Raw genomic sequence first — 72089 nt, 5'->3', positions numbered from 1 at the left:
ATCACAGGTGTAGGTTGGACTGCAGGAGCAGAAGCAGTTCACCGATTGGGACATGTGCATCATGTTAAATAGGAGGGCTTACAAGATTGGTCCAGGGCCTGCCAACGCAGTCATTGCAAGCCGGTGAGGGCATGATTCTTCACTACACAGTGCCCTGTACTGTCTGCCGCAATGTGTCCGCCATCAAGGACACACGCAGGCAAGTAAGTTCCCAAGAGGGACTGCCTCTCTCTGGGCTGGTGCATGAGGGAGGGAGGGAGGGAATCACTTCCCAAGACCCTCTGCCCCAGGGCAAGATGATCTCCACCTTTGGTTGGCAATCAGATAGAATTCAGTGGCAGCTGCCAACCGAAGCTCTTTGCAAACCTAGGTGCTCAGAAGGGAAGCTCCGCCTACAAAGGAACGAGCCTTGGCAGTGGTTGGCTTCTTTACCATCTCTTCACTCCTTTTGCTCTACTTCTTAGCTCCTACTGCTTTTCCTTCTCTCTCTCTCTTTCTTTTCAGTTTGAACTTGGAATTGTATGTCAAGTTCTTTCCAAGACCAGGCCCTATAAGCACCCCCAGGTCAAGTATGTCCCCGAGCTTGGTCCACTGCTACAGGGGACTTGGGGAGCCAGACCATGTGCTTGGGTATTCACATGCATTAACTCCGACAGAAGATGAGGAGGCACTGCAGAACTCCCTCCCCCTCAAGGCCAGCTGCCAGTCCTCACTGATCTCAGGAGGATCTGCGGTCAAGCAGAAACCACGGGGACCTCTCCATGGGCCAGGAGAGGTGCTTGCCCTACACCCCACCCGTGGTCTCTCCCCTCCAGTTGCTGAAGACAGGGGAAGGGATCTCTTTGAAGACGGTGGTGTCCATTCAGGAACGGAAATGTGAACCTCCACCCTGGCACTGTGCTTTCAGATAGTTTGTATCCAGTTCCTCTGCCGGGTGAGTTGGTTGATGCGTTCTCCGCCTTAGCCAGGTGAGCCCATCTCCTTGAGGAAGCCCACTCTGTTCTCGGTAGCATGATGGGCCACAGAGAGATGGAACGCGTGCAAGAACTGTGAGACCACCTGGGAATACTTGCCCGGCAAGGCGATTTCAGGAATGAGGTCTCCAAGCAGGTGACACCAAACTTCCCCAGGTACTCCTCCATCACTGTGTTGTTCTGAACCTTGGCTTGCCCGCATTTCAGGATGAGTTCACGGACAGACTTCGGGTTTGGAAAGCCCCACGTCACACAGGGCTCCACCATACGCAGCATTTTCAGGGTCACGGGCGTCATTTTGACGAAAATGCCGCTGAAGATCCTCAGACGAAGTCTTGCGATAGTCTTCTTCACCAGAAAACTCACCGCCTTCATCCTTTGGATGCGGACAGCAAAGGCCAGGGAATGTCCATCGGGCACTTCCAAGTGTCCATCGGGCACTTCCTCTCGAGTCGTCTGATGCGGACCCTGTCGCGCTGCTGTCGCCGGGAATCAAGCAGGAACGATTCCAGTCGCTTGAACCGTAAGTCTTTCCCTTCCTCTGCTTCCTGTTTTCCCAAAGCGCCTGCTTTGCCTGGGTGGCTCTGAGAGCCTGATAAGCCGTCCCTTTGTTCAGGAGGTTAGCTGGCACCAACGGCATCTGTTTTCTTGGCTCTTCTTCTGCCATCTTTCCAACGCCGCCGAGGCCTCTGCCCTGCTTTCCTTTCTTCATTCCCAACCCCCACTCCATTCTTTCATGCTTGAAAAGAAACCTTTCTTCTGTTTTTATGTATTTCAATTTCAGGAATCTTTGCTCAACTTTTAGAATAGGAGGGCAAGTCAAAAAGTATTGCTTTAAAAAAACCATAGAAACGTGATTAAATGAAAACACCACAGTCTATGCCCACACCCTTCTGAGGGAGGTTTCCCTTTGCCCCCTTCCGCAGGGAATTCCGCGTGCTAGTTACACCCGTTCATAGCAGCCATTGGGGCGTCCTCGGGAGACCCCACTTCATGAGCATTTGAAATGCTTAGAGTTCTATGAACAAACTCTGAAGGACCCAGGTCAGGGAAGGAAGGTGGAGATTTCCAACAACCTTCTCTTAGGGCAGCCTTTGTTAGCCTTGAAGAACGAGCATTGCTTTGGCACAAGAACGTCTTTTCTGTACCTTGCTTGGCCTTTTTCTCATCCATGTAGTTTTCTCCATGTAATAAGCCCCCATGATTATCATGTGTTCTTAAGAAATACATCTATCAAGATTACTCCGCTGAGATTTCATAAAGCAGTCACTCTAACCTGCTGAGCCAACCTCTCTGCCTTGCATCGAACTAGTCTAGCAAACCCCCCTAGGAGCCCTGGTGGTGTGGTGGTTACTTGTTCAGCTGCTACCCTCAAGGCCAGCAGTTCAAAACTGCCAGTCACTTCTCAGGATAAAGACGGGGCTTTCTACACCCATAAAGAATTACAGTCTCAGAAACTCACAGAAGCAAGTCTACCTGTGAGTCAGCATCGACTGCATGGCAGTGAGTTTGGTTTTGGTTTTTTGAGCAAATGCCCTTGGGAGCCTGTTTTATTTTGACATATTGGTTGAAAGCACCCTAAAGAGACTGAGAAAAATGGAGTACTGAGATCATTTGTCTACACCCACTCACTGATCACAGAGATCTAGGTTTAAGCTCATTTTCTTTGGAATAATCCTGGGTCTATATGACTTGGGACCTAAGTAGCAATAAAACAAACATACATGTTTGTTTTAATCATATGTTTACTGGTTAGTTGTTCTCTATTTCTTGTCTCCAATGCCCTGCCCTTTCCTGGATTACTTTTTTTTTAAAGAAGAAAACGGTCTTAAATTGGACAAGGTCAAGATAACTACAGAGACATATCGCTCAGATAAAGGCACAAGGGTGCCCAAGGGTCTGCTGAGACTCAGAGTTTAAAAGAGGACACGGAAAGTCAAAGCAAACTGGGTGGTGGCAGGTCAGTGAATCCTGGTTCCTGCTGGAACCCCTGAAGGAGGATTGAGAACCATGATTGAAGCACATTAATTGCGTTAGACAAAGGAGCCCTTGATACTGGTCCTGGGGTTTCTCTGAGGCAACCAGGGCAGTCCTGTTGGTCAAGGACTCACACAGGGGAAACCCCTCGCTCGGGGAGATTGACCTTGCATGAGCTGATGGTGTGTGTGGGGATGGGTCTTGTGAGTGGAAGTAATCCACTCTCTTGGATTATATTTTTATATTGAGTAATGTTCTTATAAGCGTATGCGGTGGTGAAATTTCTGAATTGCTTGTTGTTAGAAATTATGTTCCCTTTGCCTTTAACCTAAATGGTAAGTTTGCTGTGCCGACTCTCCAAATGCCTTCCCCTCAGTAGATTTTGGCTCCGTCTTCAGCGTTTGCCAGCTTCCTGTACAGAAGGCTGGTGCCGGACTCAGTCTAACTCCTTGGTCATTTTTCTCTCCCTTCTACGGCTCCTCTCTTTTGGATTCCTTGTAGCTCCTTTTATATGTGGGAGGGCAGTTCATATAATCAGCAAACTGTGTTTGTTTGTTCATTCTACATTTATGTGAAGCACCTAGTGGGCTCTTAGGAGCTGGACGCGCAAGTTTTCCTTTTTCGAAGAACCGGTGGGTTGCCTTCAAGCCCTCTCCAGCTCAGGGTAGCTCTCTGTGTGCCGCAGCAGGAGTGCGCTCCATCCACTCCTTCCTGCCTGAGTCTTGGGAAGTAGAATGCCAGGCCTGTCTACCCAGGCACCTCTAGGTGGATGAAATTCCCCAACTTTTGGGGTATTGGTGAGCATCACCCAGAGAGATTCCTGCTTTCCTTTAGATCACGGGGACTTCTTTCATTATAAGTTTGATTTTATTTTTCACTGTATGCTTTTTATTCCTTCAGTTTATTCGGTCAATATTAACTCTTCTGGCCATAGCCTCGGGTTCATTAACCCACCCCTTCACCCCCCATCACATAGTTCTCATTGTTCTTTTGGGCTGCATTCTTGGAATACTCTTTCACATCAGCTTCCCAGTGGCTGAGTCTGACTTTGGCCTTGTCCATGCTGCTTTTTTATCCCCCTTTTTTTAGTTTCTCCTGTCTGCAAACAGATTTTTGACTTCTCAGAAGTGGTTAGTGTCCTCATGCATACATTTCATAGGAACACCTCCTCACTGAATGGATGTGAATTTCTTGAATTCTCGGAAAACATAACTGAAAAGAATTCTTAGGAAGATTTATGTTACTTGCCTGCACTCCGCGTCCCCTAAGGTTGGTTCCTTGGTACACTCAACTTACTGCTTTGCTTTTTCCTTTCTCAGAACTTGAAGCCTGGCTCTAGAGTGAGTGGTGGACCTCCATGGAGGTGGACCTGCATGAGGGGCGGGCTTCATTGCAAAACCAGCAAAACTACCTTCTCAGAGAGTCACAAGTGGGATATGACATGAGCCAACTTCTTTCATCAGTCCTACAGATTATACTCAGAATTCTCTAGAATGCGTGGCTTTGGGTTAGAGAGGTATTCTGCAGATTTTACGCTGGGGCAAATGCTGTAGGTAACTTCCTAGGAAGTGGCGTTCCCTAACCCCTTCAGTTTGGCCACCCTCTAACTTGATCTGTTTTAATCTTGCATAAATTCCTTCATATTCTGATTTGCTAATGACACAGACAGCTGGCTTTGCCATGCTTTCCAGTATACTTGTTTTCTAGGGGACAAAGATGGAGCTTTCTACTCCCATCAAGAGTTACAATCTTGGAACTACAGGAGCAGTTCTACCCTGTCCTGTAGGTCTCCGTAGGAGTGGGCATTGAGTCTATGTCAGTGGGTTTTGCTTTGGTTTGGGGTTTTTATTTAGGAGCGAGTGATCCAGGATCTATCCATCTTGAACCCCAAGGCACACAAATGACCGATTCTTCTAATCCCAAGAGATTTCTGTCCAGTTTGAATCCCTACAGACTTCATGGCTGATACCACATACCTTGGCTCCTGGTGTGGCCTTCCGTTTGCTGCTTTCTAATTGCTTTCATTTATGTTAGAACTTATAGTTCCACTTCTCTTCCCACACTGCCTCTCCCGACACCACTTCCTGTGAAAGTAGGCTCTGTGTGGACTCCAGGCTATGAGGGACCAAAGTCATGGCTTTTAGGCTTTGGACTCTGGCACCCTCATGGATTCATTGCAGCATTTTGTCTGTGTCCTTGACGGTTAGTCTTCTTTTATATAAAATGAAAGTAACGCTAAGTGCAAACAGTGTTATGAGACATATAAACCAACCAACCAGAAAGTCCACTACCTTCGAGTCGATTCCAACTCATTGTGACCCTAGATGGCAGAATAGGTTTTCTGAGATTGCAAATCTTTCTGGCAGCAGGCAGCCTCATCTCTCTCCCACACATGCTTTTGTTGTTGCTGTGTGCTGTTCACTGAGTCTAGAGCCACCCGTAGCGACCCTATCTATGCACCACAGAGTGAAGTACTATCTGGCTCTGCGCCATCCTCACAGTTGCTCCCCGGCCTGAGCCCGCTGTTGCAGTCGCTGTGTCAATCCATCTCCTTGAGGCCTTCTTTCTGGTTTGCTGTCCCTCTACTTTACCAAGCATGACGTTCTTCTCCAGGGACTGCTCTCTCCTGACAACATGTCAAAGAAGGTAAGAAATCTTGCCATCCTTTCCTCGAAGGAACACTGCGGCCCTGCATCTTCCAAGATAGACTTGTTTGCTCTTTTAACGCTCCCTGGTCCTTTCAATAGTCTTCTCCAGCACCACAATCCAAACTCCTCAATTCTTCTTCGGGTTTCCTTATACAGTGTCCAACTGTCACATGCCTATGAGCAATAGAAAGTACCATGACTTGGGTCAGACACATCTTAGTCCTCAAAGCGACATCCTTGCTCTGCAACACCTTAAAGAGGTCTTGGGCAGCAGATTGACCCAATGTAACTCATCTTTTGATCTCCTGACTGCTGCTTCCAGGAGCATTATTGTGGAGCCAACCAAGATGAAGTCTTGGACAACTTCAGTCCTTTCTCCATTGATCGTGATGTTATCTATTGATCCAGTTTGGGTCTTTTCACATTTAGCTGTAATCCATACTGAAGGCATCAATCCTTGATCTTCATCAGCAAGTGCTTCAAGTCCTCCTCACTTTCAGCAAGCACGACTTGCATGTAGCAGGTGGTTAATAAGCCTTCCTCCAATCCTGATGCTACATTCTTTTTCATATGAGCCAGCTTCTCTGATCATTTCCTCGGCATACAGTGAAAATTAATATTAGGAAAGTATACAACCCTGTAGCACACCGTTCCTGATTTTCAACCTGCAGTACTTCCTTGTTCTGTCCCCCGACTGTTTCTTGGACTGTGTGCAGTTCCACACGAGCACAATGAGGTGCTCTGGATTCACCGTTCTTCTCAAGGTAATGCATTGGGGTTTACATTTTTATTTCATTTATTTTTATCATCGACGCAGTTGGAATGCCTTACCCAGTTAAAAAGCCCGCAGATATACAGCTTTCTGGTATTCTCTGCTTTCAGGCAAGATTCGTCAGCTATCAGCAATTTTATGCCTTGTTTCCTATCCTCTTGTGAATCCAGTCTGAACTTCTGGCAGCTCCCTGTCAATGTACTGCTACAACCATTTTTGGATGATCTTCAGCAAAATTTTACCTGCTTCCCATATATATGAAAGTGAAATTGCTTGGCAGAGAGAAGACATTCAAAAACACTTATCAGTCCATGAGGGCAGATCTGTGTCTTTCCCTATTTTCAGGTGCCCAACTGCCTAGCAATGTCGAATTGCTTGTGTCCAATGTAGCAGGTGATGTCTAGGAGGACATTCTAAAAGTAAACTTTTTTTTAGCCTGGTTATCTACCACATGATAAGTACTATGCTGAATCCTCCTCTGACTCAGTCATGTTCAGAAAATGTTGAAAGTTGTCATTTACGGATGAGGAATTTGAGGCACAAAGAACGCAAGAGCTGCTAACTGCAAGATCAGCAGTTTGAAACCACCAGCCACTAAGTGGGATGTCCGTGGCATAGTGGTTATGAGTGGGGCGACTAAGGGCAAGATTAACCAATCACAATCACTACCTGTTCTACTGGAGAAAGAGGAGACTTTCTACTCCCATGAAGATAGTCTTGGAATGCCCCAGTGGCAGGGCTACCTTATCCTGTAGGCTGGCTGTAAGTTGAAATCACCTCGAGAGTTTTGGACAAAGGCAGGAAGTGGCTGCGCCAGAAATGGAACCCAGGTAGCCTGTGTCTTCAGTTTTCATGCTTAAAACACTGCCCATGCTGCCTATCTTTCCGCCGAACTCACCTCATTTTTGGCACTGTTCTCCCTTATTATTGCCTCTTTGTGGGTGTCTGTACAAACACCTGATATTAATGTCTCTTCTCACTTACCTCACAGAATCATACACTTCTCAGCCACGCTGCAGCTTCCTCCACATCCTCAACCCCCCTCACGACTTCACTTTCCCCAGGAAGGCTTTTCTGGGTCACGCTGGACCCCACAGCCCTTCCATTCCATCTCCCCTACCTCCTATTGTTCCTCTTGGTGTGTTTATTTCTATTAAATAAGAACCTTTGCGGTTCTTGTGTTTCCCTAGTAGATGATAATCTTTTCAAAGTATTTTATTTTCTATCTATTTCATAATTCCTTTTTCAGTGTAAGTGAGACCATGCTTGACTGGCCCATTGTAAGCATTCAATTATGTGCTTGTTGAATGATGAGAAAAACCTGTGGTCATTCCTATGTAGACTCAGGAAGCAGCAGCCACGGTAACAGAGTGAAAGAAGCATGTGGTGTTTACAAGAATTTGATATAATACAGAGTGGTCGTTTCCAATAAAAAGAAAGGACAGCTGATTACCTATAAGGGAATAATAATTTACAAATTAAAACCTACATACAAATTACAAGGTGCTATGTAAGGGAAGACTGTAGGAGTCATGGTGGTGTAATGGTTACAAAGTGGACTGCAATTGACAGGACCAAAGTTCAAGGGAGAAAGATGAGCCTTTCTTTTCCCATAAGGAGTTCTACTCTCAGACATTCACAGAGACAGTTCTAGTGTGTCCTGTAGGGTTGCTATGAGTCAGCATCGACTCAATGCAGTGAAGAATGTTTTCTTTAATGGGAAGCATGCAGGAGTCTTGGTGGCATTGTGGGCTAGGTGTTGGGCTGCAAATAGTAAGGATGGAAGTTCAAACTTCCCAGCCATTCTTTGGGTAAAAGATGAGGTTGTCTGATCCCATAAAGATGTATAATCTCCCAAGCTCTATATTGGGCCATTATAAGTCAGAATTCTCAATGGCAGAAAGATGTAAATAGGTTTCTGATAAGAGTTTAATCACTAACTCTACCAAAACAAAATATAAAAGAAGAGTCACCTTGACTTGGAGTGTGTATTAGAAATCATGCTGTGAATATTCCCCCCTAATTTCAAGTTACCAACATGTCACTAGACGCAGGGTTCGGAAGAGAGATCCAGCTCTCTAGAGCCAGTGCGAGTCAAATCTAATGTTCCACTGTATCTAAGCCAGTTGAGATCAAGGGTGGAGGCATCTGAAAGATGGTTTTGAGAAAGAACCATCTCAGGTGAGAACTATGATACTACCTGGAAGAACCAACCTGATGAGACGGGCCCCAGAGAAATGCCCCATGTAGAGGAGTGATTGTGTGTGAAGGCCTGGACGATGAAAGAGGATACACACACACACACACACACACACATGCATGCACGCACACACACACACGGGTTAGATGCCATCAAGTCAAAGAGGACATTGCACATTTACATACACACACGCACACACACACACACAAAAAGAATGTGGCATCAGGATTGGAGGATGGCTTATTAACAACCTATGATATGCAGATGACATAATCTTGCTGGCTGAAAGTGAGGAGGACTTGAAGCACTTGCTGATGAAAATCAAGGATTGTAGCCTTCTGTATGTGTGTCAGTCTGGGTAATTTAGAGAAACAAAAGCACAGAAACTCATGTAGAAGAGAGATTTTTATATAAAGGTTAAGTGCGCATCAAGAAAACATCCAAACCCAGTGCTGCCCAAGCCCACAAGTCCAACATTAACCCAGATATCTAACACCAATCCACACAGTCCTCCTCCATCTCACAAAACACACACAATGATGCCAACTGCAGGAGGAAAGGCAAATCAGTGAATGTGTAAGCATCTCAGCACTGGAAGGGATCTCCCCACGGCTGCTCCAGTACCCAGGGCTGCATTAGCGTAGGTCAATGTGGCTTCTCCATGGGGATGTCTTGCAAGCTGAAGCAGGGAACTGGCTAAGGCAGCTGTACCCTGGTTCGACCATCACAAAGCAAGAGACCTGAAAGGCGAGGCTCACTGAGTCATTTATCCCCCTGCCCTTCAATTAACCCCACCTGTGTTTATCGGTCAGGTTGGCATAATAAACTAACTACTTCAGTATGGATTACAACTCAATGTCAAGAAGACCAACATCCTCACAAATGGATAACAATAGATAACATCACGATAAATGGAGAAAATATTTGAATTTGTCAAGGACTCCACCTTGCTTGACTCCACAATAATGCTCCTGGAAGCAGCAGTCGAGAGATCAAAAGATGAGTTACATTGTGTCAATCTGCTGCCCAAGACCTCTTTAAAGTGTTGCAGAGCAAGGATGTCACTTTGAGGACTAAGGTGACCCAAGTCATGGTGTTTTCAATTGCCTCGTATGCATGTGACAGTCGGACATTGAATAAGGAAGGTTGAGGAAGACTTGGTGTCTTTGATCCGTGGTGCTGAATAGTGAACATACCTTGTACTGGTCTGGTGAGACTTCTTCTTACAGACTGTGGGCATTGCCAGGAGAGGCCAGTCCCTGGCGAAGGACATCACGTTTGGAAAAGCGGAGGGACCGTGAAAAAGAAGAGCTCCTCAAGGGACGATCGACACCACAGCTGCAGCGATGGCCTCACGCTCCGGAACAGTTGTGAGGGTGGCAGGGTGGCAGGGACAGGGCAGCGATCCGTTCTGTTGTGCAAAAGGTCTCGGGGGGTGGAACCGACTCAATGACACCGAACAACAGTGATAGATTGTAGATGGATGGATGGATCCTCAGTGGTTGTTATGGGCCATCAAAACGGTTCCAAGTCATTTCCACCCCCATTTATATCAGCATGAAATACTGTCGTGTCCTGCACCCTCCTCACAATTGCTGTGATGTCTGAGACCGTTGTTGAAGTCGCTGTGCCAATCCGACACTTTGAGAGTCTTTCTCTTCTTCCCTGATCCTGTACTTTACCAAGCCAAAGATGGGTTTTTCCTCTCTCTCTCTCTCTCAGCTATCCAGAATTGTTGCTGTTAGGTGACGTTGAGTCCATTCCGACTGCTAGCTGCCCCGCATACAGCAGAAGAAGCACTGCTGCTCCTGCTCCAGCTTCACAGTGTTCTTAGGTTTTTTTTTCTCCTCGGACACACTGTTTCCAGGACCAGATGACTGAAAGAGAAGGCACAGGCCTTGAACCTGAGGAAGGGAGCGTGGTGGATGTGGGTGACCTTGGCCACTGTCCTCAAAGTGGGTTGTGTGGTCAGAGAAAGCGGTTTCTGACTCCAGGAGATGGTACTGGTATGGAACAGTGTGTGTGTATGTTTGTATTTATGCATGCGTGTATGTGCGCACACATGTGTATTCACGTATGTGTATGTGTGAATGTACACATGTGTGTATATGTGTGGGTGTGCATGTGTATATGTGTGTATGTGGGGGGGCAGCTGGAGCCCTTGCAGGAGTGAGGCTGGCTATGGTGGAGGGTGGGGGCCCGGGGCCCCTTGTTCTTAGGCTTTAACCCATTGTTTCAGCCACTGTGTCAGTCCATCTGTGAGTCTAAGCAAGGTGCTAAAGTGTGGTCATCAGCCTCTCTCAAACCGTACTTTATGGGTAACCTTATAAAATAGAAAACCATTGAGGCGATAAGCACCCCTATTGCACAGGCCAACGTTACTGGCTGACCCGACCCATGCCCGCTGCATTTTCCTGCAGAGTGAGATGAGGAACGTGGCGTGGTAGCAGCAGCTCTATCTTCCCGGCCGCCCATCAGCAGCTGACCAAGATGTGTCCCTTCAGGAAAGAAAAGCGATAAATGCAAAATGGCAACTATTTGGGGCCTTCTTTAAATTGCTGCATGAGCCCAAGCTTCAAGAAAGGCGGATTGGCCATCTGGAAAAGAGGCTTCTGCAGACTAGGTTGAAGCAATGTCTTCCTCACCAGGTGAAGTTTGGGGAGGCTCCAAAATTTTAAGTTAAAAAACTGGCAGTCCTAGAGGAAAGGTGACTGTCACTTGATGAACACCAGTTGAGCTTCCCTTGGCGATGTCAACTACAGGAACCAGGGACTAATCAATCTCATGCAGGTCCTTCACAACATGACCTTGATACAATGCTTCAAGGCTACTCCAGGGCCGCTGAGTGAAGCTGAAGAGGCAAGAAGTGGGTTCCGTTTCCCCTGCGCCCTTAGGGCTGGTGGAGAAATCCCAGATTAGGGACTCGCTTAATGTCAAGCTGAGAGTAAAGGCATCACTTAGGAGACTTAGTGCTAGAGCACTCCGCAGCACGGGACAGGTCGGGGCTCAGAGAGGCCAGGAAACCCACTGCGCACGGAGACCGCTTTACTATTGCTGGGGCCTCAGCTTCTGTTCAATAACATTGGACACAACATGTCCTTTCCGTGAATCTACTAAGTTCTCCCATAAGACCAAACTACACTGCTTTGAAAAGCATTCAGACTACAGGACGCTCACAGCTTATAAGACCACTTCCCAAGAACCCTCCATGTTTCTTACTTACTTTTCTTTACACACACACACACACACACACACACACACACACACACACACACACACACACTCCTGCAGTTAGAGTGACATAGAGTGGTGGTGACCATGCCGATTTTACACCGAGGAAAGACTCAGAGCTCTAGAATAAAGGATGCCTATTTTCTTTTGACCACAGGCTAATCAAGTTCATTTTTTTTAAATGAGAAAAAAGGCAATACTTACTTTTATTCTTTAGTCTTCTGGAGATTTACTAATTTTAGTGATTTTCTTCCTGAAGAACCCATTACAGAAAACTGAATAGATTTTAATTTCCTAGGGAAATTTGAGGTTTAGAGAAAAATTACACAGAAGTTTAGGGAGTGTCCCCAAACTGTCTCTGCATACTGGTCTTTGGGTTCTTGTGGTGCCTGTATTGTACCTGCAGAATGAATATGGACACATTTTCCTTCACCAAAGCCCATAGTTTAGGGGACACAGTTCTGTCATTTTATGTCACTGTGTTCACTACCACATTGTTATAGAGAATCTCACTGCCCTAAAAATGCCAACGTCCTTCTTCCCCTTGGCCTCTGACAACCCCATCCAGAAGTCCAGATGGTGGGAAGCAGGCTGTGTGGAGCTTTTCAGACGGGTGTGCTTCACTTAAGGCTCGCTTAAGATGTGGCACCAAAGGTTCTTCCATGCCGCTTAGTCGCTTATTTCTTCTTATTGCCATCACATGGGCATATCACAGTTGGGTTTTTCCTATCCATGTACCTATTGCTTCCATCTTTGGGCAGTTATGAATAAAGCTAGCCTACCTATTTGCGTGCAGGTTTTGATTTAGTGTCTTCACATTTGAGGGGATTCTTGCTTTGTCTTTGCTTATGTCTTCTTTCTCTTATGCTTTCTGTGGTTTGAGTATTTTATGTGCTTCCATCTTTTCTTCTGCCTTAGCAGGTCAGTTATGCTCCTGGTAACCTATCTAACTCCACTTCCAAAGACCACGATTCCACTTAACAGGTAGTGCAGGTGACTCACAACAGGGTATTCTCCATTCCTTCTTCACTTACTTGTTATGCTGCAGTCATTCATTTCAGTGGCGCAGTAGTGAAGGGCATGACTTCTAACTGAAAGGCCAGCAGGTAGGACCCCACAGCCTCTTGGAAGGAGAAGGATGTGGCAGTCTGCCTCAACCTGGAGCCACTATGGGGCGAGATGGGCCATGGAGACGATGGGGACAGGTCTACTCGGTTGTACAGTCTTGCTATGAGTCCAAATCGACGTGACAGCAACGGGTCTGTTGCTCTTATCATTGTGAGCAAACCTATCCAGTGTATCAATTAAAATAAGGAAAAAAATAAAAGATTTAAACATTTTATCTCAAGTACTCTTCCTTTCTTGATGTCAATCCAAGTTTCTGACGTGTGTCAATTTTCTTCTCTTTCCCTTAGAAACTTAAAGCTTTTCCCACAAGGCAGGTTGACTGGCCAAAAGTATTCTCTCATTTTTTTATCTCAGAAAACCTTTATTATCCTTCACTCTTAAAGGAGAATTTTCCTGGGTGTAAAATTTTACATGTGTGTGGTTGTTCTCTCAAAACTTTAAATCTTCCATTCTCTTATCATCCTTACCATTGTTTCTCAACAGTGCTCTTTGTTCTTTTTGAGTTTTAGTCAATATTTTCTCATTACTTTTGACTTGCTGCAATTTGCCTATGTGGTGCTTAGCTTTACTCCCTCACCCCACCCCTCACCTTTGTGTGTTCTTGTTACTTATCCTGCTGGTGTTCCTGGCACGGCCTAGATCTGTGGTTGGCTGTTTGTCATTACGCTTAGAAAATTCCCAGCCACCGTTTCTTGAACTTTTTCTTTTTCTCCCTCTGATATTCCATTATGCTGTTGTGGCTGCTCCAGAGTTCTTGGATATTCTCTCTCTCACTCTTAGGTTTTCAATTTGGGAAGATTCTACCGACATGTGTTCGTGATCACTGATTTATTTTTTTCTTTCTTTTCTTTTTGTTTTAATCTTTTTATTAGGGGCTCATACAACTCTTATCACAATCTGTACATCCATCCGTTGTGTAAAGCACATCTGTTCATTCATTGCCCTGATGGCTGATTTCTTCTTCAACCGTGTCCACTTTACTGATGAGCTCATTCATCAAAGATATTCTTCATTTCTGTCACCGTGTTTTTTATTTCTAGCATTTACTTTTGATTCTTTCTTAGTGTGTCCAACTTTCTGCCTACATTACCAATCTGTTTTTCTTCCATTTCCTGATCATTGACTTAGCTAGTAAGTTTCCATTCAACAATGTAGACACAATTTGCTCCCTGATATCTGTCGATGCCCTCATCATATGTCAGGACTCTCTTCATTTCCACCCTCCTTTCCTGCTTTTCATCCCCTCAGCTTCCCTTCCCCCTTGTCTTCCCATTGCCTTTAGTTGAGCAAAGGTTGTCATTTCATCATGTCTCTCTGCGTGTGGTGGTAATCACTTCTTTCTTCTACCCACACTTTGAGTTTTGTGTTCTTTTGTCTATGGATTTTCTTTTCATATCATTCCTGGCTGTTTACATGTTTGCTGAGTCTTTCTTAGTTTTTGTTCTTAACTTTGAAGAGTGGTTGTACTAATTTTCTAGTTGAGTCTGTCTCATACTTTAAATCTCTCTGACTTCTCCTTCTACCAGGTCTCCCTGACTTCACTGAAAGCAGGTTTTCTGGTTTTAATGGTTTCTGTGATTAAAGTACACACAATAATGTCCCCTTTTAAGTCCAGTGTGTTAGTCTGAGTTGACTAGAGAAACAAATACATAGATTCTCATATGTATGTAATAGAGAACTTTATATCAAAGAATAATTGTATATTAAAAAAATCCCAGCCCAGTCCAGATCAAGTCCCTAAGTCCGATATAAGCCCATATGTCCCATATCAATCTAGAAACTCCTCTCAGACTCATGCAACACATGCAACAACGCCAAATTCAGGAAGATCACAGGCCTGTGTGTGGAGAGTCTTGGGGATCCAGAGGCAATGGAAGCATCTCAAAGCTGGCAAGGATCTCCATGTGACTCCTCCAGCTCCAGGGCTCTAGTGTAGCTCCATGTGTCTTGTCAGCAGGAAGATGAAGCAGACAGTCTCTGTGGATCTCACCTTCAGTGAGCTATTTATCTCTCTGGTACCTCCAAATGGGGTCATCAAGCTGCAACCTGACTGACAGGGCTAAACTCCACCCCTTCACACATTGACACCAGATTATGTAACTACCACATCCATACCTTAATTACATTGGCAAGGTACCATTCTTCATGTAAAGCAGCATAATGACAGGTTCCAGGAAGCAGGGTACTGTATGTAGTAGGCCGGGTTGTCTAGAGAAGCAAACCAGTAACAACTCATCTATGCACAAGAAAGAAATTTAGGTCAAGAAGCAACTTTACATCAAGAAGGCGCCCCAGCCTAGTCCAACTCAAGTCCATGTATCTGATGCTAGCCCAGGCCCTCATTAGATTCATGCAGCTGTGGGCCGAAGATACCAAAAGGTGAAGCAGGAAGCTGGGAGATCACCGGCTGGTGGGTGCAGAGCTGTGTGGATCCACAGTTGGTGGGAATGTGACAGTATGCCGACAGCTTTCAGCATTGCACAGTCCACATGGGGCTAGCCCTGGAGGCAGACACAGAGACCCACCATGCTGGAAAGCAAAGGGGCAGAGAAAGAGGAGGAGTCCCCACTGTCTGTCTTATAAATAGGTCACACCTCCCAGGAGGCATTATCAGACTGTGACCTGATTCACAGGTTGGGCTCTGCCCCTCCACTTGCATACAAATTCAAGTTGACATAAAATGTAACTGCTGCAGGTATGGCTATCTATGGAGGCCATTCTGCTGCATGCTTACTTATTGTGAAGCTAGCATTTTATTTAGATCTTAATTAAGCTGTTGGAACAGAGAACCAGACATGCATAATAAACCACCAAAAATAGATCCTGCAAAGTTCTATTTCTGCATAAGGTAGGCAGTCCTGGACTACCCAAATAAGCAGGCTGGCTTCTCTGTGCCAAAGCAACCAAGTCAGGTTTCTCCCTGGTCAGCTGTCCCAGCTACTCCCAAGCTTCTGTCAACACCAGTCAGACCCCCTGTAGTCAGATCTACAGTTTCGCAGTAGGACACTTGGATCTTCCTGGGAAAGCTAGAAACATGTTGCTAAAATAATTATGGTGTTAGGGAAGAAAAAAAAACATTTAAAAGCTCCTGTCTGAGATGATGGCTTCTCTGTATTCATGCCACACACACCCCCTCTAATCTAATCAATAAGCCGTTAGAAAATGGTCAAGTATAAGGGAATTTCCTGCTCTATGAAGGAAGCTGGTTTCTCAGCAGCTATACCAGCTGTTCAGAAAACTCACTGGGTCTGGTTTTCAGAATGAAACAAGGTCAAAACCCAGTGAGAAGTTATTGTGTCGTGTGCAGTTCTTGGTCTCTCTTCTAAAGAAAGGGGAAAAAAAGCTCTCTAGTACCAAAATATGCAACTTCCAGACCCTTAGGGAGTTCCCTGTGACCTTTCTGTATGACATCACAAGATTGTTAGGTGTTTGTTTTTTATTTTTTAATTAAATTTTTAAACATTTTTAATTTTAATAAATCTTTTATTGGGGGCTCTTATGACAATCCACACATCAAGCATATCAAGCACATTTGTACACAGGCTGCCATCATCATTTCCCAGGCAGTTTCTTTCTACTTGCAACCTTGGTATCAGACTCTCTTTTTCCCTGCCCCCCCCTCCACCCTCCTATCATGAGCCCTTGATATTTATACATTATTTTCATATTTTACACCATCTGCTGTCTCCTTTCATCCACATTTCTGTTGTTCATTCCCCTATTTGGGGGTGGGGGCATTATACATTGATCATTGCAATCAGTTCCCCTTTATCCCCCTTTCCTCCCCCCACTTTCACCCTACCCTCATGGTATTGCTTCTCTCATTATTGGTCCTGAGGAGATTATCTGTCTTAGATTCTATGTGTTGAGAGTTCTTATCTGTACCAGTGTACGTGCTCTGGGGTTCTAGCCATATTTGTAAGATAGAACTGGGGTCATGATGGTGGGGGGAGGAAGCATTAGAGAACTAGAGGACTGCTGTGTGTTGAATTAGTGCTACACTGCCCCCTGGCTGGCTCATCCCTTCCTTGTGACCCTTCTGTAAGAGGACGTCCAATTGTCTACAGATGGGCTTTGGGTCTCCATTCCACCACCTCCCTTTGTTCACCTTGAAATGGTTGTTTGTTTAGGGTCTTCTGATGCACGATACCTGATCCCGTGGACACCTTGTAATCACATGGGGTGGTGTGCTTCTTCCATGTGGACTTTGTTGCTTCCCTGCTAGATTGCTGCTTTTTAAACATTAAGCCTTTAAGAGCCCCAGAAGCTATATCTTGTAACAGCCAGGCACCATCAGCTTTCTTCACCACATTAGCTTATTCACCCATTTTGTCTTCAGGGATTGTGTCCCGAAGGTGAGCATCACAGAATGCCAGGTTATTAGATCAAAGTATCCTTACATTGAGGGAGTACTTGAGTAGAGGCCCAATGTCTGTCACCTTAATACTTAACCTATGAATATATGTATGTAGACTTATATACCTATAATTATATATTAATATATTTGCATATGTAAATGCCTGCATTTAGATCTCTATAAATGTCCTTTGTCTTCTAGTTATTTCCTCTATATCTTTTTACTTTCCTCTAGTCCCATTATCACGTTCAATTTCCATTTGGCTCTCTGTACTTCCTCTCAGCTACATTGCACTTGATTGAACCCCACCAGGCATTCTATGGCATCCTTGCCGTTGATTATAGATCTTTTGTTGTTCCCTTGTCCCTGGGTTTGTTGGCTACGCCCTCCCTTTCTCCCATCTCCTCCTCTCCCCTATCCCGCTGGAACCCTTGGTCCCATTCCCACCACCCTCTGGATTGTTTATCCTGCCTATCTTACATACAGAAAAACAAACAAACAAAAAGTAGTCTATGAATAGTTGCAGATCTCCCTGCTGACCCTCATGAATACTTTCTGATTGGATCTGATGCAGTGCCAAGCCCTGGCCCCTGAATCCAAAATCTATTTTCAGAATTCCTCAGGCACTTTGTTGCTTTGCTTCCCTTGCTGCTCTGTTGTGCTCCCTTCATGGTATGCCCTGGTGTGTGTGTGTGGGTTGGGGAAGCCAGGCGGTGTCAGACTGGGCACAATTTTCGCACTGTCTCATGGTAAGGCCAATCCTATGGTCCTCTCTGTACATTGGCTACTCTGCATGGGAATGTCATCCTTGAAACTTAGTGGCCCAGGATGTTTTCCTCTCTCTCTCTGTCTCTCAAGTGTCTGTTTTTTTTTTCATGAGCTAAGAGTTGATAAGGTTTTCTGACATGTGTTTAATGTGCTCCATATGAGGTTGAGTAAAAAAGTATTGCTGTAAAATCATAGAATCCGCTATTAAACAAAAATATCAAAATGTAAGGTGATTGTTTATTAACACATCCTCCACATGGGTCAATAGGCTTCTGAAGACCGTGTTTCATCCCGCCAATCCTTCCCTAGAGAGTTCTGCTCTCTTCCATTTACCGCTCAGCAAAAGGCAGTTTTGGCATCTGCAGTAGACTTACACCATGGTCGTTTTCAATGTTCTTTGACTTTGAGGAACAAAAATAAGCCTGAAGGACAAGATCAGCACTGTGGTGTGGATGGGGTGGAGTTTCCCAGGGAAATTACCCTGGGGCAGTCCCTATTTCCCTTTAAGAATGAGCAGATGCAATAGTTGTGATGGGGGAAAAAATCCTCAGATGTTTTTCTCACCAATGGTATTTTCAAATTTCTGAATTTTTCCCAATAAGCTCCTGCGATCATTCTGTGCCTCTTCTGAAGATTTTTTTTCAAGGTTTCCATTTTAGATCCCATAAGTCAGTTGCCGTAACCTTGTGAATGAACCTGTCTTATATTTAACTGGCTCAGCAAATTCTCTCGGAAGCCCATGTTCTGATGGGATCTTTTCTTTGAAAGTTCCCTCAGGGACCTAGGCCAGCATCTCACAGAAATAACTCACTGAAACGATCGCTGATCGCAGAGACGTGTTCAGACATTTCACTTGGAATAAACTCTTGCACGTATGAGCTGAAATCCTACTAGCAAAGCTTTTTACCTTACTCCCACATGTCACTAAATTGCAGTTCACAAAGGCTGAGCCAAGGTTTTCTGCCCCCAGCATTGCATGAGTATTCTCATCGCTCCACATCAACTGGCACTGAACGTGTTAGTCCAATGAATAAAACAACTGCATTTAATTGGAGTTTTCCTTTGTATGTTTTAGATTCATTATGAGGTCAAGTGGTCAGTCAGTTTCATTCCATGATATCATGGTTTTTGCTCATTTTCCTATTAGAATTTTGTTTTCCCTATTGAATTGTATTATTTTGTCATATGTTCAGAATTTATTGAATTTTTTTGGTGTTGGTTAAAAATGATTTACTCTTTGGTCTACAGAATTATTGTTCTGTCTTGTGTAGATATGTGCCTTTCCCTTGGCTTTTCTAACATCGTCCAGTGGATTTTACTTCCCCATGAAGTTACCAAATATTTCTCCCCAAAAATGTTTATAGATTTTTGTTCCTAATTAGTTTCCTCATACCAACTTTTGATTATTACATACTTTTAATTAAGGAAAGAGTCATGAGATGCACGTGGAAGAAATGTGGAGGAGGCAAGAAAAAGGGGCAAACTTTCCAGGATGTACATAAGGACCCCATGAGCTAATTCCTAACATGTAATCTATGTGTGACTATATCAAGAAAACTAATAAAGTTGATAACAAGTAGTCAGGATGAGTTTTTGATGGTCTGGGACAATCTAGGTAGTACCAATCACCTAATTAAGATTCCAAGTCACATAGCAAATGTTATTTAAATAAAACTATTACAGTTGACCCTTCAACAACTCAGGGGTTAGGGATGCTAACCCCCTCACAGTAAAAAATTTATGGATAACATTTGACTCCCCCCAAACTTAACTATTAATCACTTATTGCTGACCTGAATCCTTACTGATTACATAGTCAACTAGCACATAATCTTCTATGTGCAATGTATACTGCACCTACATAAAAGCTTCACTATCAATATGAGATAAAAACTATTTCAAAAGAAGTGCAAGTTATTTCAGTTGCTGGCAAAGTTCCTCTTCTTCTTTTGTCCTACAATGATCCATAAATGCCTTCATTTATCTTGAAATGGTGGGCCACCACAGCTGTCACCGTCAATCGATGGTATATATTAAGCAATTAAACTTCCATTATGTCATGACTTGACCTCTTGGGAGCCATGTAGCATCAGCAATGCTACTATAGTACTCTTCTGACTATGATGGGAAATAGTTGAGCATCATCAGGGAATCTCTTTTTACGATGATTCACAATTGTTTCTGAGAACCAACTGCTCACACAAAGATCATTATTGTCATGGCATGGCAATGCGTGGAGTTATTTAATATAGATCTTCCAATCTATCTGTTTCAATCTACCTGCTTAGCATATCATCAGGATCAAATCCTTCAGTATGATGAATTATAACTCAATGTAAGGGAGACCAAAACTGGTCATAACTTGACCAATAGGAAACACCATGGTAAATGCAGAAAAGGTCGAAGTTATCGAGGATTTTGTCTTGCTTGGACACAGCCAATGCTCTTGGAAACAGCGGTCAATAGATCAAAAGATGTGCTGCTTTAGGCAAATCTACTGTGCCAGACCTCTTTAGAGTCCTGAAGAGCAAGGATGTTACTTTGAGGACCGAGGTGCACTTACCCCAGCCGCGGTACTCTCATTGCATCTATGCCTGTGGAAGTTGGACATTGAGTAAGGAAGACTGTGGAAGAATATAGATGTGTGAATGGTGATGCTGCAGAAGAGCATCACCTGCTAAAGAACAAACCAGGTGGGTTGGAAGATGTAAGAGCAGAGTGCTACTGAGAGTCCAGGATGGCAAGACTTCATCTTACCTATTTTCAGGAGACACCAATTCCTGGAGAAGAAAACATTATGTTTGACAAAGTGGAGGGGTGGTGAACAAGAGAAAGGCCCTTGACGAGATGGACTGACCCACTGGCTGCGTCAATGGGTTCAGACACAGGAACAATTGAGAGGATGGCGCAGAACCGGGTAGTGTTTTGTTCTGTTGTGCGTAGGGTTGCGATGAGTCAGACCTGACTTGTTGGCACCCAACAGCAACAGCCCATGGCCCTTATTGTTCCTATAAAAGACCTTAATTTTCCTACTGCTCTGGGTTAGAAGAGGGGGGAAGATCCTGATTGGATTATATGATTCAGCTATTTCCATCCTCCTGGGGATAAGATCAGCCATCTCAGAAGCGGGAAGGGTGGATTTGATTGCCGACAAGAGGGAAGAGTCAGGAGTGGAGTGTGTGCGTCTTTTGGATGCTGATACCTGTCTGCACTGCATCCCTTTGATGCAGGAGACAGCCTTAACACCACAGGATTAGCCGAGGCCTCTGGCAAAATGGCGTGCCTTTTGGACATTTATTGGCAGTCCTAAGAGAGCTTGGTAATATTGCCCAAGCAGGGCAGAGGCCAGCCCAAGAGAGCGAAGGCCAGAAAGAAGCCTGTCTACAAGCACAGCAGGAAAGAAACTGTCCTGACTTAACACCTACATCTGAGCACTTCGCACCTGAATTGTAACTGGTTAATTGTCTAGTAAATAGCATGGTTGTGGGCATTGTCTGGCAGTCCTATGTGGCCATCGCTATGAATTATAGAACATAGATGAGAAGTGAGACGGTTGCTGCCAGAACTGAGTGGAAAGGGGTGGACTATGGAGGCAAGTCTGACAATTGACTTGTGGCAATTGGCCTTGGGAGCCAGAGGAAGTCAGCTAGGGCCCCACTGTCATTTCCTCAGTCACATGACATTTTTTAAAAGTCTGTATAAATGACCCCCTGCTGTTCCATCCCATGTTGCTCAAGGATGAACTGTATATAATACAAGGACTAGATCAGCATATGGTTTACAAAGCTAGCTGAGACCAAAAAATACACTGTCGAAACAGAACAATGGAAGTCCCCAGATATTTGAATGTACACATTTCATCCCAGCAACAGCCACCCTAAGAGATAGTCCCTGAAAGAAATGAATAGATATCCTCTAGATTGGGAAAATATCTCCACAACCCGACAAAGTACAGATCCAGACTATCTGAAGAACTCCATGTCTACAAGGAAAGACGACTGGATTCTGACATGTGAAGGATCCATGACATCAGGCCGAAGGAAGACTTGGTCATAACCTCGGATATGCAGATGCCATAACCTTGCTTGCTGAAATTGAAGCAGACTTGAAAGACTTTCTGATGAAGATCAGAGACTAGAGCCTTCATCCAACAGAGGTTGCAAATCACAGCGAAGACGACAAAGCCCCACATCTAGCTCTGTACACTATATCATGGGAAGAGGAGGCAATATTGAAGTTCAAGAATTTCATTTTACTTTCAACAATAAGTTCCCCCAGAAGCAGCAGTCAAGAAATCTGTGACAAAGGTTCTCTTTTAAAGGGTTAAAAAGCAAAGATGTTGCTTTGGGTGACAAAGATGCACCTTACCCAAGCCAGGGTATTTTCAGTGGCTGAAAACTGGCCAATGAAGATGAAAGAAGTTTGAATTAGGGTGTTGGTGAAGAATATTAACTATCCCACGGACTTCCAGAACAACCTACAAATCTGACCTGGAGAGACACAGGCAGACCCTCTTTAGAAACGAGGATGCAGATAGACCATTTTGCTGACGTCAGGCCTGTCATCGCTGGAAGCCATCTCTGAAGAGGACATGGTGCTGGTAAAGCAGTGGGTCAGCAAAAAAAAAAAAAAGACCCTTCCTGAGAGACAGACATAAGTACAGGAATGGGCTCGCACACAACAGCAACTGTGAGGCTGATGCAGGAAAGGGCAATGGTGTGTTCTGCGGCACAGGAGCTCCAGTGGCATAGGACTGACATATTGGGCTGCTAACGTCAAGGTCAGCAGTTCAAAACCACCTGCAGCTCCTCAGGAGAAAGATGGCACTTTCTACTCCCGTATAGACTTACAGTGTAGGGAACTCATGGGGGCAGGTCTGTCCTGTCCTATAGGGTTGCTATGAGTCAGCGTTGACTCGACGGCAGTGAGGTTTTGGTTTTTATTCAGTTACACATAGGATGAGAGCCTGGGTGCTGTAGAAGGTTATGTTTTCGGCTGCTAACCGTGAGGTCAGCAGTTTGAAATCACCAGCCACTTCTGGGAGAAAGCTGAGGATTTCTGCTGCTGTAAAGATTTATGGCCTCGGACACGCCAGGGCAGTGCTACTCTGTGCTGTCGGGTCCCTGGACGTTGGCATTGACTCCATGACAGTGAGTTTTTGCCGACTTGAGAGTTTCCCTGAGTTGAAGCAGCTCAAAACACCTAACAAGAATAATCCCCACTCCCTCAAATGGGGAGAAGCCTTGAGCACTTAATAAAAGAAGAATGTAAATTAAAGCCATAGATACTATTTGATGCCCACTCTGTTGTGTTAGGTGCTGTGAAATCATATTCACTAGAAAGCCTACTAAATACTAAAACACAAAATGCCAAATATTGGGGAGAATATGGGAGGACTGGAACTTGTGTTTATTACTAAGGGACATAAAATGGTATAACCACTTTGGAGAATTATTTGGTATTTTCAGTTAGGTGAAACATACACTGACCATATAACCCATCAATCTCATTAATAATCTATCTACTTCTACCCCAAAATGGTACATTCACATATTGTTTTCCCTTCTTCCACATCTTTATTTTACTACCTCTATGTTTCTTCCTTATTTTTTCACTTCCAATGATAAATAAATGATCCTAATTCATCTTAAAGAGAGTTGTCTCCTCCCCACACATTCGAGGAGGTGTGTATATATACATGTTGACATAAAATATATTTAGGATCAGATGTTTATTTCGCTGAGATAGATGACAAATATTTTCTGGACAGTTATAAGTAAAAGGGTAACAATGAAAAGGGAACATATGCCAATATAATAAGAAAGGCAATATTTAGGTTTAAATTTATGTTTCATGTACATCACAGTCCTTTTTATCAGTAGAAAGAAAATCACATCATAGTCGTCTGAAAAGTTCATTTATTATATACCAATGTACATTTTCTGTAATAAAAAAGCCTCCCAATATATGGAACCATCTTATACATGAAATAAGAAAATAAAATTTTCATTTGTTTACAAATGGGGTAAAATTAACCAGCACATGATACCATACGTTTGCCTGCCCTGCAATGTATGTGACCTCTAATTCTGATAATAGCCAAGAGGAAAGTGGTGCTTTCTTACTTGGCACTGTGGGATTGCTTTTGACTATTTATATAATTACACATGTTGGTATTTTCAAGTTAGTCATTTCAAAGGTAAAGCTCTTAAAATATATACAGAGTTTACAGTTTCTCCCTTTTCTTGGATTAATTTTAGATATTTACAAATGTTCAGATTAAACATTTTAAAAAACACTCAATAGGTAACTTCCTCCACTTCCAACTATTTTTATACACTCTTTAGATGAATGAAAATGGATATATGTCTTGAAAATGCCATTCAGCAATTTTTTTCTGGTAAAAATCATTCAAAAGTTATGCTCATTTCTAGTAATGCTCCATTTCCACAACAAAGTATACCATTTACAGAATTATGCTTCTTGGAAAGCATATGTAAAACAAATGAATATTCTCTTAGGCATGTTTCAGAACACCCCTTAAAGATGACTTACTAAGAGTTTGTCATCATAATTGGCTCTGCTAAATTCAAATATCCAATCAGTGTTCTTGGTACTGATTGAAAAAGACAGCAACCTCTAAAAAGTCTAGGCTGTAAGAATGGTTTTACAATCTTCTCTGTGTGTTAGATAAGGAGCTTTGGCAGCGCAGGGGTTCAAGCCCTTGGCGGCTAGTTTTCAAAAGTCAGCTGTTCAAGTCCACCTGCTGCTCTCAGGGAGCTAGCATAGTTCTTCTGTCTTTTAAAGCTGTCTGCTTCTGCAGGGATCTACAACCTTGGAAACCGGATGAGGCAATTCTGTAGGCCTATGGGGTTTGGGTGAGAGATAATCCACTAAATGGCAGTGGGTGTGAACTACCGAAGTGAGAATGATCACTTGTGTTTGTAACGTGTGAACACTTTTACTTTTGTGGGAAAATCGCTCAACATTGTATTCATGGACAAGCAGATGCCAGCAAACACGGGGGAGGCCAGAATGCACGCAACCCTGTTTGAGACCTGCTAAAGCGAGAGAACGGAGAGCCGGCGGCACAGTCGCTAAGGGCCGGGCTGCTAACAGGAAGGTTACAGTTGGAACCACCGCCAGCAACCCCTTGGGAGAAAGACGGGCGGTCTATGTCCCTGAAGCTGACAGCCTGGGAGTCCCGACGGTCCGCTCGGCAGCACTGGCTACATGAAAGGAAAGGAGCCCTGGTGACACAGTGGTTGAGCGCTCAGCGGCTCTCTGCTTCCATAAAGATGACAATGGAGACCCTTAGGAGGCAGCTGGGTTCCGTCACCGGGGTTGTGATGAGTTGGGATCTACAAGACAGCGACCAAAGACGACAAAGGAGGAGACCAGGGGTGGTATTGATAATCATTTGCCAATAAGGAGCTTCGTTTTTGTAGATGATTGTATCATTGTAAACACTGAAGAGCATTACTGAACCACATGGGACTGCGGCTTCCGTGGTAAGATTTCTTTTTAGTTTGATACATACCAATGGATCTTTGAGCCTACCGAGTTCAAAATTCCCTGCCCCCACCCCAATAACCGTGAGAACAAACCACACATGTAACAAATGACAATCCAATGTACCATACATAAAAATTCTGAGCACTACAGAATACGATTATATACATGAACACGTAGCAAATCACAGTTTGCTGCACTGAACGTTTATCAAATAACAAGATCTCAAACAAGACTTGGCAGTGTGTCCCCACGTGGACTGTGGTGTGGCCTCCTAACACATCTGAAAGAGAATGGAAGACGAAGGGGCGACCATCGCTCAACGACAAGAGAAGTGGGGATAACATGAACACGAAAGATGCTTTCAGAAAAGGCAGTTTAGCTACTAGCCTCGGTTTTTCTTTCTTTCTTTTTTTGGTTGGCACTCTGTCATTTAAATCAAGCCCCTCTCTGTTTAGTAAGATGTTTTAACATTTATTTTTACATTTTAAAAATATCTGTTGAGTGAAGAAGCTGCTAATTCAATGTCAGCTAGAACAGACAGAATATCTCTAGGCTGTTGGTAAATAATAGCAAGGTGCTGCAGACTAACGAGGATCTGGTCATTCCTGTGCCTTCCAGGGGCAGCTCACCCAGCAGTGATAGTTTTGCCTGCAGGCACTTTGGTTTGATGTTCTGAGGATGTGAGTTTTTGGTACTTGGGTGGGGCGGGGTGGAGGGGAGGGTATCTAATGACCATCACATGCTGCTGCCCTTGTCCTGCTTGAGCAGCCGCAGAAACACACCTTGATCGTGCCACACTGCTTTGGTGAAACCTGGGTAGAAATGTGCACAACAGATTTGTAACACATACACAGCCATTCTTGATAAAAAACTATGGTTTTCTGTTACGCAGGAGCCTGGTCATGTTACTCGTAAACGTCTTTGGACTCTTCCTGTTATTTCTTATGAAGAGCATCCCAGTCAAGATCACTCACATGTCTTTTGGAACATAACTTGTAGCCATTTCCAAAGGGTGGGGGGGATGATTTTTGCCTCGGGTTAATGATGCTTGGTACTTGGAGGATTGTATATCCAGTCAATTATAATGAGTGCCATGCTTCCAATCATGAAAATGATTCCAATCACCAGGAAAATCAAAGCCTGTAATTTAGAGAGAACTTGTTAGGGATGATGAGAGAGGCAGAGAAACCATGTTCACTTAGCACAGTTTTCTTTGATACGGTGCTTCAGTACGGCAGCACACAGATGTACACGTTGAATTGCATTCATCTTTGAACCAGATGTCCACACCTACCAGAGCAGTCAAATGGGGACCCTGAGAGGGGAAGGGTGGAGAATACAGTGGGTGGGGAGAGCCAACACACTCAACAATATCTTCATGGTTGATTTTGCTAAATCAAAATGACAGACTGTCTGTGATCCTTAAGTCCAGTGTTAGAAAAAGATTTAATGATGTAGGGAATGCTTGTCATATTCTAGACAAAAAAAGCAGGTCAAAACAATAGTCTATAGTATGGGACACCAACCTTTCAAAGGGAGAAAAAGAAAAAAACAAGCCTAAAAATTGCAGCATAATTTTGGGGGAGACAAAGACTTAAGGTATATGTATATTCGTAAAACACATACTGAAACACACACGTACTGATCTCTCAGGATGGTAGCTATGGGTTTGTTGTGTTTTGTTTCTATGCCATTTAAAAATTTCCAAAGTGAACATAAAATCATAACAATGATTCTAATAACTAAAATAAAAACATCGATGAATTTTAACACGGGAAGGGCCTTACATATTAATATACAGACCGACTGTTACATAAAATTGTAAAGAAGCAGCATCTAAAAAATTGTTTTTCACTAGCAAGGATCTAGGAGATCATTTTACTTGGTTTGTATCTGGCCAAATGGAAACTGGGTCACACATACACGTGCAAAAAGGACACGTCACCTGCCAAAGTCACAAAGGTACTAAAGTCCGAGCAAGGTGGGCTGTGAAGAGCAGGCTCTAGGGAAGGCAATCAACATTCGGAAGGGCTTTTGACATAGGCGCCTCAAATGTCCTGATCGGGAACCGGGTGGCATAGGGGTTAGGAACTGGGCCTGACCGGGAGCCGGGTGGCAAAGGGGTTAGGGACCGGGCCTGACCGGGAGCCGGGTGGCAAAGGGGCTAGGGACCGGGCTGCAAAACAAAGCCAGTAGTCCGGAACCACCCTTCGGTCCATGGGGACAAGACGGGGCTTTTGACACCTGTAAAGCTACAGCCTCCAAAACTCACAGGGCCAGTTTGACCCTGTCCTACAGGGTTGCTATGTGTCAGAACTGACTCAATGGCAGTGAGTTTGGTTTGGTTTTAAAAGGTCCTTAAAACTCCCGAGAGGTGATGGCTTTTCAATCAAAAATGGTGTAAAAAGTGCCCCCCCCCCACCAAACATTAATGTAGGGCTTTATTCAGTGCTTCTTGGTAATATTTAGTTACAGGGAAAATGTATCATAGTATGTGTTTCAACGGCACTATTATGGAGAGACAAAATATGTATTCTAGTAAGGCTGTATCTTACATCTAAGTGGCTCTGAATTCTAGATCTCAGTCCACCCAGACCCAGGCATGTTCCCTTGGGGGCGGCAGGGCCCAGTGGAGGGAAAACAAAAGCGCATCTTCCCTTTGGCCTGGTGGGTCTAGCCAGCAGGGCCAGTCCGCTGGAGTGAGCTGTTTGCCCTGGTGGGCAGCCTCATTCCTCCTGAGCTGCATCCACATGGCAGCCCAGTGCACGTAAGGCACGGGGCTGCGAGGAGACCCCATTGGCACATCACATTTAGTGAGGACTCGACTCTCTCTGGTCGTTGAGGAGATGAAATCTCAGTCATCTGAATGCCCGAGCTGCACCACTCGCTGTTTCTCTCCACCAGGGAGTGCCAGTCCATCTTTGATTTGGGGTCTTCTCATTTAATTGAAATCATGTGTCTTTTCTTGTTTTAGCCTAAACTTGTTTTCTGACGGAAGACCTGGTGGTTCAAGTGTGCCACCTTATAGCTGGGGGACAGGGAAAGCCTTACTTACCCCGATCTTTTGGGGTGATCTAAGAGGCTCCTTCTTGACAAGTCTAAGGTAAAACGCGGCGGGAAGGATGAAAATCAGCATCGTGGCAGAAGAAGCCCCTGGGAAGAGAAGCACAGGTCATTGTCCTAGGCATCAAAGCCGGGGAGCGAGGAGGGGCCTTAAAGGAACCGCGTGGATGGCTGCCCAAGTCTTTCCAGCCCAGAAGCACACATTTAAATCTCGGCTGCTTACCCCAAGAAGATAGATTTACATATTTTTTTAAAATTTAAAGGAGCTCTGGTGGCATTGCTGGCTAAGCATTGGATTGCTAACTGCAGGTTGGCAGTTCAAAATCAGCAGCCACCCCATGAGAGTACTAGGAGGCAATGAATTCCATAAGAGCTTTGAGCCTTGGAAACCCTATCTGAAGTCACTCTGAGTCGGAATAGACTCTACAGCAATGGGTTTGGTTGGTTTTGGTTAGCATGAGAGCTGCAGGATAAATACACACAACACATAGTAAACAATAGAACGGGTGAATTTCATAAAAACACTCATCTGCAGGGTGCTACAGCTAGAGGTGCTGGAGAAGAAAGGCCCCAGGGCCTATTTCCAAAGGCCATCGCCATTTCAAGGAGGGGCAGTTCTACTCTGAACCTCATGGGTCACCAGGAGTGAAACTAGACGGGGCAGCAACTGGTAAAGGTAGTTACGTAAACACATACTCCGGAGGCGGAAGTCACCACATACCATTAGGATCTACCACTGACTTTTCAAGTCACCAATACCTGATTTTTCCAAGCTTAGGTTGCTCTTAAAATTTGAGTAACCATTCTAATAGGATGAAAAATTAAATATGTCCACAGGCCATACAGTTAAGGGAACCGTAAACTTTAACAAAAATCAACTTCCTCCCCTGGAGAAATCCTTGGGCGCTCAGCTGACTTGAGAGAGGCTCCTGTAGTACAAATCTACGTTTCTGACCCTTGAGGACAAAACGCGGAGCCCACGCCCAGGATCCATCACAAGGTTCGGACCTCTGCTGAGGAAGCTCTGCTGGTACAGTGGGTTCCAGTTGGCCTGCAGTCCTCAAGGTCAGCAGTTGAAAACCACCAGACACTCCGTGGGAGAAGGACGGGGCTTACTCCTCCGGTGACAAGCGACAGCCCAGGAACTCACAAGGGCAGTTCCACCCTGTCCCATAGCGTCTCTAGAAGTCGGAATCCACTAGATGGCAGTGAGTTTGGAGTTTCGGATCTGGGACTCAGAAAACCTAAGTGGCACGATCTTATACATGACTAGTGGTTTCTAGTGCTAACACCTGCTGATCTTATCAGGGAATAACTTCTTATGTCTCTTAGAAGGGAGGAGACTCAGGGCTGATGCCAGGGGGGCCAGTGGGAATCTCCTGAGTCAGATGCCCATGCCACGGTGGCATAGAGTGTTAGGTGTTGGCTGCGTACCGCCAAAATAAGGCTTTCAGTTCTCATCAAGATTTATAGCTGCTGAACCCCACAGGGCCAGTTCTACTCTGTCCTGTGGGGTCACCATGAGTCAAAAGCCGCTCCAGAGGGGTGAGAGTTTGCGAAGCTTGAGCTGAGTTGCAGAAATAAGGTCGCGACTTCAAACCCACCAGCCACCAGGTGACACTGGAGAACAATGAAGTTATCTGCTTGGGTGGAGATTCAGAGATCTGAACGCCCCCCTGTTGGGTTGTTCTGAGTGAAAGTGATGCTCGTGGGCTTCTGTTTTTATTCTGAAGCCTCGAGTGGACTAGATCCAAGCCTCTCTGAAACTCACCTATGAATCCGAAGATGTACTTTATTGTTGGTACCAGTATGACCAGAACATTATTGAGAGCTATGATGATGGCTGCAATCAGGAAATGCCGTATCCAGCTGAAGCGCCTGTTGGGGAAGAGCAGGGTGATCACCGATGTACGGATCTGCAACGAGAAGATGCCGAGGCAAGGTCATTCCTTTGTTCGTTAGACTTGAATTTTTATGTCAAAGAAGCTCATCTGAGTATTTTCCTCCCCCCTCCCCCACCCCCGAGAAGATTCTGATACTTTGGGCGCTGTTGTTTTTCAGAGTTTTTCAGAGTTGATGTTTGAGAGAGTGTGTCTGCCATTTTCCTTGGATAATGCATCTTGTGCTGATTTTAATATATTCTTGTACTGATTTTCAGCTTTCATAATTTTGGGTTGCAAAGACTCTCAGTCAATAAAAGGTAAAACCTCTGAATAAAAGGTCCAATTTCACTTGAAGACCCCGTAAAACCCTTGTTGATTTCTACTTGTAGCTCTTGGCTAGAGGAAGTATTGAGGGCAAATATGGAATTGATTTACATGCTTTATGAAGAGAATTTTTACAGGTTTTTCTTAATTTTGCTTTTCATGTGACTTGGTATTTAAAAATAGAGAAGATCCTTTTCTCTGTGGGATCATAAAAATATACGTGATCCTTTTCTGTGTGTGTTTACTTTCCTCCCTTTTGCTCCTCCACTTTATAGCAGGACTATAAATCCATAAACAGGCAGGGCCAGGGCGTAGTCATCCCAGTACTGTACAGGGAAGACTCTCACTAAACACTGGACCTAACTGAACAGCAGTCCAGTCTTCTTGGATTCTTGACAGATTCCAGCCATAATCCTGCACTGACCTAAGTAGGCAAAAGGTCAAGGGCAGCTCGCTTTGCAGCAGCTGTTCACCGGGAGAGGGGGAGAATGCTGCATCGATTAGAACAGTTGAACAAAGCTGAAGTCACTCTTGTCTGAGGAATCTTTGAGAGGACACTTCCGACTTGGTGGAAGCCCTCCACTGGCTTCCCATGCGTACTGTTTAACCCATGCAGGGTCACCTTTTTAGAAAGGCTGGGCTTGATTTACCCTCGAAACTTTGAGTTCTGAAGTCCCTTACTAGGGGGGTGATGGGAACGCACTTAAAAAAGAGAAAACGTACATTATACTTTGAGATACAGGTTATCGCCGGACCCAAAAGTTAAAAGCTGAATAATGACATGCATTTTCTAATGTCGCATGCCTCATGCCACTCCACCAGGACAGAGAGAGAGAGAGAGAGAGAGAGAGAGAGAGAGAGAGAGAGAGAGAGAGAGAGAGAGAGAGAGAGAGAGAGAGAGACAGAGACAGACAGAGAGAGAAATCTGTTTGGTCTAAAAGGCAACTCCATTTCCAGGGTGGCAAACCAGATTGTTTCAGGCGATGGCATATGAGGGGCTCTGTAATTATTGACTTTTTAAAAATTGAATGGACGAGAATGATAAAACTCATTCTGAAAAGTCGGGCGAGAGATGGCTTGCCTTCATTTCCCCAGCAGCCTATGACAAATGCTGCATGTGGGTGTTCCATGCGTGCTTCTTGCCCGCTGTCCAGGCTGTCCAACAGGCTTTGAAGGACAGATGCACAGCGCTAAAGGATCGACTTTCCCCAACGTGCTAAGGCTGCTCCAGAGCAACGTGGCTTTTCTCTTTAAAGGGCTATGTTGAACACAGGCTCCTCTCAGGCAGAGGCCACACCTACCTGCATAAGAACAGCAGCAGCAGCACACCCTTTATTAAAATTGTGCGTTCAATGCAAGAAGCTCAGTAAAGGCAATCCTATACACACTGGGTTTCTGGGTGTCAGTGTGCTTGTCTGAGGTTCTGGAAGACTGAGGCTGGGCCTCCTACTGCGAGAGGATGGAAAGTTGTCAGGAATAAGACACAGAATCCACAGCAATTGGTCCTGCAAAGGACACTTGCTCCTCCCAGTGAATAAGGGAGGAGTAACAGAAACCTCAAAAAGAAAGCAGTGCTGTCCCGGAGAGGGGATCAGGGGACTCGGAGAAAGCAGGGGCAGTGGAGAAAAGGCGAGGCAACCAGCTGCCTTCAGGAGGACAGCCCAAGAAATCCTAGGGGGCAGGTGTGCGGTGTCATTGACAGGGTCTCTGTGAGCCGGAAGCAGCCCCATGGCACACAACAACATGGTACTGGTGGGGGGTGCTGGGCAGGAGTCTGAAGGAACCTTGCTGGGCAGTCCCTGGTCAATGCTGCCCATGTCCTCAATAGTTCCACGTGTCTACATCGGGCAGTGGCAACTCTGACATCTTCAAGCTCCAACTCACTGCCATCGAGTCAATGCTGACTCATAGCAACTCTACAGGACAGCGCAGAACTGCCTCTGTGGGTTTCCGAGACTGTACCTCTTTACGGGAATAGACAACCAGGTCTTTGTCCCACTACCTGCCTAGTCGTTCAAACTGCTGACTTTAGGGGTTAGCAGCCCCAGCCGACCCACCCTGCCACCAGCGCTTCAGCTTCCAGAGGTATTGCTGGCTCTTCTGCTCTGTTAGGTGCACTTTTTGCTACCGTCACCCACAGAAAAGAACCTGGGAATGTGGGTGAGGTGCTGTGGGCATGGGAATTCCCACAGCCCCGGTTCAGAATGCACCCAGGAAGGTTCTATCTCTTCAGCTCAAAAGGAGACTGGGTTATTGCCAAAGTGAGTGTCCTGAGAAGGTGCCTCTCAGGAGGGGCTGTGTTCTGATGGGCAGGCACAGGGAGGAGAACTAGAAACCTTGGTTCCAGATTCTTAAATAAGCAAATTAACCAGGTCTTCCATGGCTTAGACGGGAATCAGTTTCACCTCGTAGGATTACTTAGGTCAAGGGTGTTGGAAACACTGGTATTGCTCCGCTATTTCAGTTCATAGCAATATCTGCTGTGTTCCTGTACCGATTCTACATGGGCTTCAGCACTGAGATCAGAATGCAGCCAAAGTGAAAGGAGTGCCTTTCCTAGGATGACGGAGTAGGCTAGAGAGGCCGAGATGCGTCTCTCTGTTTAACACGCAGCAGGTGAAAGCCGAGCCTGTGCATTCACGACAAACCTGTCAAGATGATCTGTTCTCCTGTTTTCCATGGTGATGCTTCCATGGAAGGAAGCAGACACTGAACACGATGGTGACCAGTGCTTGGGAAGGGAGTCCAGGGTGATAAAAGACACCCCCTCCGCTGTACATCATCCCCACCCTTCAAAAAACCTAAGAGGCCATTATTGAAGAGACACCGATCTGAGGGACAACGCAAAGGCCTTCTTCCCCCTTTCAGGTTTACATTCTTGTGAATCCTAATAGGTTCCTTAGGAGCTGGAATCGGTTTCATAACAATGGGATTGATTTTGACTTAATGAAAAGGGTAGGCTCTTAATTCACTTCATTTGTTCATTAGTTCAACAAACATGATACGCAGTTACTAGGTGCCCTTTCATGAGAAGGGTAAAAATTAGCCTATAATTGGAGGAAAGAAAGTAGATAAATATCCTCAAAGGGACAAAAGCAAATGAAAAATAGAAGAAACCGACTCTGCTACCTCTTCTAGGGGCCTAGGGACACAGGTGTTCCTTGTCGAGAGAGGAGGATGTAAACTAATACCTACAAGCAATAGACTTTAATCCAGATTAGGTTTACCACTTGGAGTCTGTGGAATAGACAAAGTTAATAAACGGCTTCTTGGTGAAGAGATTCCTCATGAGAAACCCAAACAGAAAGCAACTCTCAGGCAAACCCTACTGCCAGGAACCATGCTCGGAATTGCTGGAAGTAAACAAATAAAACACCAGTAACATGTCTACCCGTTGTAGGGGAAAGCGTTTGGATTTAGCTTTGCAGGGCTTGGCTGGGACGAGGCGTCTGGGTCCGTGGTACGTCATCCCCCTGTGCATCCATCAGCGTGCAAGGAGGGGTGGTTCAGCCGGCACGGATCTCCCCCAAATTGGTATGTAGGGCAAGTGTTCATAAGCAAAAGACCCAGTGCTTTTTCTAGGAAAGGCAGTTGATGCATCTCCCCGGCAAAAAGGCCAGATCCATTAGAGACCATTTTTCTAAGCAAACATGGTGGAGCTCACATCCTCCAAGCCCATCACTGTACACATCTCTCACCTCCGAGAAGTAACAGCCACCAGGGAAGGCAGAGGGGAGCCCCGGGGGTCAGTGCGTCAGAACTCAGTGGTGACCTGAGAGGTGGTGGTTCCCTCCCCACTAGCCGGGCAAGGGGAGAAAGAGCTAGCAGTCTGCTTCCTGAAAGACCACAACGTTGGAAACTCCACGGGGCAGTTCTCCTCTGTCATGTGAATCAGCGTCAACTCCACAGCAAGGTTTTAGCTTTGTTTCAGGGGATGGGGGAGGCAGGCACAGACACAGATCACTCCGGTATAAAATTGTAAGGGTGAAGATAGAAGTAGGTACAAAATGTTTCCTACAGTCTAATGTTGAATGCAAATATGGGGCATTTTCTTGAAGTTTGGTTCTAATAGTCCATTTTTGGTTCTGCCATTGTCACTAGAGGGAGCTTCCTTGGTGGGGCAGTGATTAAGGGCTGGGCTAGGAACCAAATTGTCAGTGGTTTGAACCCACTAGCTGCTCCCTGGGAGAAAGATGAGACGGTCTGCTTCCAAAAAGAACAACAACAAAATCAAACTCACTGCCATCGGATCGATGTCGACTCATAGCAACCTTTAAGGACAGGTTAGAGCTGCCCCCATGAGTTTCTGAGACTAACATTTTATGGGAGTAGAAAGCCCCATCTTTCTCCCACAAATTGACTGGTGGTTTGGAACCACCAACCTTGCAGTTGGCAGCCTACTGAGTGTCTTTGGTTCCAGAAAGAGTTGGAGTTGCCTGGAAGGCAAGATCACGGGTTTTGAGTTGTTGCCAGGTGTCATCAATTGATTTCAAGTTCTAGTGGCCTCATGGGATAGAGTGGAGCTACTCCACAGAGTCTCCTAAGCTATCATCTTTACTGGTTAAAGATCAGTTCTTTTTCCAGTGGATCCACTGAGTGTGGTCAAACCACAAATCCTTCAGTGAGCAGTCAAGCACCTAACTGCTGCGCCACCAGGGGCTCCTTCCATTTGTGTTCTAATGGGCTTCCAAGACAAGATTGTTGTCCCTGAAGGTCACATTGACACAAGCACTGTATCTGTCAGGCCAGGGAAGAATTTCCACCAGGAGACCATGTTGAGGGGAAATCCTCATCAGGCAATGGAAGGCTGGCTGTCTTCGACTTCCCATGACTTCAGTAGTGGTCACCAGTGTAATGACATGAGCATGGAGTTGGACCAATGGTTACTGTCTAGCTGTGACCATGGCCAAGGGGTTTCCATGTTGCCCTGATGCAAAACGCTATGTCCCCAGTGTTTAAAATACCATCAAGGTTACCTACAGTGGACAGTTTTCAGAGGAGCTAAAGCAAACTAGAAAGAAAAGTCTGTTGAAAGCCAATGACGGCCCTATGGATCGCCACAGAATGGGGCCAGCCAAGTCCTTCAGCCTCTGAAGGCTGTGGCTTAAAAGCTGGGGGCTTCCGAATAAAGAAATGCAGGAGCACATATGGATTTCCCTAAGAAAATACTTTGATTCAACAACCATTTGAACAAGCTAAGTGCCTGCTGTATACAATTTAGTCATAAGACCTACACATACCAAAGTAAAAACCTAACTATTCTTTTCTTAGCAGAGCTGGTGGGTTGGAAATATTGCCCAAAGCTGATTTTTGGCTCAAGTTCTAAGTGTGTCATTCGAAATACTTTCAGGCACACTAGAGGCAAGATATTATTTAACAGCAAAATCTTAGCCAACACAGTAATAAGGATTTGATTTCATGTACTCATGAAAAAGGAATGTGGCCAAACAAAAAACCACCTCTTCAGCACACAAGCTGCTTTTAACGTGACCGTGGTGTGCTAATAGAAGTCTTCCCCCTTGAATTGCAGGCCCCGTGTGGGACATTCCGTACAGGGCGTTGTGTCTGCGGTGTTGTTTATGTTCCCCCTTAACGCGAATAAGTCAAGTCAGTGCTGATGAGAGGAGAAGCATTGGCAGGAGAGTGAAGACTTGTGTTTATCCATTGGTGGTGGTTTTAGCTCATGCGGCTCAAATCTCCACTGCCAACCCGGCTCGATGGTCCCTGGACACCCTGACGCCAACGGCAAGTGCCAAGAAGGGGCCATCCCAGTAGAGTCTGGCAGAGGATGCGTGTCAGTTCTGGGAGGTGCAGGAGATAGATGATGGATAACATAACTGGTTGTTGTTGGGGTTTTTTGGAGAAGTTTGGTTCTACTGTGCAATTTACCGAAATTGGCGGAACACGATTCTCCTTATTGGCCTTCAGGGAGTCTGAGTAAATAGATGACTTGGAAGCTACTGCAACATAACAAAATGGAAAACATAGGAGATGCCGTCAAAGCTGTGACGCAAAGGCAGAATGATTGGAAAGTTCGTGTGGTTTGGGCTTTCAAGTTCAGAAGCGACAGGAGTGCCCCAATTCTTTTCCTCACCCACTAGTTAGGAGATCCAACTCTGCTACTTGAATTTGAGAAGAAAAATCAATGCCATTAGTTCCCCCCTCTCACTCACTGCCCTCAAGTCAATTCTGACTCAGAGGGAGCCTTTCAGGAGGGGTAGCACTGCCCCTGTGGGTTCCCGAGACGCACTCTGTTCAGGACCAGGACACTTCACCTTTCTCCCCCATCTTGCCCCTTTGAAATACTCAGCACGTAAAACCCTGGCCATACCTACACCTTAAGTGGCCAACTTGAAGTGGCACAGCAGGCTGTATAAAAATAATTTTCTCAGGCATTGCCGCAGAAAAGTCACATTGTATTTAAACCACATTGGTTCATGGCATGAGCCCTCGCGGGATGATGCATGCTCCTGTACTTACGGGGAAGAGGACAATGGGCACGGTAAGCGTAACTGCCACGAGGACGGCCAGCCGGACCATGAGGAGGAGAGTGTCAAACGTGTACACTTTGGTGTAGGCGTGAAGTAACTCATCTTCCACTTCTCCTGCAGAGAGGAAGGAAGAATGAGTCCACCGGGTGCTGTCCACTTGCCATACAGTGGGGCCGGCGGACGATGAGCCCCTGCGTAATGTTGCCAGGTCCTGTGCCATTGTCAAGCTCATTGGAGTGCCCTTGTGCATTTTTATGGCCGCTGTGCATTTCGACAGCTTTCCAGACTAGGAGGCCCATCTTCTAGCACTCTATTAAAAACAAAAACCCAAACTCACTGCCGTCGAGTCAATGCTGACCCATAGGGACTGTTGGCGGAAGTAGAAAGCCCAGTCTTTCTCCCACAGAGCTCCCGGTGGCTTCAAACTGCTGACCATTCAGATCGCAGCCCAATGCGTAACCCCAGGGCTCTAGCACTATACCTGAGAATATTCTCCCGTGATGCAGAGATGTTCTTGCCTAACGTTCAGATCTAGATCCTCGGAACTTTCTTCCTAGTCTCTTAGTCAGGAAGTGCCACTGAAAGCTGGCTGCCATGAGTGATCGTGGTGGTCTGAAATATCAGGGGCACAGTCCCCAGCATCACAGCAAGATGCAAACCACTGGAGCCCAGCAGAAAGACAACGGCTGTCTAGTGGCACTGGTTAGCTATGGAACGTTTTACTGAGGAAATGCAGTGAAATGGAATGGACCCAGGTCAGTGAATCTAGATACTTCTACTCTTATCTTGTCTCTAGGCTTTTAGCCGTTGACTTTTGTTTCAATGAACAAAGAGGTTCTGAATACTATACCATTGCAGCAGCTAATACATTGCTAAGGTGTGTCTCTAGTTAGTTTTCGCTGTGATGAATCTATTTCTACTATAGAGAAGCATGACGACATAGATGGGAAATGAAGGGAAATTCCACTAGGTGATCACTCAGATCCCACCATCCTTGCACCCACCTGTTCAGCAACCCCTAACATAGCTTCTCTGATGAGCTAAGTGATAGCTAAATATTTATGCTTCACAATTATGACTCTGAAACACACCCTGTTGGATCTTTTCCAGGTTTTTCCTTATCCCGTGATGCTCATTAGAGTAACTATGAATCAGTAAAGGATGGATTCATAAGCTATTACAGAATCTTTCAAAGAATAGAGGAATCCTGGTGGTTATGTATTGAGCTGCTAACCCAAGGTCAGCAATTCGAAACCACCAGCCACTCCATGGGAGAAAGGCTAGGCTTTCTACTCCCAAAGAGTTCAGCTTCAAACACACCAAGGAAGCAGAACCATTCTGTCCTATAGGGCCACTTCAGGGTTGCCCTGGGTCAGAAATGACTCAATGGCAGAATTTGTTTTCTTGTTCTTAAAAGAGTAAATTATTTTTCTTTTTAAGAACACATTAATCCAGGATTCCAGACCTGAAGGTATTTAATAAATTAGATACAGTTTGATTTTCTCATCACTTCCTTCAAATTTTAATAAAAAACCTAAAAAAGAAACCGATGTCTCAGAGAAGAAATTTATCACCAGGTCTAATAACCTACAGAGGCCTCAACCTTATATATGCTGAGACCATCTTAAAAGAATAGGAAGAAGGCCCAGAACAGACATAATATTCTTAAAAAGTCCAGACTTACTGGATAAGTTGAGATTAGAGAACTCTGAAACTATTCAAACTTTTCAGAGCTACTCCAAACTTGACCCCAGGCTATCTCCTGCAGTCACCTTTCAGTGAAATCACAGGCTGGCACACAAAATAGAGGGTATGACCTTTGACTTCAATGCCATCTATATGGGACCAAAAGGTCCACAGGTACTCTAACGCAAAGATGAAAAGATAATCTGGCAGGGAAACTAGAAGACTGGAAATAGAACAACCAGAATGCAATTGAAAAGCATGTTGATTTATTGTAAAAAATCCAACCAATCTTACTGAAAAATTTGTGTCGAACTTGTCAACTGGAAACACAGTTTGACGTAGAAACTTTCAGTGTTACAAACACAAAGGGTTGAAAACACCTCCAACGGAATCAACCATGGATTTATATTAACTCACAGCCAGTAAAGAGTTACTGTCTCATCTAAAGCAAGTGCTTGGTGAATTGTCCAAGTGAAATATAGCTTATGTTTTTTCCCCTTCACCTTCCACTCCAACTTGTTATGCAACTAATTCTATTTGCTTGGCCAGTGAGAAAAAAGAAATCAAGAAGTTAGGGAAACTTATATATAAAATATGCTTATGCTGATACAGTGATTAGTGTCACCTACACTATCAGATCACTGTTTGACTCCCTGGCATTTGTGTGATCAGTGGGGCCATGCTTCAGGGGAAAAAATAAAGATCTGAATCCCCCCCCCGCCCCAATATTTTATACTGTTAAGATGCCACAGGGAAACGGTTTATGGCATTAGCCAGTGTAGCTAGGGTCAATTTGGGGGAAGGGGTCCAGATTTCAGGATGTACGGTAATTAGTCTTTTCTTAGGAAGCTTTTCAAACTAACAGAACGGAATAGCATAAACAACAATAACAACACATCTTGCCTAATGCTCCAAGCCCTTCAGGCATGACTTGACCGATAAATACAAAGCAAGCTCAAACTCAAATACGTTGTGCTTTTTCTACATCTCCCTCGGACTTGGCTCTCCTGCCACCAGAGTTGAAGACAGAACCCAGCTGTGTCTGTGCGCAACATGCCACTGCTTCTGCTCTTGATGCTTCTATGCGAGATGGACGAGGGATCTAGCCAAAGGAATGGCTGAAGGGAAATAATTGGAGTGACATTAAAAAAATAACTTATGTGTGGATTCACAAATTGGTGGAACTTGTTAGCTGGACCCCAGTTCCTTGGACCAAGTGACAAATGACAAGGCGAAGACGAATCATCTGTAGGCCATGCTTCTTCCAGAGGGTAATTACCAGAATTAGAAACACGCTCGTTAATGGTCAGGCCCCCCAGGATTTTTGAAAAGAGAGTTCACGGTGACAGAGACCCACCGTAGAAGGTGAGATAGCCAAAGAGAGCAGCAAGCAGGTACATGACGAGCATCCCAGTGATGGAGACGTTTGACACTGTCTGCATTTTCCTCCGGGACCGACTGAAAAAGGAAGAGAATATGGTTTTGTTTTGGGTTCTTTCGTTTATGAAAATAAATTGTTCTTAAAGTGAAATGAAAGGATGTATATGTTTCTCTTTGAAAAACGCTGGCGCATAACTTTATAAGCCCCAAACCCAACCCGGGGCTGTGGAGTCCATGCCGACTCCTTCATAGCCACCGCGCACCAGAGCGGAACTGCCCCCCAGGCCTTTCAAGGCCGCACGTCTGCACCCAAGTCCACTGTCACCTCTTTCTCCCACGGAGCTGCTGGCGGGTTGCAACCACCGACCTGTCCATTAGCAGCAGCCACACGCTTTAACCACGGTGTCACCAGCGCTCCTTCGTAAACTGATGGCTGATTGCAATTTGAGAGAGCTAGGGAGAATGTTTTTTGTTTCTGACACACTACTTCTGCCTTGGAAACAACCATAGATGAGAAACAGGTTGTTTCTCTTTCTTCCCTACTCTTTTCTCTCTCCTCTCTCACTCTCATCGATAAGCGGGCTGGTGTGCTAAACAGTAAAGAATACCATTCAATAACGGTCAACCTGGCTCCTAACACAGCAAACTCCACCTTGTGTCAGCACAGCACGACTGCCACGACGCCAGACTTCTGGAAGTCTGACGTTGTCACCGGGACAGCCCCTGGAAGCCCGTGCTCGAGGGGAGCCCGCTGCCCAAGGTCAGGCATCAGGCATCTGGAGTAACTGTCCTGGGGGTTTCCGAGTAAGCCCAATCCCTCAGGACAATTGACCGTGCTCGGGAAGAGACGTATGTGGCACACCAGAATGTATGAGCAACGTCACTGCTATGTAATGAAGACGGGGCTGTTGATTGGGTTAAGGGGTGAGTGTTATTATGTGACGCTTTCAAAATGACTAATAAACCACAGAGCCGTAGGTGGAAGAAAGCAGACTGTCTCCTCAAGGTCCTCACTTGGCAATGGCCCAAGGGAAGCAGGTGGCGGCCCACCGCTGTGAAAAATGCCTTCTAGACAAGGGGTAAGAGGGATCACTTTTTTTTCCCCACCAAAATTCCCACTCCTCACACTTGCACAAACCATTGTTATGGTGCCCTGCACCCTCCGGGGAGAGGGACAGGAGAGCATGAAGCCGGAAGGTCGTGCACCGAATGAGCTGATCCAGGCCGCACTGGTTAGAGCTCATCCCTCAGGAGCGGTTGCACAACCCACACTTTCTCACGAGGGAAAGTGACCAACTGCGCTTCAGCCGAAAGCCCCTTTACGAACACGTCACCACGGTTTGCAAGCAGACGAGAAGGAGAAAATGATGGCTCTCTTACTCTTTCAGTTCACTGTAGATGGGCAGCACCTCGGGGTGGCAGACAAAGGCAAACGCCAGGATGGGAATTGCATAGGCCGTCTGCAAAACAGAGACAACACCTTCTGCTTAGCGATCGGGCAGGGCTGGCCACTGCAGCCCGGCCCAGCTCATGAAAGAAACATTCACGGAGCACCCGGCCGGACTCACTAAAGGCTTACAGTGGACTCACCCGAGAGTTGAATGCGAAATACTTGGGTTGACACTTGTCGTCATTACGGGCTTCATACTCAACCCCACTCCCAAGGAGAGAGCCCTTGGCCTGGTTCTCGTCCAGCCCTGCAGGGCCCCGGTGGGTGTAATCCATCATGAAGTTCACCTCACGGCTCTCCGAGTTGTTGGGTAACATCACCATGTGCATCGGAAGTGTACTGTTCAATGTTAGGTTTCCGGCATGGTGATCCAGAAGAGGCAGAGGGCAGGGTATCTGGAATTTCTTATAAATCACCTAAAGCCAGTCAGTTCACAAAAAAAGAAAAAATAAATAAAACATCCAGACCAACTCAACCCTTTGTGGAAAAAACAATGAAACAAAAATCTCGATCTGTGTTTTCCTCAGAGCTGGGGAGACGGCTAAAGATTCCATCTTCCTCTAGTGTCAGGGTTGGAATCACTCGGCCCTTAGAGTCAGCAGGATGGGGTTTTGTGCATGAATTGATCCCAGCCTTCTTGTCTGCCTTTACAAGCAAGACAAAAGGAACGTTGGCCGCTACTGAGCAAGCACATCTTGGACTGATAACTTCATGGTTGGCGGCTCAAAACCATCAGTCACTCAAATGGAGAAAAAAGGAGGGTATCAACTCCCATAAAGATCTACAGCCTCAGAGACCCTGTACTGGGTCACTATGGGTCAGAATCCAATTGATGGATGGCAGTGGGTGAGAAAGATAACGATTTTCTTACAACATTGTATGTCTTGTATTTCTTCCAACTAATGATAACATGAGTCATCAACAAATACTCAGGACCAGTTAAACTCAATAGCTTTCCTCCCTCTCCCTTTGCTTCTCTGGGGGAAATGGTGTTCTCATTTCAACAGCAAATATCACAAAAAGCTGCCACCTTTTCTGGGGAGAAAGAAGACTTTTTCCCCCTTTTTAGTTCCACAGCGGTTGTCCTCTTTTCAAGAATAGGATGTGTAAAGATATATGGCTGTTTTGTGCAAATATGGCCAATTATACAGCTTATTCCCAGAGGCTCCTCGGGAGAAAGACAAGGTGATTTGCTTCTGAGAGTCTGCCATTAATGACCACGTGGAAGACAGTTCTCTGAGTCTCATGGATCACCGTGAGTCAGAGTTGAATTGATGACATCCCTCCTCATCCCCCGCACCCATAACCACCTATCCTTCCACCCTCTACGTGCTGGTGTATTGTCATGTTCCTGCTTGAAGTTTCCCAAATATATGCCCAGTGCGCCCAGAGCACACCATTAACAGTAGCTGTGACATTTTAGCCCAACTGTTTTGAAACACACAAATGCTCTTTTCACATTCCAAGTTGGAACCTAAGAAACTTGTTTGTGACTCAAGAGCTATTTCATGCTATTAAAGAGCTTGAACAAAAAAGGAAGGCACGAGGTGCAGGCACTCAATGTCTCTCATGCTACAAGAAGCTACGAGGAGCATGTCAAAAAAATCACTTACCACACTGACAAAAAACACCATGCACGTAAGAGAAAATCCACTGGTATAACCAAGGTAACCTAGGAGTTAGCAGAAAAATTCTGGGAGGTGAATATGGCATTGACAATCAACTTATCAAGAACATGAAATGTAAATAAAAATACGTTCAGTTAAAAAGAATGAGCATACCTAAATTTTTAAGAAGAGAAAGTGGAAGAATAATTCCTATCGACACAAATATGACGAGGTAGTTTCCATTGAGGTACCATTCCCTAGAGGAAAAGAGACGAGGCTGTCAGAATGAGAAAGTCCATGTGGAAGGAAGCAGTAGATGCTAGAGGGGGACATAAACCATACCCGGAATTTTCTTCAAGTCCCATGAATGTTCTGATTACTTCAGGTAATTCATATTTGATGATAAAGAGGTAGCTCGACATTGCTAAAAAAAGGAAAACGTGACATATGAGTGGTGTGCTTAGCACTAACGGCATATCTAAGTTACTAAGAAGTCGTGGCATTCAAAATATCCTTTCATCTCAGCAAGATGCACATCAAATCAATCCCTCCCTCCAAAGTCATTGTGTAGTGCACACTGCTTCCAAGTGCCCTTCAAAAATAGACACTAGGCTCTCTGATTCTGGCACGTGATCCCTCACTGACAATAGGACTGCTCTTTCATGTGAAACTCACGATGCCAGGATGCAGATGTTTAGCGCTCAGCGATGATCCTAAAGGTTGGCAGTTTGAACACACCCAGGGGCCTGGTGGAAGAATTATCATCTACTTCTGTCAAGATGCCCACGTGAAAATCATTTAGAGAAGTTCTGCTCAGCAGCACGTGGAGTGACCAGGAGTTAGAATCAACTCAGCTACAGAGCTGATTGCTTAGTTTGTGTTAAATCTAGGGGTTTTGAGGGAGGGGAAAGTAGTATCTGAGTTTTATCATTAGTTATAAATCAGAACGGTCCCCATTGAGAGTGTCCATTGCAGGGTCTAAAACCTGAGCTAGGGTCTGACAAGAAAAGGCATGGGCCAGGCAGGGGGCACAGTAGTGGGCAGATCGGAGTAGGCTACACAACTCCCTGCCTTTGTCCAAATGGGGATCAGTGTAGTTCTCTGGGGTCTCCTTGACAGACACACACGATCATGTCTAAACTGCCATCATCTTAATTAAAGCCTACACCATGGAGACTCAGGCCACCGTCCCCGTCCCCCTCTCTCCCCTCCAGGAACAATAGGCCCTGCAGATCCCTGAATGGAATAACTCTTCACTTTTAGCAATACAGAATGGCCTCCCCCAAACTGCATTGCAACCAATGGGAAAGAAGCAGGATGGAAAGAGCTTAAAAGTCGAGAGGCTGCACCTGCAACATCTGTGGTAGAAACAGGGCTGGACGGAAATGTCGTGAATGGGAAGGTGGAAGGTTTCCGGCAATGGAAGGGATTTACAGATGATGATTAAGACTTGGGAACCTGAAGAACATTTACATGGCCTGGAAGTAATTGAAGAATTTCTCAAGTCTCAAAAAGCTGGTTAAAAAGAATAAAGATGGTAATAAAAAAGAAAGCCTTTTTTCTGAAGTGAATCTGATGACTCCAAATCAAAGAAGAGGAGAGATGCTGCTGACAAACCCAGGGGCTCTGCCAGAGCTCTTGATCCTGCACGAGCAGCTGGGGCCCAGACAGACAGACAGACAGACAGACACAGCACGGCGGCAGTCAGGTTCCTCACAGCATGGAAAGATGCCGATGAGGCAGGCCTGGTGCCGGCAAAAGTGGCAAACATGAAATGCCCTCCAATTGTAATTGTGTTTTATGAAGAGTGGCTACCTTGGCATTCTTGTCCAGTAGATGAAGCCCCATAATTGTTTTCATTGCTTTTTGTATATATTGATATAGATAGATTAGATAGATAGATAGATAGATAGATAGATAGATAGATAGATAGATAGATAGAAAGAAAATTGGGGGTCTTGGGTAATTTTTGTTTTTAATTATAAGGGTGATGAATAACTACATTCTAATGGAAACCAAATGTGATCAGCTTGTTTTGCAGTCGTATTAGGAGAGTCGTTTGGGTTATTTTGTTGTCGTTGCATAAAGAGCACTGGTCACTTTGAACAGATAAAGCTTTCTCGAGCTGCTTCATTTACCGGGCGGGGGAGGGGGGAGGAAGGAGGGGAGAATGAAGGAGACCCACGGGTGGTTCACATAAGTGACTGCAGAGGGAAAGGCTGGAGACCCAGGCCCATTCCAGGGGGGCCTTGAAAGAAAGATCTATTGAGCTACTTTCAATTTCGGGCGCCCCAAACTGCATGTAGCCCAGCCCTCCTCTGACGCATATGGGAGTCCCACGAGTCAGCATCCACTTGACAGTAACTGGTTTAGTGAAGTGCTGTTTGTGGGATCATGCATGCTCTTAAAAATCTGGTGAGCTTTCTCCCAGAAAATCTATTTCTACATTTGGGTAACATGAAATTTGCCTATAATTTTAGGGCTTTCTGATAACACGCCTCTCCAACTCCATTTTCTCAGTGAAGTCTAATACTATCATTTTTAGGTGGCATATGGTCAAAAGACTCAATGAAAAAGAAAATCAACATGTTTTATAGAGCTCTTTTAAGTATGTACAACATCCTTAGAGCGGATTTTTGCTAGAAGGCGTTTACAACCGATGTGGGGGGGGTGCGGGGGAGGGGTCTGACTCAGTGGCAACTAACAACCACAGACGTTCCCAAATATTTCCTTAACTTCAAGCACACGTTATAACGTTGCCAATCTTCTGTTTTGTTTATTTCTTCACATCATTTCATTTGATCATCCAAAAGGCCGGGTGAAATGAGAAGATGTCTGCTCTTGTACTCATTCCACGGGGGAAGATATAATACTCTTATTTACCCCATTGACTCTGCGTCAATTCCGACTCATAGTGACCCTCTAGAGCAGTGGTTCTCACCCTTCCTAATGCGAAGACCCTTTAATACAGTTCCTCATGTTGCTAGGACCAACCCCAACCATAAAATTATTTTCATTGCTACTTCATAACTGTTATTTTGCTACTGTTATTGATTGGGAGACCCCTGTGAAAGGGTCATTCAATGCCCGAAGGGGTTGTGACCCACAGGTTGAGAACCACTGCATAGGGTTTCTGAGGCTATAAATCTTTATGGGAGCAGACACTCTTCTTTATCCTGTGTTTTGAAGCGCTGCCTGTGGGGTTAGCAGTTCTATGCTTACCCACGTAACATGCTTGATGGCAGACCACGCCTAAATTAGAAATTCTCTGACTTCTGGACCATCGCTCTGTGTCTATTGTCAAAGATAAATCATTTCATACAATACCATGTCTGTGTTCGGTAAACATTACTTGTTTGATCTTTACAGAGAACTTGGCTAACTTTAAATCTTGGAGAGAAAAACAGGAGAGAGTTCTGATTAACTGGCTCCATGAGACCCCGGTCAATGTTCAGAGCTATTAATTGCTCGCTTTCAGAGATGCCACCACTGTTAATGTGCTTGGTCTTCTAAAATTCAGAAAGAGTCAGATCAGGCTGAGCAAGGTCAGCTTTGTTCTGCTAACACTGAACTATCTGTGGTAGATGTCCACTTTCCAATGGGTTGAGAAGATAAAACGTGATGTTCCCCATTCTCAAATCTACACTAACTGCACAAGGCAGCGAATGAGAAAGCATTTTCAGGATGGTATTATGAAATTTCCTACCGCTCTTATAAATTTCATCCCCCCACATTTCTTATGAGTGGAGGGACCACTCTGTAATTTACTCCAGTGTTTAAATTCATAACAATGGCCCAGACTGTTGGACTCAGTGCTAAGTATGCTCGCATATAGTTATTACAGGTGGCAAAAGCAAGTACATTAGACCCACTGTGAAACGTTTGATAAGTTTCATCTCGAAAAGGCTGACCATGTTTGCTGAATGTAAAGAAGTCTGTTTCGCAGAGGAGGAAGGAGCGTCTCTGCTCGTGGCCTCAACCCAGTAAAAGGAGCAATCCTGTTGTGACTCAAATCTACCCCAGGACTGGAGTCGTAATGCATAAAAGTGTGAAAAGAAGCACACCCAAACCACTACAATATGGAGAGACTTCACGTTCCTGGTCCTTGACTACCCATGACCAGGAGCAAATGGCGTTGGAGAAAGGTATTTCAACCAACTGCTCCGTCCAAAATCCCAGGCACACCTTCAGTGTGTTCTTGCACCAGAAGATGTTCCCTTCTCCCGAGGCCTTCACACATTCATTAAAAGCAGCGCTGTTTGGAATAGTGAAAAATTGGAAGCAATTTGATTGTTAATCAAGAAAGGATTTGGTGTAGAAAATGTTCTGGAAATGATGATGGCAACATCTGTACAAATATGTGGATTGTTATAAGAGGTGTCAGAGCCCCCAATAAAATGATTTTTTTTAAATAAAGGAAAGATTTGGTAAACCCATTATGGTGCATTTGTACAATATAAAACTCTCCAGAAATCAGTGGAAGAATTGAATGTAAACACATTCATGGCATATTGTTAAATTAAAAACAAAATGCGGACTGCAAAGCAGAAGTATAAGATGATTCATTTGAACCATAACACTATATTGGTTAAATTAGGCAAAGAGGAGGCCCTGGGGTAATTTTTGAGGTTGACTTACATAAAGGTTTCTTTGTGATTTATAGATTGATGGGATGTTTCAGTTTTTCACAATTATTCTGAATTTGTTTGATAACTCTAAAAATTCTGAAAAGGACTTCGGAGACATGCTATGGAAGCAGAGACTTCGGAGGGAGGACGCGCATCCTGGGTTTCCTTCACGCACCCTGCATTCTCTTGTTTAACCTCACGGGGGCCTCGAGAGCATGGGGTGATCATTCTCATTTTCATGGATGAAAGAAGATGCAGGAGGAAAATGATTTTCCCAACTGATGGAAACAGATGGCCACTCAGGTGCATCAGTCTCCAAGAGTCAATTTTCTACTTCAAGGGTTTTAAAACATCTTTCTAAGAAATGGTAACTTAGCAGGTACATGCCAACAGGACCAAAGAATCCTTGAGAAACTGAGCCTAACCGCTGCAGAAGGGAGGAATCACACAAAGAAAGAGAAGTTGTGTGTGTGAGTGTGTGTGTGTGTGTGTGTGTGTGCATGTTAGCGTTGGAGGATCATCAAAACACATTCAAGAGGATGAAATTACATCCACACTGAAAGCACAGAAAATAAAATATAGATACTAAATTCATGCCACTGGGGAATGTAATGTGATGCTATGATGCAGGATGTGTTGGCGATAGAGACTCGGTGGGCAGATGATAAATAGGTAGATTGGGCAGGGGTGGGGGCTAGTAGGAGAGGTATCAGAAAGGAAGCACTCTGCCGCTGAGTGGACCCTTATTCCTAGTGACTCCATCGGACAGGGCAGCACTGCCTGTCTGGGTTTCTGGGGCTTCCCGTTGCCACAGGAACAGACAGGCAGGGAATGCCATGACGAGCCAGTGAGTCGGGTCAAGGAATGAACAATTGACCTCGGAAATAGGAGAACGTGCTCAAGAAATTCCTGCCTGGGAGAAGCAGGGGTAGACATGAACCTGAATCATTTTATCTGAAGGGTGAATTAGAGATGGGAGGGGGCAGGGGAACTCAAGGCAGGGCGACCAGGGAGAAGGCTACTGCACCCGTCTGAGCTAGAAATGGTGAGCTGTAGTGGTGGGCAGGGAAAGAGAGGAGAGACTGTGAGATAAATAGAGAGATAGGATGGGGAGGAATTGGTATTTGATTGGCTGTGCAGGGTGATGGAGAAAGGGAAAAGTGTGGGCTATACCCCCCCACCCCCGCCCAGATTTCTGGCTTAAGAATCTACAGTTCAGTTCACTGCAAGGAGGAAGAGCCAGAACAGCAGGTCTGGGCGTGGGGAGGCAGGAAGGAGAAGTCCAGGCCGGGCAGCAGGAGCTAGACAGTACGAAATCTGAAGCTGGATGCCCCTGTGGGTCAGAAGTACAATCCCTCACATTTCAGAATCTGTACAATGCTTGCTGCTCTTAAAATCATGCATTTCCGGGTTCTTCCCCGGAAACTGTAATCTGGCAGGAACTCTAAGACTCGGGAGGTAGGACCAAGGAATCTGGTCTGCAGGGCTTCCGCAGATGCTCCAGGAGGCTGGTCCTGGGTGGGGCTGAGTCTTTAAGAACCACAGGATTTGGCTGTTTGCCCACAAATACGTAAAATTTCAGTTTAATGAAAGACATTCATGCGTACATATGTAACAATGACAGAAATACACAATAATATCCCCATTTACGAGGTATTAATTAACGCTTTATAAGCAGTGGTTCTCAACCTGTGGGGGTCGAACGACCCTTTCACAGGGGTCGCCCAATTCACAACAGTAGCAAAATTACAGGTATGATATAGCAGCAAAAATAATTTTATGGTTGGAGATCGCCACAATATGAGGAACGGTATTAATTAGGAAGGTTGAGAACCACTGCCTGACAGCATTAGAAATCAAGAAGGGTTTTCTCTATTTGAATTTTAGAAAACAAGAGTGGGGATAGTGCGTGGTTTTTCACTCTCAGATACTGTTATTTTAAATTAAACAGAGGCACCAAGGCTATTTAAGAAGCTTTATGTTTTAAATTTAAGACCTTTAAACTGCTATTTTGTCTTCAAAGTCCTTATTAACCGCCATCAGGTTTTTCTGTTTATTGAACATTCTGATGGAAGCTAAGTCAGTCTATTGAAAGTCATAACCCCTTACCTCCAATGTTCTGCATTGTAATGGATACAAAAGTGCCAATTTTTCCAGGCCATCCAAATGCCTTTTCTCCCAAATTTTCATAAATTAGGGAGCCTAAATCAAAGATAAAATCATCTCATTAAAATAATTGTTATAGTGCCTTCAATATTGACACAGTACAATCCTACACTGGGGTCTCACGCAAGGCTATAACCATAAGCACCACATACAGATTATATAAACGTTAGACAAACACTCAGCAACGGCTTCATTCACTTCCGGTGCCCGCGACTCAGAACTATCATCCCCATCATCTACCCAAGTCACTTCTTTTGCTATTCAACTTGAATCTGAGCCAGCCGACTCATTCTCACTTGGCCTAAATTGCAAAAGACACTAAAAGATCATGTCACCGGTGTGAGACAAAGAAAAGTGACATTGACTCAAATCATGATAAGTCCACGGAACTATAGATTGAAGAATCTTGCATGGACATCGGAATGAGAGGTCTTGAACTTCGGGTGACATACCTCCTTCCTTGGACGTCTTTAATAGAAGATGAACCGAGTAGAGGGACAATATTGCCACTGCGAGCAACATGATTCTGTAATGGGGAGAGAGTAGAGAATAAAATGTCGATAACGAATAAGGCAGAATAATGTTAAATAGTACCACAAACGATCCTTGGGACCATCTTTCCATCCACTAACGTTCCCAAGGTATGTAGATTGTGTGAAGTGAAAAAACACCACACTTATCCTGTCAGTATTTTTAGAGTTACTCAATTGTAGAACCCAATTCATAATCTAGGTTATAAATATTTAGCAAAGTTAGTTCTACCACGTTTACTCAATCAACATATATATCACATACATATTTGTATGGCAGTCACATGAACATGTAGGCTTGAATGGCTATTCAATATCCTGGCTAAACCTTCATGAAAAATCTAGAAATGTGGATGCCAAAGCATGTACTGGCTAAATTCCAGTGCAGCTAGTGCACATGCAGGAGAGAGAGGGGCAACTGTCTGCTCCTGTAAAGACTTACCAACTTGGACACCCTGGGGAGCAGCTCTCCTCGGAGGGCCTCGGAGTCAGAGCCAACTGGATGGCAGTGGGTGTGGGTGATGGAAACACCCAGTGCATGTGACTAAACTTCCAGGGTGGCGGTTAGAGTCCACCCAGAGACACCTCAAAGTAAAAGCCTGCTCATCAAGGCCTTAAGACTCCGCCATTGAAAGTGCTCCGTAGCAGAAAGCTACTGTGAGTCGACTGGGCGGCAACTGGGCGGCAGCTAGTGATCATGCCTGCCACAAAGGGCCGTGGGAATCAGAGGCTTAGTCAGTGGTTTAGTCATTGAGAAATCAGAGCAAGCTCAGTGCAGAGTGTAGGGAAATTCCCTTTGGTATCCAGAAAGAAATACCTTCCAGTTTTAGAACCTTGCACCTGTTCGCATGCACTTATGGCATTTGTTTTATTTACGTATATTTTTATATGAGATGTAGTGACCAGTGTCCCCTTAAATAAATAAGGGCTGGAATACAGGGTTATGGATAGAAGCATCTACACAGGAAATGAAGTGCCAGTACTAAACTTTACCTGAAATTAAAAAAAAAAAAGTTATGTTGTTCCTTATCTATTTTGCACAACGTGAGCACACTAGCGATTTTCCCTACCATTGATCTAATTCTTTGGTAATTCCTGATGAGGTCAATATGCATTTGGGATCATGGGTTATCACTACTCAATTTAATTTGTTCTATTTTGCTCCTTTTTGTACATTTGTTTACCAGAAATGTGTAACAAATGACTTATTTGTGGTTTTCAATGTATCATATTGATTTACGTCTTTCTGGAGACTTTTGTAATTTAGATTACACCATTTAGTTCCTTATGAAACTAGGAAGCATACCCTGTATTCTAGATGAACATTTGCTTTGATAGAAAGTATTAAAAGTAAAACCAGGAAGGTATTGTGTCACTGGCTCTGAATTACAGGGCGAGCTGAATCCACTTTGTTACATATACACACAAAACACATCCCTTGAGGCTTAACAATTCAATTGCTCTGGCAAGATTCCCCTGCTAGATGTTTGTGTGTCTGGAATAAGGTTTTTGTTTTTTACAGTGAAATAACCTCCTCTCATGAAATGAGGTACAACTTTAGGATTATAAATATCTTCTAGTCTTATTTATTAGAGATTTACAATAATGCCCTAAATCATTGTACTATGTATGTGTAATTAATAAGGGATGAGCCGTCTTTTAAGGAGTCCTGCTGGTGTTGGGGATTGAGTGTTGGGCTGCGAAGCACCAGGTTGGGAGTTCCACAGCACCAACTGCCCCTCAGGCGCAAGGAGCGGCAGTCTGCTCTGGGGACATTTACAGCCTCAAACACCCCCGGAGCAGTTCCACTCGGTGCTACATGGCCACTATGTGTCACAATCAACTCAATGGCAAAGAGTTCAGTTTGACCTCTGTGGACAGCCTTTTTATCTTAAAGGTCCTGGACACTACCAAAGTACACAAAAATGTACACACGAATGTATCTCTAGCCATGAAAAATTGAATAAAACTAGTTAATTTGAAGCAAGGCTTATAGAGGCACAGTGAATATAAAGACTTACTAAGCAAGAGTCTTATACATAAACCAGTCCAATCCAAGCACAAGCTGCTTATCATTTCACTACTATAACACAAATATTTATAGTCCTGATCTTAACTCTCAAGTAGCTATGTAATCAGCTAATCTTATGTGATGCTCAGAATATAAGTAGTGTATTTTTATAATATAAATGCTGCATTCTTAGACAATTATTTAATTCTCTAGCCCTGCATTTGGATTGTGATCTGCATCGACATAGTTGCCAGACTAAATTAGATTTTATTTTTGTGAAAAATTTCACGTCTTCCAACAATGTCTTGGAGAGAGAATGCCAATCTGTTATGCCATGCACGTAAGCATCTGTGGCTGTCTATCAGAGGCGGGGAAGCCATCCTACAGGTCAGCTCTACAATGCTGCTGCTCTCCGGCAGCTTTGGACCAAGTATGCTTAAAGTGCCATGGGCCTAGCAGTGGCTTGAGGCACAGGGATGCAGACATGTGCGTGAAAACCAACATGGCCTCGCCCTCTGGAGATTTTAGACTAGCAAAGGGGATTTGGCAAATACATCAGACAAATGTGCTAAAGCATTAAAACTGCAGTGAGGGCATAATAAAATCATTGGTCATGGAAGTCAGGGAAGGCAGCGCTGAAGCCGGGCCTGAGCTGTAACCAAAGGAAGAGCATTCCATGCAGGGGAAGACGCATGCGCACCGGCCCTGTGGCGGGGAGGGACGTGGCACCCTCATGAGATGTAGAGAGGCCGAGGAACCTGGCATACAAGGACATGGGAACTGGCTTAGGAGACAGGGCCGGGGCATGTAAACCTCATCAGGCCAGGTGAAGGATGGGGTTCTTTCAAGGTGGCAGAAACAAATTTGCTTCTGGGACAGATCTCTTTGACCAAGTAACTTAAGCACCCACTGAATGGCTTTGGAAACTGGCTCTAATGGACTTGCAGCCCGCTTTGGCCCCACCGGCGTAGACGCTGTCTGTGGTCTGGTCAGGGGCTTTGAGCAGGTGCCATGAGGCTGCTCCGATTGTTCTAATTTAGGCTGTTCTTTCTCCGAGTGCACGATGACTATATTCTCAGCACGTTCTTGTGTCACCAAGATCAACCTTTGGATGGTGCACCTAAAGAATGACTACCAGGCAGGGATCGGCTTTATCCCTGAAGGTGGACACCCAAATCCACTTACACAAAAAGTATAATTCCAGTGTTGGCCATGGCGTAGGACAAGCCCAGGATCCCACTGCCCATGATGGCATTACTCAGGTTGAATGAAGACATTCCAAAGGAGGTGGCTCCAGGATGCTTGAAGAAAAGGAGGCCCGTCATAAGCACACACTTGCCAACTGAAGAACCTTTGTTTTCAAAGATGATGCTTACTCTCAAATTATCTTTACCAGAGGTGATTCAAGCTCCAAACCCACGATAAAAGGAAATATATCATAATGATTAAAAGCCATCATACAAACTCAATGGAAAGCCTGGAACTTTCTTTTTTTTTTTTTTTTTTAAGCCTGGAACTTTCAATGAAAGGCAGTACCTGGCCGGGGGGGGGGGGGGGGGTGGCAGTGGGGTGGGTGGGTCTGGAGTACAAAATACAGGTCGGGTAACAAAAAGGAGAAAGCATGTGTGGGTACAGATTACATTTGGGTCAGAATGATTTTCTCCAAAACACAAATGAATTTCATAAATGATTTATGCAGCCATATGGGCGAACAGGAAAAACAAGTCCTTCTTCCAGTAAGGGCCTGAATAAACAGAGAATGTGCTGATCCAGGCTTGGAAAATGTCAGTCACCTTGTTTTCCCACCTAGTGACCCAGGAGAGCAGACACCCTCAGGACCTATTTTCTGCCTCAAAGCACGGGCTAACATACGTGATCGTCGTCATACTCCGCCAGCTTCTTTTTCCGAGTGTATCCATTTGTCAGGAATTTCTGACTTTCAGCATCTTCATTCGTGAATTCACTGCACACACACAAAAGGAAACTAAGTGCACACAGCTGAGGAAAAGCTTCAGAGAACAAGGGCTCTCAGATGATCGAAGTACCCGACCAGGAGGGCGGAAAACAAACGCCCAAGGATCTTTTTGTTTTGCCTTCTTCCCTCAAGTGTTCCTTCCAGACTCGTGACTCGACTTCGTTAATGAACGCACTTTCAGGGGTGGGAGGAAGATATCGTGTGTGGTTGTCTCCCCACCCCCAAGAAATGTCTTATGCCACGTTTCTGCTTTGCCACACGAACAACACAGGAGTGTGGATAATTAGAGCTGATGGTCCCCATTTCAGACCCTTCCCCCCCAAAGGACAGAGTCCTGACTCTAGTGAGCATTCTCCACTATTTTGGCTTCATAACCATATCATTTTAAGAACTCCAGTTATTAAAGCACCTATCAAGTGCCAAGCACGGTGCTCCTCACCTCTGTTGATGCTCCGAACACCTCATGTGTCTGCTCTAAGGAGGGGGCAACTCTGGCTCAGAGAAAGGAAGTAGGGTGCGCATGACAGGCAGGCTCCCAGCCTACATGGAGTTACTTCTCTAGCACCACACAATGTGAGGGACACAGACAACTACATAATGTGGGCGACACAGTGTCACTGTCATGGTCACTTTCTCCATGTTATTTGCTCCATCTTTTAATACACATCCCTTGCTCAGTGTTGTGTTTAGTTGACTGTGTGTGTGTGTGTGTGTGTGTGTGTGTGTGTGTGTGTTTAATTACTCTGAAAATGTCCCTGGGTTTTTAAATAATGAATGCAGTTAAGAAAAACATAAAAGAAATGAAGGAAATACAGAGGATTGGAAGTGTGGTTTATTGAAGCTCAAGCTGCACAGCGGGGCTATAGAAGCCTCATCTGATGACACCTTTTAGGGCAGGCCTGATTGATTATTGACCTAGTATCAATCACATTTCCCCCAAACCTCGGCTAGAGTCCAGCTACCACCATTGCACTTTTAGCACTGGAAATGACAGAAAGAAACCAAACAGGCTGTTTCATGATATAAAATGCTCAATTGTGCATACTTTCAACAGTTGGATTTTTCATTAGGGATATTACAATGTTTAGAGTACTGTTGTTTTCATGAAGGAGAAAATTAAGATAATATGAGAGGTTTTTAAAAATTAAAATAGCCCTTATAAATCAAAAGAAGAAAGTGGTTACGATCATATAACCATTCTCAAACCAAAATGTCGATTCCCGTAGGCCCCAGCGACCCTATAGGACAGAGTAGAAGTACCCCCGTGGGTTTCTGAGGTGCAAATCTTTATGGGGGCAAAGGCCACCAAGGCTCCTGACTCAAAGAAAACCAAACCCAAACCAAACTGAGTGCTGTTGAGTCGATTTCCACTCACAGTGACCCTGCAAAACACAGTCGAACTGCTCCGGTGGGGTTCTGAGCTGTACATCTTTACGGGAGCAGAAAGCCTCGCTTGGAGCAGCTGGTGGACTTGAACTATTGACCTCATGATTTAGCAGCTCAATGTATAACCCACTACATCACCAACCTAGGATAATAAGTAGGTCCATACAAAGTATCTTTAATAACAGGTGATACGTTTTCAAATTATCTGCTGGAGGAGAAGGAGGGCCGAGTTCCTTTTCAAGGCTAGAGGACAAGATCAACTACAGATCCCAGGAGCAGATCAAGCCAACAAGATGCATGTGCTTCTTTAGAACTCATGGCATTCTTACAGTGTACAAGTAAGGGGCATTTCAAGGGTTCTCCTCATAAGAGAAATATGATAGCGAAAGGTCCTCACATACATCTTTTTCCATCTTTCGCACCTCCGTAGTAAATGTGCTTTCTCGGTAAAGATTAGAACATAATGTCATGACTGGAAACTGAGACAAGAGGGTACCATAAAGCCTAGCATGGGTCTAAGGGTGATAAAAGCAAAAGTGCCACCTGGAATTTATACTCAGGAATATTCGCTGTCCTTAACTAATGAACCAGAATTTTGCTTTCCATGAATTCTTTAAACCATTTTTAAAAATTGTAAATAAGAATATTATTTTCTTTTTCTGAGATGACTCACGGTCATAAAGCATGACAAGATTCTGTAACATATATGAAAAATGTCCCAGTGTCCACAGTGTTTCGATGCCAAGCCCAGCGTACATTGGAAATGTCAGTACAGTGATTCCAAATAAATGCACCGTGTCACCTTTCTCAAAAATGGACACTGAAGAACCAATCTGAGCTACCCCACGACAGAGCTCATCTTTTGGACTGATGATAGAATCATAAAGCGATGCCCGAGTGGGAATGGAGAGCTGAAAAAAAAGAAGGCCCGGGTGAGCGCTGCGGGCGCCTGGGAAGACATTCACACTCTTTATCATGGTGACAGATTGGATAAGGCGCTTGAAATATTGTAGGGGTAGAACCAATGGAAGATGTGGGGGGGAGGGAGGTGTCAAAGTTAACTCCTATAGGTCTGATTAAATTGTTCAAAGACAATGGGGACTACAGGCAATGCCTGGTTATAGACAGGCTCTGTTACTGTGTCTTCAGGTCATTAATGGAAGTAGTAAGTAAATTACAAAAGGGTACACGGTTCTTATTTAGCCTTACTTTAGTGCAAAAAGGGAGCCCACTTGGGCTGTGAACCACAAGTCAATTAGCTCTCTATGTGCCCCCATAAAGACTTACAGTCTTGGAGGGAGCTGTTTGCTCTGCCCTGATAGGGTTGCTCTGAGGCAGAATGGACCCACACCGGGGTCTGTTTAGTTGTTTCATTTGTTTAGTGCATCAGTTCCCAAACTTACACGGTCTACTCTCCCCTTTCAGAAAAACAAACAGAAACATAAAACAAAACTCAGCGTCCCCCAGGCAATCAACAGTCTTTGAACAGTTGGGCCCGTATCCAGGGCAAAGTATAGGCATAGGCTTTTGCAGCCCCCGTGGATTGTTCCAGGGCCCCCCAAGGGCACAAGCTCCCACTTCGGGAGACGCTGGTGTAGTTAGGACAAGAACAGGTGAGGCGCCTTGCCCAGGAGTGTAACGCTGCACATAGAGCAAGCAGAGGCGATTCCTCGTCCAACAGTTTCCAAGTGATGGGAGATTTATGTAACATTAAAAGACAAGTAAGAGTTGTCTATGAATCTAATGGAAGTAACTCAGAGATTGCCTGTTCACCAGGATGGGGATTACTGGGAGCCGAGAAGTTTATGAAAGGCACGGTGGTTTTAACGTAAGATGTCGCAGGTTTCCTTTCTATATGAGGTAATTTAAACTTGCAGAGATGAACAGTTGAGAGATATAATAGTCTGAAATGGGATGAAAATAAGGCATAGAAGTTGGTGGGTAAAGTCACGATACTTATGAATGAATTTGCTCAAAGGCCACTTTTTCAGAGAGAAGAGACCGTGGAGAACACAAATGCAGCAACATTTGAAAGTCATTTGAGAAAGCAAAGTCCGAGGGGCAAGAAGAATGATAGGACAATCTCATTAAAACTATTCTGTATTACCGACGGATGAGGACCTTATCACATCAATTCTAACTCACCACACAAAGAGGATGGGAATGGATATAGGGAGTTCATAAACACGAAGCCTAATCTTATTAGTCCTGTGTATAGTAATTTTTATAATTAAGATCGTTCAATGCATGGAATCCAAGATAGATAGACCTCTCAGAATCAGTATGGGCAGTAATGATTCCCTGAGGGTATGGGAAGAAAGGAGCGGGGGAGGGGCAGGGGAAACTGATAGCAATGATGACTGTATCACCCCACTGGAGGGGAACGAATATAGAACGGTGGGTGAACGGATACATTGGATGGTGTAAGATACGGCAATAATAATAATAATAATAATATATAATATATGAAGGGTTCATGGGGGTGGTAGGTTGGGGTGGGGAGAGGATAAATGGAGCTGATATCAAAGAGTTCAAGAAGAAAAAAATGCTTTGCAAATGATGGTGGCAGCGATTGTACAACAATGCTTGATCTAATTGAATTATGGATTGTTGTAATCTCTGTAAGAGCCCCTAATAAAATGTTTTAAAAGGGTATTCGTATACTGCAGGACCTGGTTATTGGTCTGTTAATCACCTGTGTCATGGCTCCCTAAAATAGATACTGTCCCAATTTGCTTTCTGCGTCCACTGACCTCTCTCTTTGTCCCATGGGGCCTGGTGACTGGTAAGCCCGTACCTGCTCATCGCTGCCTTCTCTGAGTTCCGCATCCTGGTGTAGCCGTCATGAGCACTTTCTCCACTACTGCTCTCATCATCAGGTTCGGTGTTGACATTTCGCATTTCCACAGGATCCATTTGAGCAGTCAGCACTTTCTAGTCCCCGCACGTACTCCTTCAGTGTAAATAATATACTGTGCCTGCGGCTTAAGGCTCTTCTACTTTGTGTTGACTTTCAGCTCACCCTGTTCTGCAAAGAGACCATCATATAAATCATCATCATGGCCTTTAAATTTGAAGATATGGATCACCTACATTACATATGCCTTCTATGAAGACATGGAAAAGAAGTAAACTACTGAAAACTTCCCTTTTAAAAAGTGGGGAACAAAACAAAGGCTATAGCACACCGTCAGATCCCTCACTGTTGATAGAATTGGTGCCATGGGTTGGGACTGACTGAGCAGGAGTGGGTTTAGAAGAAGCAGAGGCTCTGGCGCTGGGAGGGGGAGGGGGGATTCAGTGCATTGCCCTGCTTGTTGTTTCTGCTTTGTGGAAGCCCTGCTCATATGCTAGAGTCTTTTCCTCGGCTTTCTCAACAGACTAGACCACAGACTTACCCAATGGGCAAAACAGCAGCCCCAACAGACCAACATGTCCAAACGGAGCTTCCTTGGTGGGAAGCTACTCTCATCCAGTCTGGATGGACTCTCCAGTCCCACATTGAATCACACTTCGCTCACTCAGTCACTCCCCCGGGCACACCCCACTCCTTTCAGCTCCCCATTGTTCTTCCCACACTCTTAACCTAGGTGTCTCTCAAAGTCAACAAGAACAATCAGAGACCCTTGACAGGCCGACTGGTCAGAGAGGCTTTTCTGATCCGCTGTTATGTCCTCTCCTAGCTTGTCTTTTCTCTCGAGGTATTTATCACACTTCAGCATTTCCTGTTTAGTTGCGTGCTTATCTGATAAACACCAGTGCCTAGTTTGTACACTTCGGACATTTTGTCAAGAGAGGCCAGTCCCTGAAAAAGGGCATCAGGGCAAAGTAGAGGAGAATGAGGAAGACATCAGCAGGTGGATTGGCACAGTGGTTCCAACAAGGACTCCAGTATACAGACGAGAGCAATATGTCATCCTGTTGTAGAGCCTGACCAAAAGGATGGCCCCGAACAACAACGTATTCATTCCTAGCGTCTAGCACAGTGCCTGGTGTTACAGTCTAGTAAAGTGAATGTTGCCCACGGCACTACGGCATTTGATTGCTTTTTCTAATATAATTTTTATATGACAAAGTAATAATTGGTAAATTACCAAGGGTTTATGAGGGAAGGGGGAGTGGGGAGGGAGGGGACAAAATGAGGACCTGATGCCAGGGACTTGGGTGGAGAGCAAATATTTTGAGAACGATGAGGGCAACGAATGTACAAATGTGCTCGACACAATGGATGAATGGATGGATTGTGATAAGAGCTGTAAGAGCCCCCAATAAAATGATTTTAAAAAATCATTTTTAGGAGTCCTGGTGGCATAGTGATTAGGAGATGGGCTGCTAACCGCAAAAAATCATTTTATTGGGGGCTCATACAACTCCTATCACACTCCATCCATTCATCCATTGTGTCGAGCACATTTGTACCTATGTTGCCATTATCGTTCTCAAAACATTTGTTCTCTACTTGAACCCTTGGTATCAGCTCCTCATTTTCCCCTCCCTTCCCCACCCACCCTCCCTCCCTCATGGACCCGTGATAATTTAGAAATTATTATTATGTTGTCATGTCTTACACTGACCGATGTCTCCTTTCACCCACTTGTCTGCTGTCTGTCCCCCGGGGAGGGGTTATATATGGATCCTTGGGGTTGGGTTAGGGTGTTGCAAAGAGGCCTTGCCGAAACAGACTGCATTTCCAGGACAGTGCTCAACTAAAGGCCGACTCAACCCAGTCACTCCTGAAGATGTAAAATCAAAACTTGAAAGAGTTCACAATGCATGACATTAGAAGTCTTCCAGTTTCATCATGTTTACTATGAGACATCAACATGTCTCAAGTAGATGGTGCCAAATTTATACAAATTGTACTTATTCCGTGTTTTAATGTCCTATTCTTTTGGATAGGTACCTAAGGCACTCAGAATGAAGGAATCACACTCAAAAACTACATTTCTCAATTTGTACTAAATGGTTCAACTTCAGACACAGCCTTCAGATATGGAAAGCAAAGCTGTCCTTGAGTCAAGAGGCAGAAATTATGACCTTCCCTAGTCCCTGTCAACATTTATTTTACCTGATAAGTAAAAGTTAATAGGAGGCAAAGTTGTTGGATCAAATTTCCCACCATCACTATTTGCCTTGGGTTTCATGCCAACCCAATTCTGACGAATTCACTCTGAAATCTCGCTTTGGTGGCAAATAGCCCCGCATAGCGTGTACCCTTGGGGTGCGCAAGTAGGAGTAGTTATGCAAGTTCTCAAAATCAAATTATTTTGTTTCCAAAGAACTGCTTCCAAAGAAGCCACACAAGTGTACCTTAGATCAATGATCACAGCGTTGACAAGAAAATCAATCCAATATTTCCTTCGTATCAACTTGCCCTCATCAATGCCACCCCAATGATACACCAATAGTCATATTACTTAGTCTGAACTATAGTATAAATTCTTACAGAAATTAGCTTTTGGAAAAAACAATCACTATTCAGTCTAAAACACATGCTAAAAATAAACTGCTCGTTATAGTAGAATTGTACTGACTTTATTTCTAATGTTGTTGCTAATGTTTTATGACTTGCATTCCCTTTTCTCTATTTAGACATAACAGAGATAATGGATAGGAAAACATAGAAAAGCTAACAAGAGTGACACTGGCTGAGATTTTGTTCCCCTTTGTTCATAATCCATGTCGATATGAAAATGAAATCAACTGTTTGGATATAAAGGACTTCATAAAATTGGAATATGATACAATGTTCTTAGATTTTCTAGCCCTGTTCTTTGAAGACATAGACTCCAGTCATCTTAAATACAAATTCTTGGGTAAATTTTAGATTATATTGTCCAAAATAGTCATTTCTTCTATTCCTGGGTACATATAATGTCTAATATTGACATAGTGAATTTTCTATGCTATGTATTTTAATGCATTGTATCTAATAACATTGTCATGCATTGATAAGAAACCCTGAAGGTGCTGGGTTAGGCTAATTGAAAAGTCTGTGGTTCAAACCCACCAGTTGCTCCACAGGAGAAGGATGAGGCTTTCTGCCCCCATAAAGATTTTTTGTCTCAAAAATTCATATAGAGGGTCATTATGAGTCAGAATTAACTCAACAGTGGTAGGTAGTCACAAACTGTGGATGCAGTAAATTCCAAATGTATACATTAGATAATAAATAATGGCCTACCCTAAGGTCTGAAAAGAAATGATTTTCAGTTTCTTTAAAGTGATTAATATTTTAGAAATAACAATATCACTATCCCTTAAAGCATACTCTATACCTTGGTTAAAGAACACTTAAAAGAGTTTAGCCATTGAAAATACATTTGTCATAACTGAACTACTGTAGACATACTTTCTCTGAATATAAATGAAACACTGTTAAGAAAATCCCAAATCATTATCTAAATAGAAATCTAAACAGCAGGAGTCTTGAACTAGTATACAAAGTACATTCCTTTGATAAATCATGCCTGAATTTATTTAGTTTGTTAAAAACAAGACTTCTTTCAGTCAACTGACCAACTAATACAGCATTAGTTTGCCTCTTTCTAAACTGCTTTATCAAACACGCTAAGATTTGCTATTTCCTGAGCATTTCATTAAGACCCTCCCCGGATGCTCTCTGTAAGATGCCCCAATACAAAGATGCTTACAGCCACTTGGAGGCCCACCCACCTAATGAATACATTTGAGAACAGTTCTGCTTTTAGGGAATTTATTCCAGTCTTCCAAAATCTAAAGCCATGTTTAAGTCCAATTTCTCAATTTACTCTAGTACAGTTGTTCTAAAATATCCCATCCTGGCAACGGTGGCGTGAAGGAGACAAGGTGAGACACAAGCCTCTTTTCCCGTTTTCATTGGCTGGCAATGCCGCCCAAACTCTGCCCCGCACCCCCCCACCCCAACCCCCCGCCGCACCTCAAAACTGCTGAAGTCATCTGACGGTTTTGATCAATTTTTGTGTTTTCATCTTTTTTGAGATAAACAAACGCTTTCCTGGAGTAACCCTGAGAATGTACTTCTGAATAATTACACTTTCTCCTGAGAGAAATTATGTCAACTCTTCAATGTATTCAGTGATTAACCATAAGATATAAATAATTAAACACTTGCTACCTACCATTTTTGGGTAAGGTTTCCCTGTCCTATTACCCACAGTCCTAATTTTAGGCTCAAAGCTAAAATTATCTGCAAAAGAAAATTGCAGGTAGCATCTGAGTAAATAATTTCAAAGTCTGAAATTATATTTAATTGATCTTTTTTAAATTGAGCAAAGCTTTTTAACTTGTTATGAGTCAACAGCAAAATGAAAAAAGGAAGTAAACTTCCTTTTAACTCTGCAAATACTCATGTAAAAAGAGTTTTACCTTGATTATCTATCCAGTTCTTGTAGGCTTTCTTGAATTGTTTGGAATAGCAGCCCCTGTAACAGAGTTCACTTATATGAACCTTTGGGGATCTAGATAATGATTTCAAGACCAGTGGGAGTGAGTGAGGCCAGCCAATCAACTCCACCACCTTGCCCCAACAACTCCCTCTGTCCAACTTGCGTCAGCTCTTCAAAAAAAAAAAAAAAGAGAGACACTACACCAGTTCACTGTTGTACATTTAAATTAAACATGAGTTACACCAATTCTATTTGTCTTTAGAATCTTGGCTCTTATGCAACAAAATGCTTCCTGCGAATTCTGTCTTCGCTGGTGTCATTCCGTTTCAAGATTCTTTAAGTTGTTCGATAAATGGTAATTTTTCAAAGGTGTATGGCTTGAGAAAGTAAAAATTGTCCTACAGTCATAAGAATAAATTGCTTAAATCAGTTCGCTTAATCAAGTCTTGCGATTAGAATGCACAGAAATACTAATTACGTAGCAGAGAGGGGGTTTTCTTTGGAGCCCCTTGACTTGCTGAGGAAATTTTAGAAAATCGCAGACACTTCCAAAATGGCACGAAGTTCTTTGAGATGCTGTCGGGTTGGAAATCCTAGACCATTCTCAGCCTCTACTACTGTAGCAAAGGCAATCAATCCGGTAAGCAAAAGGTGGCTTCACGTTTTTCAAGAAATTCTAAATGGTTTTCTCTCTCTCCAAACAAAGTTTTCACTCTCTACATATCAGAGGAAGGGTTAAAATGTATGAACAAATCATTGTTTTCAAGTAGCTTTGTCATTTTAAAATTGAGGCAAGAAAAATAGACTATAAGTTCATCCAGAGTTAAGTATTTGTTACCTCTTTAATATGTATGACATGAATGAAAAGTCTCACAACCAATCAGAAGTTATGCTGGCTTCCAATAGATTTCATCCATTGTGTCAATTCCTTATTTCTAGAACAACAAACACAGCAACAATAACAAACTAAACATTGTCATTTGAGTAAGAAATTCTTAAATTGAAATAAGAAAAACATTAAAAGGAAACTGTCTAAATTGCTCCTTTTGCTTGTTCCTTTCAAATGTGCCTGTGTGATCTCTGAACTTCAACATTGCGCAATAGCTTTTACACGTCTCTTAGCTTGCTCTCTATTTTTCAGAATTACTCTGTAGTTTGCGCCGTCATCAGATGAGACTACTTATGGGATAGGAAAAAATCGTAACAAATGTGCTACTTCTAATTTTACGGAAATACTAAAATTTTTATTTTGAAATTACTGTTTCTGTTATGTAAATGCGACCCTTCTAACAAAATATTTATTTTCATTTACCGGATGAAAATAAGACTCTCAAAATTTGTTAGGAATGAGACATTTCTGTGTTAGTAAAATTCTAAACTTCCAGTATATTAAATAACTCCAGTGATGTCTGTGTGTTGGATTAAAATTTAAAGTACAGGAAAGAGATTCTACAAAAGTCCCTTTTATATTTATTCTGAGTACACTACATTGCAAAATTCTTACCATAAAAGTCCTATAGCATAGACCAAAAAAAGAAAATATGCACATATATAAACCAGTTTCACAAAAGTGAGCTGAGTAAAATTAGTTAAGGGACTCATTTGTTGTTTTACTCTTTGGGGAGGATCATTCTTCTTATTGCGACGTGGCCAAAAGTAATGAGGAAATGCATAGTCAGGTCTTGACAATACTCACAGGAACTTTACTTTCATAATAAAACACAGACTTCAACAGTATAGTTAGGACTTTGAATATTTTCAAAATCCCATCACGATGTCATTTCATATGCACTTGGTAATGGGTCTGTGCTGGGTTGATTTTTGAAGCATGGTGAATGCACTACAATTCAGTTAGGCTCCTGTTTGGTTCAAGAATCAGTAAAGAAAGCGGTAATAAAGCAGAATATGTACAGATAAAAAATAATACAATGACAACTATGTGGAGAATGAGCAATGAAGGAAGTCTGGGTAATGATAGAACAACTTCTTTAACTGATTCTTGATATAAGGAATTGAAATGTGAAACTCGGTCTGTATGTTGGAGGTAGAAGAATGTCCACATAAAGCAAGACTACCCAGTGTACCCCAGGACTCCAGAAGACGAAGAGTTCCCAGGGGCTGAGGCCACCGGCAGGAGCCCATGGACCTTGAAGCCAGTCTTAACATCTAGGAGAGACTTTAAGGAGAGATCCCATAAGGAAGAGAGGAGAGGGGACAGCATTCTGAAGAAATGCAGAATTGCTGAAAACATTCTGGTAGTCGTACGAAGCACTACACTGAAGACTTTCTAGAAAAGGGGGAAAGCAAAAAAAAAACCAAAAAACCAGAAGAAGTAGTGTGTGCAAGAATCAGACTATAGTAGGCATTAAGTGGAGGGAGCTCAAATTTTAGGATCTCTTGAAAGCTTCCAAAGAAATGAATAAAATCGGCAGAGGAGGGAACAGGAGGGAGAATGGGGCTGAGTGGGAACAAGGAGGGCAAAGAGGAGGCTGTAGATCGTCTGGTTTGGGAACAGAAGTTAAATTGGTGTCAATAGTGGTCTTTTTTTTTTCAATAGTGGTCTTACGAGTACTTTTTATCATTTTTGTTTGCTCACAACATAAGAAACTTGCACTAATATGGTCATTTTTCTTTGCATTCTCTAAGAAACAAGATATGGTGATAACTCATCCACTTCAACACCCTTCTAACCTTTTAGGATTACCAACCCCAAATAGCAGAAAGAAGATCCTAGGTTGTACATCCCAATAGAATGCTAACTACTCACTCAGTGATTCAGATCAGATCATTGTGTTGAATGAGAATTTTTTAAATCCAGGTTTAAAAATCATTGACTATCCTGTTAAAAATTTCTGCCACCGATGAGTTCCTGAAAGAGCAAGTTCCAGCTGGATCAAACCAGAACTAGTCAGCAATTAAACAAATCCCTTATCCAGATCATCCTGGCATTTTGCAATGCCACGGGGAAAGATAACCTCTTGTTCTCATCTTGATTGATGATTGTACCCACACTTCTAATTTTAGCCAGGGCACAAAATAACGAGTACTTGGAAATGGAATCTGGGTATACCAAATCAGAAGAAGACAGTTGGGAATGGCAACGACTAAGAAACCAAATTACTTAATTTTTTGAAATTAATTCTGTATTATCTTTATTTCTGCATTTGCTTTCTTCCCCCCACCCCCACTTCAAATTTTCACTGCCACAATTTCTTTTGAACAATTCCACAAACACAAATCTGTTTTTATGATCTCATATTCTCCAAGATAAGTTAGGTACCCTTTATCATTTTCATCTCAGATAATCCTAAACTCATAATTTAATGAACTAGCTCATGCCCGAAGATTGCATGTCTGTTCTCATCCAGCAACCAAGATCGGTGCTTTCCAACATGGACAGCATGCTTAATTAATCCAATTGTCCATTCTGGATGCTATTGTTGTATTGTAAACGTGCACCTGACCTTTGAACTGAGTCCCTCAAGCACCACTGTCATCAGTATAAGTGTTTGGATGACTTCTTTTTTTACAAACAGTGTTGTTTTGGGGGTTTACAGTGTTGAAGAGGAATTTGAACTTCTTTAATGTCATAATTTTGGCACTCTACATCTTCATTGGGCTCTCTTTTGTTATGAATACATACACAACTTTTTTAAATCCACATAGAATTGTTATAGCTGTCTCCCTAAATTATTAAAATGATACAGTTTCATGGCATTTTGAAGGTGAGCCAACTGGTTATAGGTTGGTTGTGCTGCCACCTACTTTGCATCACTTGTAAGGTGATGGAAGCTTGAACTATCAGAATGTCTCTTATTAACCTCAACTTACAGGATTCAGAAAATGGTGATCAAATAGTCACATGTCAAATTGATTATAAATATGGTAGTAAAGATGGATGCTTTTTTTGTTTCCATTCAGCGGGGCCTCCCGGATATCAACGGATGCTTGAGACCCTTCTATTTGCCATTATCATTTTCAAAATGAAAGCAGGCTTACTAAATGGTAGCACATTTTCAATGTTTATATTTAATGGAATAAAACCTTAACACACAATCAGTACAAGTGATTATATAAATACAGCCTCATATGGTATATTCAACAAATCTAAACTTGAGTCTCTTCCAAATATGAGGCAATGGCCTCCCAGTCCAGGTCCTTGGGAGAGGCCTCATTTTCCATTCTGAAAACCTTCCTGACAAAGTCAACTGAAAAGACCAGGACTTCTGACGACATGGCTCTGTGGATGGCATCCCCTTCTCTTCCATCCCAGCCTGAAGCACAGTTAACATTTTGGAAATGTTTGAATAGTCAACTACAACATTGCAAAACTGGTGAACAAGTGTGGTGGAGATTGACAAATTTACCACCTTTGCCACAGACTTGAATGGAAAAGGCCTTTTAGCCTCCACTGACAGAGTAGGGAGAGGGTGGAAGGAAGAGTGGGGGAACCAACTGATCATGTGCTGTCTGCCGCTGCCCTTTCAAACACCTTCCATTCTTCTGGCCACTTTGTTTCTTGATTCCACAACGATGCACACCACTGTGCAGATTCCACAACAAATGGTTCAGAGAAGCAAGCATGACAAGTGCATTCCAAGAGCGATCACGAGGTCTATGAGGCTTCAGCTTGATTGAAACGTACACAAGGTGCTGACATCTTAAGTGTTAAATTGGAGCTTTAAAAAGCTTGCCTTACTTGAAGGTGAACAAGCGGCCATCTAGCTCAGAAGCAACAAAGCCCACATGGAAGAACACACCAGCCTGTGTGACCACGAGGTGTCGAAGTAATCAGGTACCAGGCATCATCAGAACAAAAAATCTTATCATAGTGAATGAGGTGGGGAGTGCGGAGTGGAGACCCAAAGCCCATTTGTAGGCCATTGGAGATCCCCTTACAGAGGGTATCAGGGAGGAGATGAGCCAGTCAGGGTGTAGGGTAGCAAAAATGAAACATACAACTTTTCTCTAGTTCCTAAATGTTTCCTCCTCCCCCCCCCCTATCATGATCCCACTTCTACCTTACAAATCTGGCTAGACCAGAGGACGTACACTGGTACACGAAGAAACTGGAAATGCAGGGAATCCAGGGCGGATTATCTCTTCAGAACCAGTGGTGTGAGTGGCGATACTGGGAGGGTAGAGGGAGGGTGGGTTGGAAAGGGGGAACCAATTACAAGGATCAACATGTGACCTCCTCCCTGGGGGACAGACAACAGAAAAGTGGGTGAGGGGAGACGTTGCACAAGGCAAGATATGACAAAATAATAATTCATAAATTATCAAGGGTTCATGAGGGAGGGGGCAGTGGGGAGGGAGGGGAAAATGAGGAACTGATCGCAGGGGTTTAGGTGGAGAGCAAATGTTTTGAGAATGATGAGGGCAATGAATGTACAAATGTGCTTTACACAATTAAGGTATGTATGGATTGCAATATGAGTTGTATGAGCCCCTAATAAAATGATTAATAAAAAACTAAAAGCTTGCCTTAAAGAATGAGTCCTACTCTTTAAAATGCCTGTTTGAGAAAATAGCATCGTTAAGAGACGTGCAGATGTGCAGTTCTAACAATAATTACAGTAACACTTTCTAAACAAATGAATCCCTTTGTTAATTTAAGTCCTTCCTACATAATGTAGTACCAGTACAGTGCTGGGTCCAGTCAACTGCCTTTCTAATAGATAGCAATTGATGGCTTAACAAATTAAATTCTTCTTGGACCAGAGCACATTCCTTTCCATTTTTCTCTTGCCTCCTCCCCTTCACCCATTTACTTTCAAAGCACATTCGTTACCAGACAAATTTCTGAGCATCTTGAATGAATGGGCTTTGTCAACCTGGTGGCTTCTTGCTTGAATCAGGAGTGGGTCCCCGGGGTCCATGGGCATGACTCGGTGTGGTGTGTGGCTTGGCTGGGGTGAAGCGGCAGTCAAAAGACAGACAAGAACTCACAGACCTTTCAAAGGGAAGGTCCTTCTAAATGCCAATGTCACGAATCTAAGCAAAGTTGCTCATAACCAAAGATATGCCTTTTCTGGTCTCATCAGCATCTACCCAGAACTTTGAAGTAGGGACTTCCGGCCCACCATGAAGTGTTCTGAAAAGAAGGCAAGCAGAGGGCCAGGATAAGGTGAGAGAAGGCACTGCCCTTTCCTAACAGACTTTTCAGTGAACTAGCTTTTCCTCAGTCAGGTCCCCTCTGTAAAGGACCCGTTGCCATGGAGTTGACTTTAGCTCACAGTGTCCCACGCGTGTCATAGGAGACTGTGCTCCGTAGGAGTCTCAAAGGTTTAGATCTAATAATTGTTGAAGATGGTCGAGCCCGTTTCTCAAGTCACCTCCAGGTGGACTCGGACCTCCAGTTTGTGGTCAGTAGCCGAGTGCTTACCTAACCCTTTGCCTCTCCTCTCCTTAGCAAAGGCCAGGGCTGGCGTCTGTGTGGAACTTAGCCCTGCTGCTGGGCTCAGCCTCTCTAGGGTGAGGCCATTCCGTAGGCAGGGCCCTTCACTTGGGCTATGCTGCCTGATGAGCAGGTTTCCTGTGAAATACAGGGTGGGGGGTACTCAGCATCGCAAACCATTAACTGGGTTTTGTACTTCATGGGCTGCTTTTGTCAGGAATTATAATTCCTGGAGGTTTGGGTATAAAATGCATAGCAACAGACCTTCTTAAATATAGGAAAGCTGACTCCGGGAAAATAATCGTTAACATGGTATTTCCCACAACAGACCAGCAGAGCGGTGGCCCTGGGACAGGTGGTATAATTAGGTCTGGCAGTGGCTTCTGTTACACCTAGTCAGCCAGTTTGGCTTAGTTAAAAACACTTTATTTTGTTTAGTATTAGCGTTATTAGTATTATTATAGATATAGATGTAACTGGTCAATCCCAAGTCTTTCTCTTAGAACTCATTTATAAGATTGCTACAAGACACATCTCAACCACTTTTTAATTAGACTACAGGAACCCTAGTGTCTTATGTTCAGAGTCAATTTTGAGAGGGAAAAGTGAATGCTCACACTATATGTGTGCAAGGAGCCAGAGGTTCCTTGACAGAAAGCTGCCTTCCTGGATATTAAACAATAATTTCAAACCATACGTTCAAAGAATACTGAAGACATGGAAAAATTGTAAACATAATAAGTTTTTAAGGCAAGACAGAAAGTCTAATAGCAAAATGATCTCTCCAGGGTTTTTAAAAACTATGGTTGTAATAAATAAAAGCATAGGTAAATGAAAAATGCCTAAAATAATATACATCAAAATATTAAAATAGTATATCTAGATCATATCAAAATAGAGCCACTTTTAATTTGTCCTCAACTATATTTACCAACTAATCTTTAAAAAATATGAACTACTTTTATCATAAAAATAATAAATACCAACAAAAACAATGACTTCTCTGAGAGTTTGCAGCAATTGTTAATCCAAGCTATTAGCTGCTAGTTAATTTGGGGTTCTTGATTAGCAAACAATCAATTCCCTTATACACACACTATTCTAAATGGGCATTTATGAGTTATTTACAGTCTTAACAAAATTACACACCTTTATCCCCATCAGCTAGAGGTACTCAAAATAGACTCAAAATATTCCTGAAAAAATAGAGATCAATATCTTTTCCCATAACGCTATGAGATAACTATCTTCTTGGTTGAACCAGAGTTCTCCAGGGTTGGGGCGGAAGGATGGCCTAGCAATCCTGCATGATGTGATCTAGTACAATGTAATCAAATCAGTTCCATGATGGAATCTGCTGTGAGCAGCTAAGCAGTTGTGAAAGGAGTGGGGTGTAGTACAGCCCCCTTACTGAGGTCTTACAGCCCTGATGCAATTGAAAGAAAGTTTCCTCAGAAATATGGCCTGATTCTTTATATAAGTGAACTGTAGGGAACCTCCTTTGCTTCTTGCTGGGTCTGAATCCTGCACCTGACTCATCAACCTCTGGCTCTTTGGGCTCAGGTCAACGGCCTGCCATAGTGCCTGCCTACCCAGGGAGTCTTCAGTGACCTGGCATCTGACTTGTCTACTGGATTCATTTGCCTCTGCAGTCACTAGCCTGTTGCCTTCTTGCCAAGCTCAAGTTCATCAGTCTCCACAGTTACTAGAGTCAGGACAAGTATTGAGCCTAACATCTTACTCATGGATTTGATACATCCCAGACTTGGAATTGCCTAGTTCTACAGCTCTGTGATCCATTATCTTGATATAAATTTCTTTCACTGTAGACATATATACACATCACTGGTTTGATTCTCTGAAGCACTGCGTCTCTCACAGATAACAAAGAGTCATCTTCACTGTTTTTTTTCAATAAACATTATTAAGCACCTGTTTGTGCTGAACTCTAGGTCAGGGCCTACGACAAGAGCGGTTACAAAAAAAAAAAAGATTCGGTATCTCAGTGGTCAAGAAGCCCTGCTCTCTCAAAGACATCAACACTATGAGGACATACTGTGGGAGGTGAAATGCACACGAGATCTGGAGGAAAGAAGGAATGTGACATCCAATATGGGATGGGAAGGACAGGGAAGACTTCCCAGAGGAGGT

At 43.9% G+C, this 72089-nt stretch overlaps 1 protein-coding gene and 1 pseudogene across 1 annotated transcript; both read right to left on the bottom strand.

Moving 5' to 3' along the window:
- Positions 1-903: 903 nt before the first annotated feature.
- Positions 904-1641, bottom strand: LOC142451536 (large ribosomal subunit protein uL30-like; annotated as a pseudogene).
- A 24967-nt stretch (positions 1642-26608) lies between these two features.
- SLC38A4 (solute carrier family 38 member 4) lies at positions 26609-59066 on the bottom strand. Its single transcript, XM_075553017.1, has 15 exons — positions 58948-59066; positions 54662-54752; positions 53975-54090; positions 50701-50774; positions 50192-50284; positions 43797-43878; positions 43629-43711; positions 43461-43519; positions 41988-42263; positions 41778-41857; positions 40375-40475; positions 37321-37445; positions 30405-30549; positions 28626-28723; positions 26609-26710 (listed from the first exon to the last, which is right to left on the bottom strand). The coding sequence occupies exons 1-15, from the start codon at positions 59064-59066 to the stop codon at positions 26609-26611; spliced, it is 1644 nt and encodes a 547-aa protein (XP_075409132.1).
- Between the last annotated feature and the right edge of the window lie 13023 nt (positions 59067-72089).

The sequence above is a fragment of the Tenrec ecaudatus genome, chromosome 6 (genome assembly GCF_050624435.1).
Source record: "Tenrec ecaudatus isolate mTenEca1 chromosome 6, mTenEca1.hap1, whole genome shotgun sequence".
In the NCBI taxonomy this organism is placed as follows: Eukaryota; Metazoa; Chordata; class Mammalia; order Afrosoricida; family Tenrecidae; genus Tenrec; species Tenrec ecaudatus.
Note: the sequence above shows the minus strand (reverse complement) of the source record. Positions and strands in the feature narration are given on the sequence as shown.

Bases quoted from the DNA above. Each gene is read 5' to 3' on its own strand.
- SLC38A4 (XM_075553017.1), bottom strand. From the start codon at position 59,066: ATGGATCCTGTGGAAATGCGAAATGTCAACACCGAACCTGATGATGAG. The intron at 43,520-43,628 runs GTATGCTCATTC...GCTAACTCCTAG, and splicing joins TTCTCTTCTTAAAAATTTAG to GTTACCTTGGTTATACCAGT. The intron at 40,476-41,777 runs GTAAGAGAGCCA...TTCCTTTTTCAG, and splicing joins ATCTACAGTGAACTGAAAGA to TCGGTCCCGGAGGAAAATGC.